Source organism: Schistocerca serialis, chromosome 6, assembly GCF_023864345.2.
Source record: "Schistocerca serialis cubense isolate TAMUIC-IGC-003099 chromosome 6, iqSchSeri2.2, whole genome shotgun sequence".
NCBI classification, from domain to species: Eukaryota; Metazoa; Arthropoda; class Insecta; order Orthoptera; family Acrididae; genus Schistocerca; species Schistocerca serialis.
Window position 1 is genome coordinate 530856083 of NC_064643.1, and position 72089 is coordinate 530928171.

General features: G+C 43.5%; 1 protein-coding gene across 1 annotated transcript; it reads right to left on the bottom strand.

The window, feature by feature from the left end:
• Positions 1-50809: 50809 nt before the first annotated feature.
• LOC126484966 (uncharacterized) lies at positions 50810-58065 on the bottom strand. Its single transcript, XM_050108568.1, has 2 exons — positions 57454-58065; positions 50810-51127 (listed from the first exon to the last, which is right to left on the bottom strand). The coding sequence occupies exons 1-2, from the start codon at positions 58063-58065 to the stop codon at positions 50810-50812; spliced, it is 930 nt and encodes a 309-aa protein (XP_049964525.1).
• Between the last annotated feature and the right edge of the window lie 14024 nt (positions 58066-72089).

Sequence of the window (72089 nt, forward strand, 5' to 3'; positions counted from 1 at the left end):
GTACATATTCAATTCCATTACAAGTATTTGTTTGAGCCTGTGGTCTGTGCCAAACGTGTGTAATTGAGCTTAGCAGATTTTTTTAACTGTTCTGATTTGTTCTAAGAAAATACGCTCTCGTTTCCTGATAATGTTTAACTTTTTGATATCGGTGTACACAAGTAAGAATATATGAGAAATGGTTTATTTCACATTAATCAGGGACAGAACGACGTGAACAAAACAAGACAGCTCAGTCTTCGAGCCTCGTCACTCCTTGTCACAAACAATGTCGTGAACCTCAGAGGGCTCAGCCTCGGGCCAGAAGAGCCGTGCGACGAGGTCGGCAGCGAGGAAGGGCAGCTGTATGGCTGAGAGGATGGTGTGCTCCGCCGAGTGGTAAGTGGTGACCGCCAGCATGCAGCCAGGCCTGATCAGGAGCAGAGCCGCACTCAGCAGCTGCTCCAGCACGATGGCCACCAGCGCCGTGGCCACCAGCAATGCCACCACCGCCACCAGCGCGAACAGCTCCACGATGCGCACAGCCACCGCCATCACCACCTGCACAATACAGGGTGTCCCAAAGAGAATGACCCGATTGTAAATAGAATTATTTATTAGGAAGAAGGGCTCAACACCAACAAATTGCATACTAAATTACTCAGAAAAGAGAGAAGTTTATAAAAATCCATCATAAATGTTCTATTGTCCTCCATTAGCAGCACGGATGACATCTACCCCATAGCTAAATTCATCCCAAATTGAGCATAAGTTATCTTCTGTCACTGAAGCTACAGCAACTGATATTCTGGTTTTTAGTTCATCAATGTGATGAGATAAGGGAGGAATGTAAACACATTGTTTAACATATCCACACAGGAGGAAGGGGGACCTAGGAGGCCAAGTGTGTAAAGCCTGGTCTCATGGTCCTATATGCCCTATCCAACATTGATGCATGTTGACATTGCGGAAACTGCGCACGTTGTTGTGCCAGTGCGGTGGTGCTCCATCTTGCTGATAGATGAAATTATCAGAGTAAGTTGTGGGAATAACCAGTTCTTTAGCATTGCAAGATATGATTGTTCTGTTACGGTTTCTTCCTCAAAAAAGTAGGGTCCATAAACCTAACTTTGCGAAACAGCACAAAAACATTCACTTTTGGTGAATAACGTTCGTGTTCAATTGTTTCATGAGGATTTTCGAGCCACCATATATGCATATTATGACGGTGAACCTTACCGCTAATATGGAAAGTTGCCTCATCGCTGAATATCAACCATGACATAAAAGTCATCTTCCATGTCCTCTAGAGTAGCATTGCTAATGTTCACTCGCTTCACTTTGTCAGTATCTGGAAGAGCTTGTACCAGTTTGTGTGTGTGTGTGTGAAACCTTATGGGACTTAACTGCTAAGGTCATCAGTCCCTAAGGTTACACACTACTTAACCTAAATTATCCTAAGGACAAACACACACACCCATCCCTGAGGTAGGACTCGAACCTCCACTGGGACCAATCGCACAGTCCATGACTGTAGCGCCTTAAACCGCTCGGTGTACCAGTTGTAATCAGTACAGTTTGAGGGCTAAACGACGCCGTAACACACGCCACACTGTAATGCGCGGTAACGCAAGTTCTAGGCTAGCACGACGCGTAGACTTGCAGGGGCTCCATTCAAATGCTTGTTGGATTTGTTCCACTGTTTGATCGGGAACGCGTTGCCGGCCAGGACTTTTGCCTTTACGGAGGCACCCAGTTTCTTAAAACTGTTTATACCACCGTCGAATGTTCATTGGTGATGAATATTAAACGCCCGCTGAACTGCGATCACTGATTGATTACGACTAAATACAATAACACAATACGCCTTCTGTTGCGCGGACGCCATATTGCGGGAATCTGGCTGCACGCTCCAGGTCAGCGATCGTAGCGACATCTAGCGGATTTTTTCTGAAATTCTAGACCATGCCGATTGCATCTAGCAATGCCTCAGTTACCTAGTGACTTTTGTCTAAGTATTATTACAAGTTGAAATCGAGTCATTCTTTTTGGGACGCCCTGTAATGTCAGCACACAGCTAGGCTGGAACAGCAGCAATGCCATGTTCAGTAGGTGCTCGATCTCAGTGGCTACCAGCGCCATGGCAATCAGCTGCACCACCACCACCACCACCAAAGGCGCCACTGGCTCCACAATATGCCCTGCCACCACCATCAGTACCTGCTCATCAATTCAGTGTGGAGCAAACAGAAGGGCCATGTTCAACAGACATTCCAGGAAGTTGGCCACTGGCACCATGGCCACAAGATGTTCCAACACTGACAGCAGCTTAAACAATGCACATTGCCACCACCATCACTACTTGCGTAGAAGCGCAGCTCGTATTTCTCAAGTCTGATTTTTTGTTTGTTAGTGCAATCATCTGGTTGGTTACATTTCACAAAAGTTACTTCTTTGTAATTTGAGCTCAATAGAAAAAAGGAAAGGAGTGTTTCTTGGCCCTGTAATATCTCTATTCCTTTCCGCCTTCCAGCATTCATATCATAAGTTTTTAATATGAGTACAATATTAAATACATAAAATCCTGTAGGAGGAACATCCGCAACTGAGCATTATACTAGAGGTTGAAAATACCGCTACAGTTGTGAGGTTCTTTTTATTCAGAACACGACTGGTTTTAGACTGTTATACACCCATCTCCAGGTGACATAGTGAAAAAAGCAAGAGGCAGGAGACAATTTTTACACGCAGCAATACACATGAAAAACAAAATATAAAATTCCATAAAAAAATATTTAAGAAACCACCAGTCAGGCTAGGTGCCGTAAGACCTAAGTCAATGCCAAAGTGACACCAGACAGTACTACAGACAACTGCCTTGGTAAGGAAATAAGCTAAGAATACCAGGACACTTACACTTGGTGCTGTGACTCCGAGCGCCGTGGTGGACGAGTACAAGACACAGTGTGCTACCAGCGAGTGCAGAGCATGGAGTAGCCGTATGCAAAGGAGGAAGCAAATTGGTAAACCAAAGTGACAAACGTACTGCCATCCGTTGATGGGAAGAAGAATGTGGGCTCACTAGCCCGGCTGTTCACAATTTGAATTAGTGATTTACATTTAAAATGAAAAATGCAAAAAAAGGAAACATTATATAGAAAGTTACATGAAAGACGATAAAAGTGCATTATGTATGGAAAAGGAAGGTGTTGAACAGGGCAGTACAGAACTGCAATAAGACTGAGTGGAAGCTGACGACATAAAATTTATGTATAAACCGTAAAACGCAATGAAACTTTTCCCTTTACACGAGTGGCATGCTAGTTTTTAATTTAGTGGGGACATATACCTCGCGACGTGGAACAACATCCCACAGTCATCAGTTAAAAGAACATACACATGTGCCACTCCTATTTACAAGCATCTCGTTACTGACCAAAAGGGAAAGTAGCGAAACCTTACAGTCCACTCTGTCAGAAACTACTATGCCAATTAATAGCTAGCAGCAATAGCACTAAACGGACACATTAAAAATTGGGTCAATTCAAAACCTAACTAAATGTCGACATCTAATCGAGGCTTACATAAGATAAGACCTGAGACGAATTTTACATTATGAAACACAGGTAAATTTTAAATTAATGAAGACACGTAATGATGCAGCACAGTAATGCACCATAGGCATAGGATAAAAAATTAAAAACATGCAAACTTCTATTAAAAGAGGACATGTTACAGGTATGAAATGGGTGCACCTTGCAGACCTTGCTGTACGAAACAGGCATATGCCGTACACCGAAACAAAACTAACAGCGTCAGTTGGATACCATTAAATTCATAGCACCTGCTAAGAATTACCAGCCAAATGTTGTTGATGTTCTTCACCAGCAAATGCAATCTACAGCCGTTTTCAGCAATCGGTACCGGACTACCCTGTCATCTACTAGTAATGATAACTCTAATTTTTTTTTGCAGGAGCTCATACATAGTGGGTAAATGTAAATGAATATATGAGTCACTGTAAAATGTGAATGTCGTGTGACTAGTGCTTCCCATGGGGTAAACCATTTGCTGGGTGCAAGTCTTTCGATTTGACGCCATTTCGGCGACTTGCATGTATACACAAAACCAATAATCTTTCTGGGTTTATCCGAGAACGCATGTTGATAATCACATAATGACTGAAATAACTCACTCCTGTTTTCATTCATCAGTCATGTAGTAACTGAAATAACTCGCCCCTCTTTTGATTCGTCAATCCCTTGGTTCCATTTACCCTAGTCTTATTACTGCCAGTAACAACTACACCCCCCCTAATAATTATATCTATGAAGAAATTAGCCACCTTCTTTCACAGCAAAGCACACTTTGAATTTAACATGCTTATGGTTTGCACAAGCATTCAGCTGAACGTACTTGTGCTGGTAGCTGGTGTCAGCTGATTGTTTGGCTAGAAGATCCTAATAACAAATTCGTACAGACGTTCAGCACTACAAAATGTCCATGCATGTAGATGACCCCATCAACACTCGCTCATTTTACTCTTAATGCTACACTACAATATCCTTATCGCTAACACGGTTGAAGAAATATTCAGAGATACAAAACGTGTCATTCCCTGTGTTGATCAGGCACTCAATAGACACACCTCCCTCTACTGACTCCTTCTTAGCTCTGTTTCTGTTAGTATATAGTTTTCTGTTTCCTTAAAGTTATCAGTATACAATGTTTTCACATACACGTCACTTGGAGGCTCAATCTCACACTCATCACTAAATATATTGTCGAAAGCAGCATGAAACTCAGATTAGTTTTTACTCATGCTGCATAACTTCCTGGCTAGCTTAAATTTCTCAGTGCCCACCTTTCTGGTAATAACAATCTTTCTCATTTCGCCTGCGAAATGTAATCGTTTGGTCGGAAACAGCACCTGTCTTTACTGAACCACATAGTTTGCCGATCATCAACAACAAATTGTTCTTCATCATTACAATGATGCACTTTTTAATTCCATCCCGGCTGTCAGCGATGTTTGAACTATTACTGTAGATCAGACCTCACTGTGCCAATCACTGTGTTTGTAACAGTATTCACTGCAAGTACCTGCTTTTCAGTGAATACTTCTTTTGAACACAAAAGCCAGTTTACGTGTCTAAATTCCATTTCCGCTCCTAAAGTCTCTACTTCTTGTTCACTTGCAGTAATACCTAGCAACACCGTTCGGACTGCACAAAATTGCCTTTCCTGTCGGTTACAGAAACTGATACACCCCCTGATTGTTCAGTTCTAGTATCACCAGTCAGAATAGATTACTGTCATCATGAGCTTCTAAATAAAACAAGTTACCTAAATCTGGCGGTTTTTGCTTCTTTTTCTTGCTAACATTATTCTCGTGCTGGCTCCAGCTTTTCTACAGCTCTTCATTGCCCAGCACTGCCTCCATATTAAAAATTCTAGCTTCCTTGACATTTTGTTTCGTCTACGTCTACGTGATTACTCTGCTATTCACGATGAAGTGCCTGGCAGAAGGTTCAATGAACCACCTTCAAGCTGTTTCTCTACCGTCCCACTCTCGAACGGCGCACGGGAAAAAGGAGCACTTATCTGTGCGAGCCCTGATTTCTCTTGTTTTGTCGCGATGATCATTTCTCCCTATGTAGGTGGGTGCTAACAGATTGAGAAATCTGGTGATTGAAATTTCATGAGAAGATCCCGTCGCAACGAAAAACAGCACAATTGCTACAATGTCTTGGTCCATTCAGTAACGCATTCTGCAACTGCTTCTGCTTCCCTACCTCCAATATTTATTTTTTAAAAATGCCTCAAATGCATCGTAATCACAGAACACTGGCTCGTTTTGTTTCGCCCACATCTGTGCAACTCCATCGAGCTGCTGCCTAACAAACTTAACTTTCGCACGCTCTGACATACCCTCATTGAAACAGTCTTTGCCTGACAAGTCCACAGCATGGTACTTATTTCGGCACTGAAATGTCTTAACAAAACTGAATGTTTTCGAAAGAAAAGTAATGAGAAAAATCTGGGGACCTGTGTTGGAGAATGGCGTGTGGAGAATTCGAAAGAACAATAAAATTTATCAGCTAATGAAGCAACCCACTATCATCCAGAAATTAAAAATTAGGGGACTGCAATGGGCAGGACATGTGGCTAGAATGGAAAACAACAGAATCACCGAAAAAGCGTTTGAAGGAACTCTCCGGGCAACAAGACCATTGCGCCGATCTCGTACAAGGTGGAAAGATGACATAGGGAAGGACATCGCAGCATTAGGAATTTCCGCAGGGTGGAGAGAGACTGCTAGATATAGAAGGCGGTGGAAGCAGATAGTTGATGCAGCGCGTGGTCTACAGGGTCTGTGATCCCTGAGAAGAAGAAGAAGAAATATCTTAACTTTGGGCTTGTGTTAACATGTGTAGCCACTGCTCCCCTTGATTCATTACAGTATCTGATGTGACTTTCCTCTGGCACCGTTCTACTAACCTATTTTGGCAGACATCGATTTTAGTGCAGACTCCATATCATTGGTTTTGGCTTTGCTCTCACACTTCGTCTCCACAGCGTTCATTTTCTCCCCCCAATCCTTCTTCACTGCGGTAATCCAGTCTACCAGCCTCTTCTATACGTGGCTATCTAGCGACATAATTCCCTATAAAATTGTCTGGGTTCCTTATTTCACCTAAGGCTCCCAGTTTCTTTGTAACAAACAGCATGTGCTCCCAGATATCCATTTACTCCTCACCCCATACTACTTCCTATTTGTTCAAATGTATGTGAAATCTTATGAGACTTAACTGCTAAGGTCATCAGTTCCTAAGCTTACACACTACTTAACCTAAATTATTCTAAGAACAAACACACACACACCCATGCCCGAGGGAGGACTCGAACCTCCGCCGGGACCAGCCGCACAGTCCGTGCCTGCAGCGCCTTAGACTGCTCGGCTAATCCCACGCGGATACTACTTCCTATTTGATTGACCCACTGGGCGATTGCTTCATCCCCTCCGCCATGGCTGACAAGCTGTAACGACAAACCTAGAACAATGGTTCAAAATGGTTCAAATGGCTCTGAGCGCTATGGGACTTAACTTCTGAGGTCATCAGTCCCCTACAACTTAGAACTGCTTAAACCTAACTAACCTAAGGACATCATACACATCCATGCCCGAAGTAGGATTCGAACCTGCGACCGTAGCGGTCGTGCGGTTCCAGACTGTAGAGCCTAGAACAATGGCAAATGCTGCTCACACAGATAACTTTTGTCTGCGAGCGTCATAAGCTACTGGTGTAGCGGTGATGGCTGTGCGCGTGGCGTAGCTGGTGTGGTGACTCTGAAATTCCAGACCCTCAAAGTGTGGATTGCTGCTGTGCCAGCATTGTTACGACGACCACATGGCCGCTGCTGTGGCGGTAACCGTGTAGCGTTACGTGCTATACTGGAGCCTTGTGTGCGTGCGTGGACTACGCTGTTCTGCTAGCGTGGTGGCAATGACTGTATGATAGCTGCTGCGGCCGGCTGGAGACCACGGGCCGTGCTGCCGCTATGTCGGCAATGTACACTCGCACGTGGGGAAAAAGAAGGAACTTGTGGCCCAAACTGTTCATTTACAATTAGCACATGCATAGAAACGTAAGTTATTAATTATTTACTAAACTTCTGCTAAAAGAACCTTCTCAGAGCTTTAACTTCTTTCACACTCTGAGACAAGAAAAAAAAGACGCACTATGAAGGAACTATGCAAATTGATCACAAATTGACATCCATACATATATCGACGGAAAATGAAACACTGTTAACTTCCGCAGCTGGTGGATGAGTACCTGACGCTGCAGCGCAATTTCACCGTGCAGCCAGCCAGGATAGTAAACTGGGGATACGTCAATACCAGGACATAAAGTCTTTGCGAATTTCTTCCCATGTACTCAGTTGGATGGTAATTACGCCTCGCAGACAGTCGCATGAACGACAAACGTAGATTTCAGCATTTGTGAGAGGACTTGAGGTTGACCTCAAACAAGCTCATTGGAGTAATCAGCGAATCACTCGACATTTGAAGAGAAACGACGCCACTGTTCGACGATGTCGGCTGGAAAGGGTGAACCATGGCCAAACACTGCATCAAGAAGGAAGCGATCGACCTAGAGCAGGGCTTAACAACTGGCCGGTTTTGAGCGCGAATACTCGCGTCTGCTCAGGCACGTGCACGCGAGCAGGTGCAAGGTCGCGGAGTAGGGAGGGAGGGGAGGGAGGGGAAATGCGCGCGCACGTTTGAATGTGATCTCGCGTTCTTAGCAGATTTAACTAGCCATCTGAATGCTTTGAACATTTTACTACAAGGTAAAGATCTGTTAATTTCTCATTTCATAGATCGAATATGAGCTTTTAAAATGAAATTGACACTTTGGGTGAGTCAGCTGGAAACAGGAAACCTAGCTCATTTTCCTAAATTATCATCCATGCAAGATGTTCACAAAGACTGTGAACGTTATTCACATAGTTTAGCTGATCAGCGCTTTCAAGAACTGACAGCACTAGACAGTGATTTTGATCTGTTTTTCTCTTCATATTCAGCGAATATTTAAGAGATTCGTTATAAGCTGCAGCAAGAAATTATTGACCTGCAGTGTGACAGAGAATACAGAGACAAATTTCAGAACAAGAAAAACATTTTGGAATTCTACAGACACTTCCCTCAGGATAGATTTCCTCGTTTGCACAAATTGGCGGCTACAATAATATCAATGTTCGGTTCCACGTATGTCTGCAATAAAATGTAACAAGACGCGCCTGAGAAACGCATTGTCTGATCGAAACTTAAACTGCACGCTGCGCCTAAAATGCACAAGAACAATTACTCCGAACAGAGACGCAATTGTAAAGGACAAAAAGTACAAGATAACCGAGAATCCCACACTTCAGTGACACCTTTTATTGTGTAACAGTTCACAAATTAATGCGAATGTAGAGGCATACACTAAGCTATTAAAATTATGTGGCATGTGTACATTCTCCTTTATTTGTTTCATTTGTCGCAGTAATAATTCGTGAGTGATATCCCTGCAGGTGGCCGCGGATTTACATTGACGGGCGGCAGCTGTTGTGTGCCCCACGTGACTTTCCCCACTCTCCGCTCTGGTCCGGTAGTGGGGGTAGCGTGCTCGTGCTCGCGCTGCTCCGTGCTCGCGCCTTGCTGCTCACAGCTTGCTCCGTGAGCACGTATGTTGTGAAGCCCTGACCTAGAGAGTAACGAAGGAATGAGAGACCGATCAGTCATCAGAGAGTCACTCACAGCACCGGATTATCATCGATCCAAAGTGCAACTATTAACCCTCCGACAGGCGCGCCTAGTGTTGTCACACGAGCAGGCGCTCGTTGTAAAATTTACAGCATGGTCATTTGTCAGTGAAAACAAACTTGTCTTATGCAAACTGTTATATTTATTGAAGAAAGCAGCTCATATTCACTGTCTACAACCGCTCAGCCACAGCGGCCGACCTACTGAAATCCAAACATTGCACTTCCAATTTCTTTTGTTTTGCTTGGCAGAAATTCTGGAAGAATTTCACGTTTGTTCTTCGTCATTGTACCAATGCAAGTGATATTCTTCTGCAGCAAATATTCAGAAAGGAGTTAGCTTGTGTACCAATTGTCAGTTCTATGGTTCCTGTTAGAATTTTCTATAGGCACCACATATCTTTTCACTATGTCCTCAGAAGCTTTAGATACCCGACATTGTCCTTTGGTTGCATGCCACAAGAAACCTCCAGATTACTGCAATAAAATGTTTTTGCATCACACAGAGCAAACATTTTTGTCCCATATTTAGCTAGTTTGCTCGGTATGTGCTGATTCCATCTACAACGGTTTCCGTAGGGGTGAAACATTTTATCAATCGTGGTGAATTCACCAGGCTGTAAGAACATTGACAGTTAGCAGCAAAAGGATCCAATACTGTACGAATTGCAACCAACTTATCAGATTTTCTCCTGTCATTCCTCGTTTCCATATTAACAAACCTCATACAGCTTAGAAAAAACAGAAACCTATCGTAAATCATTGCAGTCCTAAGCAGTAGCATTCCTGTTCCGTCTGCTGCCAGAGATCCAGTACACTAGCATGATGGCATTTTCTTCTTCATCTTCTTCCTAAAAAAAAAAAAAAAAAAAATCCTGAACACAGCCATTATTTCGTCTCGCTGTTTGTTTGTATAGGTATTTGCATAGTTTACGATTTCTTCAATGAAGTCAAGGTCAATTACTTTCAAAACAGCATTAACTTCATCAGTTACACCCATCACCTTTCTCTCCGGAACTGGTGGAATTTGCACAATGTTTTTTCTGTTTGTTTTTTATGTTTTAGCCCACTCGCATTTACACCAACGTGAGGCATTGTCTGTGCAGTAAATGACACTCGTACATCTGCTGTCTCTTCGGGATCATCACCATCGTCACCTTCAAGTTCAGATTCACTGCCATGGTCCCATTCAGTGTTTTTATCACTCAAATCTACTTTACTTTCCTCCAAGTCTTGAAATGTTTGAATAGGCTTGATCATCACCTTTCTCGAGCAGTTAGCGGATTTCTTCGTCTGGTACACCCTTTGAATTGGAACAAAACATCAAAGAAATGAAATGAATAAGTACATTCAGATGTCGGTGTAACCAAAGTAACCTTTAATGGGCATCTATAAAAACTAAAAAAAAAAAACAACGAGCAAGTTTAGTTAACTTTTTAGTAAACGTTCCTCTGGACATTGACAGCTCGAAGAAAGCTTGCAACTGTCACACAGCAGGTGCAAGTTGTACTTTTTACAACATTCTATACGTCGTTGCTTACAATTTTGAAAACAAACTTAGAAAGCTTACCAAATGAACTGAAGCCATTTTAACATTGTCGAGAAAACATCAACAATGGGATACATGGCAGCAATGGCGCAATAGCTCAAGGTTAAGGCGTCGATTAGGCATAAAAATAGCTGCTGTTGTACTTTTTACAACAGCGCGCCCGCTCGAGGATTAATAGTTGGCTCACAGGAAGAAGACCGAGCTCACAGCGCCCAGTTGACCTCCATACACCAACAAGCCTATTGTACAATACCATCCTGAAGGAAATTCAGCTGAATGGTGTTTTTGAGGACTATCTACATATACGAGGGTTGCTCAGAAACCAATACACCGCATTTTTTTCTTCAGCAATTCTTTACTGAACGTAATGAGAATTACACACTCGAAAGAATGGTGTTTTATTTACACACCCTATTTTTTTACTTAATCTCCACCCCGTTGTATGGCTTTCCTCCAGTGCGAAACAATGGCACGTATGCCCTGTCGGTACCAACCCTTGTCCTAGTGGCGGAGCCAGTGCTTCACTGTGCTTCCTCATCATCATCAAAACGTCTTCCACCAATGGCATCCTTTAACGGCGTCTGTCCTCGCGAATGACATCATCATCTCACTGCAACATGTTATGTGTGACAGCCATGGATGGTCTCCCCGACCGCTGCAAACCGTGGAGCTCCGCCGAACCGCCTTCTGATGTCCTCACCCTCCGTGCCTAGCGACTGACTGTACAGGGCTATTACAAATGATTGAAGCGATTTCATAAATTCACTGTAGCTCCATTCATTGACATATGGTCACGACACACTACAGATACGTAGAAAAATTCATAAAGTTTTGTTCGGCTGAAGCCGCACTTCAGGTTTCTGCCGCCCGAGCGCTCGAGAGCGCAGTGAGACAAAATAGCGACAGGAGCCGAGAAAGCGTATGTCGTGCTTGAAATGCGCTCACATCAGTCAGTCATAACAGTGCAACGACACTTCAGGACGAAGTTCAACAAAGATCCACCAACTGCTAACTCCATTCGGCGATGGTACGCGCAGTTTAAAGCTTCTGGATGCCTCTGTAAGGGGAAATCAACGGGTCGGCCTGCAGTGAGCGAAGAAACGGTTGAACGCGTGCGGGCAAGTTTCACGCGTAGCCCGCGGAAGTCGACGAATAAAGCAAGCAGGGAGCTAAACATACCACAGCCGATGGTTTGTAAAATCTTACGGAAAAGGCTAAAGCAGAAGCCTTACCGTTTACAATTGCTCCAAGCCCTGACACCCGATGACAAAGTCAAACGCTTTGAATTTTCGGCGCGGTTGCAACAGCTCATGGAAGAGGATGCGTTCAGTGCGAAACTTGTTTTCAGTGATGAAGCAACACTTTTTCTTAATGGTGAAGTGAACAGACACAATGTGTGAATCTGGGCGGTAGAGAATCCTCATGCATTCGTGCAGCAAATTCGCAATTCACCAAAAGTTAACGTGTTTTGTGCAATCTCACGGTTTAAAGTTTACGGCCCCTTTTTCTTCTGCGAAAAAAACGTTACAGGACACGTGTATCTGGACATGCTGGAAAATTGGCTCATGTCACAACTGGAGACCGACAGCGCCGACTTCATCTTTCTACAGGATGCTGCTCCACCGCACTTCCATCACGATGTTCGGCATTTCTTAAACAGGAGATTGGAAAACCGATGGATCGGTCGTGGTGGAGATCATGATCAGCAATTCATGTCATGGCCTCCACGCTCTCCCGACTTAACCCCATGCGATTTCTTTCTGTGGGGTTATGTGAAAGATTCAGTGTTTAAACCTCCTCTACCAAGAAACGTGCCAGAACTGCGAGCTCGCATCAACGATGCTTTCGAACTCATTGATGGGGACATGCTGCGCCGAGTGTGGGAGGAACTTGATTATCGGCTTGATGTCTGCCGAATCACTAAAGGGGCACATATTGAACATTTGTGAATGCCTAAAAAAACTTTTTGAGTTTTGTATGTGTGTGCAAAGCATTGTGAAAATATCTCAAATAATAAAGTTATTGTAGAGCTGTGAAATCGCTTCAATCATTTGTAATAACCCTGTACTTCAGTCGACAGCAGATGCTCCATAGACTTTGCACAAGCGTTTGTGAATGATCCCCACACAGTTCCTTTTCTGCAGTGAGGAATTGAATGACGGCACGTTGCTTGTAATGTACATCACGTACAGACGCCATTTTTCTGGGCAACCGTCGTATGTGCACATACATTTTGAAGTGACGGATTGATACTCAGTCCTGTCTTGGAATAAGCTTTTCGGAGTCTTACTCTCCAACCTCTTTCCTGAATTAGTTGTTATTGGTGACTGTTGATTCATCGCTTTGCAAGATGAGAGAGGAAAAAGTTGTAGGAGCAGTGCACGATGATGACGGTAACTGACTTCTTCCACTAAGTTGCCATCAACAAAATTAAAACTCTGCCTGTGATCGACACGAATTGTATGCATGAAACGTCTTCTGAAAATTATCAGTATTGTTTAAAGCTTATCTTCAAATAAATATACTGTCTGATACCACAGCAAAAAATCATTCTTCTCTACCAGTCAAAATATTCGACAGGCCGTCGTCTAGTTTATAAGCTAGCAAAAATAAGTGAGAAATCCAATGCAAATTATTTCAAGATATCCTTTTACTGCTCTGAAATGAGAACCGCTAACTTCCTATAAATATATACATTTATTGCCTTCGTCGTATTTCCGCTGACATTAACAAGATCATATTCAACCAAATAAACGTTTACATAACAGAAAAATCATAGAACACCAGTTTGCGACACTACAGCTTTCTGGAATCGTCACAACCAAAATACTAGAGTGTTTTAAACAGTGATCGTCACACCTTTTTGCTCAACAGCCAATACTGACATTGTGGTGCAACACATCTACCCCGTCTCATTATTAATTGATAAGACTACATAAACTGGAACTACATAAATTGGCACGTTATGGCCCCTAGTAGCCCAGGTTTAGCAAGGGTATGATAAGTTGGCCGCTGGCCCCCACTTACTTATCGTTATTAAGTCGGCACTATTCAGAACTCTTCATATGGACAGTTCTTTGTTTCAGATTGCTGTCACTCAAAGCGACCCCAAAGTTGTGACGCTGAAGTGTTGTTGTGTTATCTTTCTGAGCAGATGACTAATTGATTAATAACAGTAATTCTATTTAATGAATTAAGCAGTATGAAACATGATCACAAATATTTTAATCCTTTGATGGCAGTATGAAACATAATCACTGCTTCCACTCTTGAGCCTTAGGTGACGAGCCAACTTTTCATATGCTCGCTATATATCTTCCAGTATACATTTGGTCCAGGCCCCAGGCCCTTGGCACGAAACGGTATCGCTGTCGCCTGTATGTGTGTGTCAATGGAACACAGTGTGCAGGTCGTCAGGCAAGGAGGTCAGCCCAACGCAGTCGCCATGCCACTCTGAAATATGAGATTGCGCGCCTCGCAATCTTGTTAAATGTAGTTGCAACTGCACCCGATTTTTGACCTGGGTCGCTTATTGAGTGTTGCACAACGGAGCGGTAATCTGCTGTTGCAGTTGACAATGGCAATCATCTCCTCTTCTTCGGGCAGCAGTGCCTGTGGTTTAGAATGCTCCCCATGCATGTGAAGTAAGGCTTTGGGTAACACCTAAATCCTGGGCTACGCTCATAACACTTCATCATTTTTACATTTTCCCGATGATTCTTCCCCCTTAAAGTCATCCATATGTTGTCTTCAGATCATGTAATGAAGAACACCGCAACAGCGCATCATACCTACACAGTGATGGACACGAACTGTCTTTTCCTGTTCCTTCAACCATAGGCGAAATATCAGCTGTCATATTGAGGGGATCTGGCCAGGAACATAAGACAATTTGGCTCATAGCATACATGCTGTGTGGGATAGAGTCCCATCCATAAAGCTGCCAGCAATTTATTGCAACATAATTTTCAGGAATCTCGTTCACTGGAGTAGAATTGTTCTCAGTGATGAGTCCAGCTTCGAACTGAGCCCAATGACCACCAAAGATTTGCCTGGAGACGCCCCAGACAGTGGTGGGATGCCAACCTGACGACCACTTGCCATATGGCCCGACAACCGGGAGTGATGGTATGGAGTGGCGTTTCTTTTCTGAGCAGGACCCCTTTGGTTGTCATTCGATCCACGCTTACAGCACAGCGGTCATTCTACACTCCGTTTTGTTGCCTTTCATGCCAAGCCATTTCCGCAAGATAATGTCTGCTTGCACACACCACTCGTTCCTGCTGCTTGTCTTTGCGCTTGGCAAACCATACAATGGCCAACAAAGTTTCTGGATCTCTAATTTTGACGATCTAACGCACCAGTTGGACAGAATTTGGCATGATATCCATTAGGAAGATACCAAAAATTCTGTCAGTGCGAAACAGAATAACAGCTTGCATAAGAGTCAGGTGTGGACTAACATGTCACTGATTTGCTCAGTGAAGCTCTTTCCCTAGAATAAATCGTCTAATTTTTCTGAAACTGTAATCATTTGTTTGTCTGTACATGTACATCACATCTACCAATTTCCGTCCAATTCGGATAATTCCTTCATGGTGTGTCTTTTTGTCTTATGGTAAATATGCAAAGCAGCATGTATGTATGTACATATATCCAGGATCTCCTTCCAAACGCTTTGATTGATTGCAACCATATTTGTTACATAAATACCAAACTTTATGTGTATCAGCAATGTGTGGATTATAACCTCCTAGCTCCCATTGGCATGGCGCTACCAACAAAAATTTGTTTTTTCAGCCCCTGCCATGTAGGCTGCCCTGCACATCAGTGTGCAGTGCAGGAATAGTATCAGCCTGTTTGCAGAGGAACCTACACTTCAAGGGCAAGATACAGTTTCCCAGCCACAGAAGTGTAGGCTTTCCAGCACATAGAGGAGGGGATGGACAAAGAGAGGGGGAAAGGAGGGAAGGGACAGAGAGAGGTGGGTGAAGAGATGGCTAGGAGAAGTGGGGAGGAGGAGATGGATAGGGAGACTGGGGAGGAGACGATGGAAAGCGAGAGGTGGGCAGAAGGAGGTGGACAGAGAGAGAGGGAGGTGGAGTAAATAGATAAAGAGTGGATGGAGTGTTGGACAGAGAGAGATGGTGATGGAGGAAATTGACAGGGAGAGAAGGGGAGGAGGAGATGATTTCAGAGTAAGGGAGCGGATGAGATGGACAGAGAGGGAGGGAGGGGGAGTTTGTAGGATGGGAGGAGGAGATGAAGAGAGAGGGTGGGGAGGAGGAAATGGACAGATAGAGGTGGGAGGATGGGGTGGACAGAGAGTCAGGAGGAGGGAGAAGTGAACACAGGGAAGGGATCAGACGAGATGGATGGGAAGAATGGAGAGGAGGAGATGGATAGGGAGAAGAGGACAGGAGAGGAGGAAGAGTACATGCACAGAGAGGGGAAGAGGAGATATACAGAGAGGTGGGAGGACAATGAGATGATCAAGGAGGGGGAGGCAGAGATGGGCAGAAGGAGGGGGTAAGAGGGGATCAGTGCAATATATTTTACATATTGAGCGAGTACGTGGGCTAAGCTGTGGGGTACTGCCTATATACCCATAACTGTACCTGTGTCTTTTTACTGGGGCAACTATGTTTCTATTGCGGCTTGTTGCTGTAGGCATCATTCCTCTCAATTATATTTTTTCTCGGCGTTGATAATAATGCAAAATCCAGCAGAAACTCTGATTAGTTTTGCTTCTTAGTGTATAATGTGTGCTTGACTTCTTTTATGGAGACAGGTTTGTGCTTCCGGCGTTGCTTTTCTGCTAATTGCCCACGGTGACGTTGCTGAGAGCGAGAAGTGACTGTTTCATGAAGTTAATGAGTTGAAAGTTACCAGCGGAAAGGAGAAATATTTTGACGTCCTGAAAGGAAGAGTGGTTTAGGCCGCACCGCTGATTAGCCATCCCTTTTTCAATGATGGTGCGTTTACCATCCTGAGTGGGCAGGCGAAGCACGCAAATCTCTATGACAATCGATTGACTATATGAGCACCCTTACAACCAAACAGTGTAGTCGCGCTGAAATTGTGAGGCTCTTCGATTTTGACTCAGTAGTTGAGTCGTCGCAATACTCGAGTATATGCACCTGGCCTAAGACTGCTTGAATGTTTTATTGAGAAATCAGATGATTTACTGCAAGAATTCTGGGAAAGAATACTTTATTTGCAAAAACAAGAGCTTAAAAAGCTCTCAGGTAACCTCTGCAAATGAGTCCACAATTTTTTTGAAACTGGATTTACTGAAAACAGAGAAAACTTTAGAAGTAGATGTCAACTATCGTCGTGGCATGATATTTCAGCACAATAATGTTACTGGAAACATTAGTGTTAGACTTGACTCAGTCACCTGAAAGCTTAGTTTAAGCTCATACATTATAACACACACTTCAGACTCAGGTCACACAAATGGTGTCATTGCTGGTTTTGACTTATTAGTACGTCATCATCAGATGGTCTGTTTATAAAGAAGGAAAAAAGGGATAGTGAAATACATTGTGCGGCACAATTAAAGGATCTATGTTTCTAAACTATGTAACTGTTTTCCGTTGCGATGTAGAAGTTTGAAATGGTGTGCAAGAGTAGTGTCCTGTGACGTCATCCTCGGCCTCGACGACTCTTCACATAGCAATAATTTGACAGAATTTGAACATGTGTTTCTGCTTTTTCAGCACTTCTGTTTCGTGTCGTCCAGCGGCGTGATCGGGGGGGGGGGGGGGGAGGGGGGGGCGTGGCAGGGAGAGGGATGGGGTGACAATGACACATACGTGAATAAAATGGTGAAGTGCCCCTCTGAGACCCCCATTTCGGCAACACGTACGGAGCCAGAAGACCACTTTTGTTGAGCCCTTAAAAAATTGACCTCTACACAGACAATATGTGATGATGATGTTTGGTTAGTGGGGCGCTTAACTCCGCGGTCATCAGCGCCCAGACAAAGTCACAATTTTTACACAGTCCAATTTAGCTACGAATGATGATGATGATGATGATGAAACGATGAGGACAACGTAAACACCCAGTCCCCGGGCAGAGGAAACCTCAACCCGGTCGGCAATCGGAGCCGGGTCCCCGTGATCCAGAGACAACAACGCTAGCCACTAGACCACGAGCTCCAGACAGCGGATAACATGAGACGAAGTCATAAGCACCTGCAGGCAGGCAAGCAGGCAACCCCTTGAGATCCCTCCCATGCCATTACATCTGCTATCTGGGGATGGCCTGCCTACCTGCAGGTGCCTACGACTTCGTCATAGAGGGCTGGAAAAGCATATGCACCCTCTCCTGCTTCGGATGGCGTACAAATTTCTTCTAATGGTTTTGAACAGCTTCTAGTTGCCCTAACGTGTACACCACAGAGAAAATTGCGGTCACGTTACATTCCAAGTAAGTGCGATCACGTTCAGTGGATCTGCACGCCCTTGAAGTCCTTACAGGAAGGTTCAATCGTCCGGGGGATGTCAGCAGTGCCAAAGGTTGTCAAGAACCTCATCCTGTTGTTCATCGCACTGCGAACTGCCTTTTCGACCGCGAAACGTTTAGGAATCAACGCGCCAAGGAAAGGAATGGTTTCGCTAACGCGCTTTATCCCACCCCCTGAGCCCTTTTCGTATCGACTCTGAGCGGCGGTGTATCTGAAACGTTTTCCTCGACCATTCGTAAGAAAATCGCTTGATTTCAACGCTGGGCTTTGCGGTTCAGATCTCCATCGCAGAGGCATCAAGAGAAAGGATGAAATGTTGCTAAGAGGGGATGTGACGATCTTCCCATAATGTGAAGCTTCCACGTTGGCGTTACGCGCCATTGCGGTGAAATTTGATGTTAGTGTGACACCGTTAACCCAAGTTACAACTCACATGAACTTCTGAGTTCTGGCCTTTCTTTCGCAGGTGTCGACGCCTCGCTGTTTAAAGCGTTGACGAGCCCGCGGATGACCTCGCATGGTGCCACGCTTTTGCACCATTACAGAGGAAGATTACAGGCACCTCGACGTTGCAAGAGGAAACAATTGCGGTGTTTCGAAAAAGTGATCCCTTAATTGTGTTGCGCAGTGTAGTAGGAAACTAAGTAAATATCGTGGGACTAGGGTCTCCTGTCGGGTAGACCGTTCGCCTGGTGCAAGTCTTTCGATTTGACGCCACTTCGGCGAATTGCGTGTCGATGGGGATGAAATGATGATGATTAGGACAACACAACACCCAGTCCCTGAGCGGAGAAAATCTCCGACCCAGCCGGGAATCGAACCTGGGCCCTTAGGATTGACGTTCTGTCGCGCTGACCACTTTCTTTTTCTTTTTTTTTTCTCCCCTCTTCAATCGTTCGGTGCTGTTCGTTGCGTTTGGTCTGGGCGGACGTCACATGACACCCGTTCAAGTTGATCGTTGATTCCTTTGCTCAGTTTTTTTGTTACTGAGGGCCACCGCCTCTCAGACTGAACGCACTGAGCTGCCGTGCCGGCAGTAAAAATCCTGTAAATAACCGATTCCTTAAGGAAATCGAACTCCCATCTATAACAAAGCTTCAAACACTTGGTTATTTTTTAAATCAGTTAATGTCTTAAATATTTGCTTTTAAGCTTGTAAGCGGGAAAAAGTTTAGGTAAGGTTTGGAATTATGCTTAAGTTTGATGGTAGTTGCTAAGTGCTCTCATTATGAAACATTGGATGAAGTTAATCTAGGTAATTTGCGCTCCATTTTAAGCAAAAGCTAGTTTTTCACGCATCTCAATGTTTATGGCGTCATATCTTCTGAAGTATATTTCATACCATGGCATAATTTCTCAGGTACGTCTGCAAAGAATGTTCCGATCGAAGTTAGTAATACTGAAGCAATAAATTAAAAGTCATGTCTGATGTTGAAGTTTTACTGTACGCTATTTAAAGCAAAAGCAAGTTAGTTTTGCAAACATCTAATTGTTTCTGACGTCATATCTCCTGAGCTATCTGTTGTGCAATGATATAATTTTGCAGGTATATTCAACGATATATTTAGAAACTATCCAAAAAGAGCTTTGCGTATGGAGCCACTGGTAAAGGAATAATAAATTCAAACGTCACGTCTGACATCGAAGTCTGACTTCATGAACAGCGAGAATGTGGTAAGCGACAAATTTTTTTCTCTAATCATTTTGTGGTGTGTGTCAGTAAGAAAAAATTTCATAAAGGTTTGAAGTTATGTATAAAGTTTTTTGGAAGTCGCTAAGTGCTCTCAATCTCAAATACTGGATGAATGAAGTCACGGTATTTGCATTCCGCCAGTTACGCTGCCTTAAGATAAACGCACAGTTTGGAACTGTAATACCTGTTTTATTGTGTTAAACTTTTAACAAGGTTATACTTCGTAATGAGTAGATTACGACAGGTCAGAGCTTTACATTTTTAAATTCGGTCAACAAATAGGCGCAATTTTCAAAATGAAATTTTTGGAGTCCCTGGTAGTCGTTTTATAGGCAACCTGCAACTGCTATTTGGATATGGGTTCCGAAATAACTGTTTAGTAATGTAGATTTCTTAGCTAATGGTGTAGATGGGCTGCATAGATGACACCCGTCTGCTGACTCGTACCGCGAGTACCGAACTATTAGCTGGCCAGTGTACGCTAAGCAGCCAGTATGCAAAGACTGACGAATCAAGCTATTATTAGTCAAGTGCTATCCGGCACAGAAAGGAATTTCCATGAAAGTAAAAAAATAGGCAAGGGACTCTGAGAAGAGAAGTCACGACAACCTAGAAAATACTCCGAAAAGAGCTTTGTTACGGAAATCGCTTTATTAACTGTTGACAACTGGTTTTTTTTCTTTACAGTAGTAGTTTGTTGTTTTTCATCTTTTACGTCTCGTGTAACTATCACGGAATAAACAGTTTTAATAATCTGTGTTCCTGACCATATAGTATATGTCCATTTTATTAATTACTAAGTCAACATTATAATCTGTTAAAGGACTTAATGGAGTCAACTCCTAGTAGGTTGTGGGCCCAGGAAGAGATTAGTGAAGTTTACACACCCATAAAGTACTAACTTTTCGAAAACTGATAAACCAAGATCGCAAGTATCTACTTGGCATAAAATATTGTCAAAAAAAAAAGTTCAAATGTGTGTGAAATCTTATGGGACTTAACTGCTAAGGTGATTAGTCCCTAAGCTACACACTACTTAACCTAAATTATCCTAAGGACAAACACACACACCCATGCCCGAGGGAGGACTCGAACCTCCGCCGGGATCAGCCGCACAGTCCATGACTGCAGCGCCTCAGATAGCTCGGCTAATCCCGCGCGGCAAAATATCCTTTTACTCGCGACGCACGGTATTTCCCGTGTGTTCAATGTGCTGGCATTTTATTTTTGCCAAAAAAATTGAAGATTTGCTGAATTAATGAACTTGTCTAAAATTACTTTGAGCGGGCAAACAATGTTTAATATTGAAAATTTGACTGGTATGCCTAATAAGAACGACTGGAAATATACAATTGAAATGTACCTAAAACATGAGGGACTATGGGAAACAATTGCTTGCGCTAATGGAGGCCCTAAAGCATTAACCCAAAGTGTTTTTAACTGTAAATTCATTTGTATATCTAAAACTTCATAGATCAACGACTACTGAAGAAGCATGACAAAATTTGCAATCTACGTTCGAAGATAAGAGCTTATGTAATTATATTGGACTGCTACAATGCTTGATAAATGTAAGATTGGGTTCTGAGAGAAAAATGGGGTAACAAAACACACATACCCAGCAAGTCTCAGTACGGTGCTTGGGGGAAGGTACCATATACCACTACCACTTATTTCATTCTCATGTTCCACTTGAAAATAGAGCGAGGGAAAAACGGTTGTCCATATGCCTCCGTATGAGTGCTAACTTTTCTCACTTTACCTCCGTGGCCCTTACGCAAAATGTACGTTGGTGGCAGTAGAATCGTCTGCAGTCGGTCTCAATTGCTGGTCCTCTAAATTTCCTCAATAGCGTCTCACGAAAAGAACACCGTCTTCCCTTCAGGGATTCACATTTGGGTAATCTTCGAGAAGTGTTGCCTATCGCACGCGCGGGCTCCGAACGACCGAAAGATATATATCGACCGCGTGACTCTCTTGGCGGCAAATAAGGATACTGTGTATTGTGGTGAATAGAGCGACGACAAAAGACGCTCATAACATAACATAATTACAAAGGCTACTAGTACTTTCACTTACTTTACTCGTCAGTCACGTCTTTTTCGAGGACCGTTCTGCGAGTTGTACACGCCGCCGGAAGCAGTCTTTGTTTCCCATGACCTGCGTACACTCTAGATATGTCTCTGAGGAATATTAGGAGAGTCTCAGAAGGTTGAATGTTCCCACGCAACCACAGTTTGTGGAAATACAGGTACTGGAAGAGGATAAATTCTAGTGTCCTATTCCACTTGTCGGCTTTGAGCAATGACGCTAAGTATAGGCAATCTATGAAAGCAACGAATCATATTCGTAAACAGACGAACGTAGCATACGATAAAATTACACTCACATTCACGCAGTTATTTACTTAGTCATGAATTACATCGAAACGAACTGAAGATAACAAATTAACTAAGAACAAGAATTGAAAATAATTTTTCATGTCTGGTAAGAAGTATTTTCGTAATTTATGCTACTAGAAAAACACAGAAATACTTTAAATTGTTTTAGAGTAAAGCGCATGGTGAAGTCATACTGTCATAAAATAGCGCTAATTTCATTTTAAGTGCTGAATGTAACGGGATTAGCACTGGAAAGTGGGAGTTTTTAGAGGGGAAAAAACTAAAGTGTATCAGAAAAACGGGAAGATTAAATGAATGACAACAAATACGAAACAGTAGCATAAAATGTGGGGAAACCGACACACTAAACTCTATAAGAAAAGCCAGGACGTGATAAACGAATATCTACAAAAAATAAAATATAGGTATCCATAAATAGATTTAACATATACAGGGCGAGTCACCTAACATTACCGCTCGATATATTTCGTAAACCACATCAAATACTGACGAATCGATTCCACAGACCGAACGTGAGGAGAGGGGCTAGTGTAATTGGTTAATACAAACCATAAAAAAATGCACGGAAGTATGTTTTTTAACACAAACCTACGTTTTTTTAAATGGAACCCCGTTGGTTTTGTTAGTACATCTGAACATATAAACAAATACATAATCAGTGCCGTTTGTTGCATTGTAAAATGTTAATTACATCCGGAGATGTTGTAACTTTAAGCTGACGCTTGAGTACCACTCCTCCGCTGTTCGATCGTGTGTATCGGAGAGCACCGAATTACGTAGGGATCCAAAGGGAACGGTGATGGACCTTAGGTACAGAAGAGACTGGAACAGCACATTACGTCCACATGCTAACACCTTTTTGTTGGTCTTTTTCACTGACGCACATGTACATTACCATGAGGGGTGAGGTACACGTACTCACGTGGTTTCCGTTTTCAATTACGGAGTGGAATAGAGTGTGTCCCTACATGTCAGGCCAATAGATATTCAATGCGGTGGCCATCATTTGCTACACACAATTGCAATCTCTGGCGTAATGAATGTCGTACACGCCGCAGTACATCTGGTGTAATGTCGCCGCAGGCTGCCACAATACGTTGTTTCATATCCTCTGGAGTTGTAGGCACATCACGGTACACATTCTCCTTTAACGTACCCCACAGAAAGAAGTCCAGAGGTGTAAGATCAGGAGAACGGGCTGGTCAATTTATGCGTCCTCCACGTCCTATGAAACGCCCGTCGAACATCCTGTCAAGGGTCAGCCTAGTGTTAATTGCGGAATGTGCAGGTGCACCATCATGCTGATACCACATACGTCGACGCGTTTCCAGTGGGACATTTTTGAACAACGTTGGCAGATCATTCTGCAGAAACGCGATGTATGTTGCAGCTGTTTGGGCCCCTGCAATGAAGTGAGGACCAATGAGGTGGTCGTCAATGATTCCGCACCATACATTTACAGTCCACGGTCGCTGTCGCTCTACCTGTCTGAGCCAGCGAGGATTGTCCACGGACCAGTAATGCATGTTCCGTAGATTCACTGCCCCGTGGTTTCTGAAACCCGCTTCATCGGTAAACAGGTAGAACTGCAACGCATTCTCTGTTAATGCCCATTGACAGAATTGCACTCGATGATTAAAGCCATCACCATGTAATTGCTGATGTAGCGACACATGAAACGGGTGAAGTGAAAGTGGTGACGATGCAGTATGCGCATGACACTACTTTGACTCAGTCCACCGGCTCTCGCAATGTCCCGTGTACTCATGTGTGGGTTCAAGGCAACAGCAGCTAACACACCAACTGCACCCGCTTCTCCTGTGACGGACCTGTTACGGACCCATTTGCGTGCTACGACCATACCTGTTGCATACAGTTGGCGGTAGATGTTTTGCAATGTGCGGCACGTTGGATGCTCTCTGTCCGGGTACCGTTCTGCATACACCCTGCAGGCTTCAGCTGCATTTCGTCGACACTCGCCGTAGATGAGTATCATCTCCGCCTTTTCAGAGTTCGAATACACCATGGTCACAGTTCCTACAACACTACACTATCACAGACGTCTGGTAACACGGTGTACTACAGTTGGTCTGCGTGCGGAGACGAATGCAGAATAACAATAGCAGCAAGCACTACATGCGGACACTGCGACAGCTAGACCAAACCACAACAGTGCACTACAGCCACACTCGTAAACACGGTCGTCATCGTAAACATGTCTCTGCAGATGCTGCTCGCCGACCGTGGCCCGTGTTTGTTACAACACGCAACTGAACGTGGGAGGTTTCAAGCGTCAACTTTAGGTTACAATATCTCCGGATGTAATTAACATTTTACAATGCAACAAACGACACTCATTACGTATTTGTTTATATGTTCAGATGTGATAACAAAACTAACGTGGTTCCATTTAAAAAACGTAGGTTTGTGTTAAAAAACATACTTCCGTGCATTTTTGTATGGTTTGTATTAAACAATTACACTAGTCCCTCTCCTCACGTTCGGTCTGTGGAATCGGTTCATCAGTATTTGATGTGGTTTACGAAATATATCCAGCGGTAACGTTAGGTGACTCACCCTGTATAGGTAAATTGCAGTTATAGATTCAAACCGCTCCATAATTCATATATAAATTACTTTTGCAGTTGTTTGCTCTGTAACGTAATACCATTTGTACATTTGTAATTGCTCTCTGAAACTTCTGTGGTGTATAGCAAAAATTGGAATCGATAACTAGAGCTGACCTATATAGGTCAATCTTAGTTACCGATTGCAATATTAGTAACTTCTTTGTAGTAGTTCAGAGAGCAATTACAAATGCAGAAATCGTGTTAGCCTACATTTTAGTGCACATACGCGGTGAAAAAACGATCTAATTAATGAAGCATCGAATGGCTGGAATCGGTAATTGGAATTGACCTGTTTAGGAGGTCAATTATAGTTACCGATTCCAACTTTTGGATGGTTCGTAATTTTGGACATTTTTGCAGTAAATCTGTGGCCTATGTTTTTGTAGAATTTCTAGATTTCTTATTGGTCTCAAAACCACTGCGAAAAACTAATAAATATTGTAGTTATAGCTTTCAAATATTTCTCTTTTCCTTAGTAATGAAGATAGTAGTGCCATTTGTAGAAATCCTATAACACCTTAGTGCATACACTTGTTGTTAGAACAATCTAAGTAACGAACCGCGGAATGGTTGGCCTCGGTAACTGGAATTAACCTATATAGGTCAGTTCCAGTTACCGATTCCAGTACTTGTCAGACCCTACTTTTTGTCAATTTTCGTTACTTGTGTTCTCGTCCCATTACATTTTACGATTAGTATTAAAAGTTAAGCTGATTCATAACATGACTTCAGCATGCGCTATACTGTACTGGATGGCCGGTCGGGGTGGCCGAGCGGTTCTGGGCGCTACAGTCTGGACCGCGCGACCGCTACGGTCGCAGGTTCGAATCCTGCCTCGGGCATGGGCGTGTGTGATGTCCTTAGGTTAGTTAGGTTTAAGTAGTTCTAAGTTCTAGGGGACTGATGACCTCAGAAGTTAAGCCCCATAGTGCTCAGAGCCATTTGAACCATTTTTTTGTACTGGATGTATAGGTCGCCCGTGCTTTTCTTACTCGCATAAATTACTATTTAATTTATTTCAGACACGTATACGTCTCTTTTTCCGTTCTTATTTCTTTTCGTTACCTTTAATTCTTGTCCTTATAATTTGTGGCCAAGTAATTAACCACGTGAACTGTGTTCGTAATTTTTTCGTACGCTACATGCATTTATTTACGAATATGATCAGTTGCTTTCAAAGATTTCTTCTATGTAGCGTCTCTGACGTCATTGATCAAAGCCGACGAGTGGAATCGGACACTAGAATTGACCCCTGTCTCCATGACAATACACACATTTCCTGAAATCGTCATTTGGCAGCAATTCATATCCCCAACAGAAATACAAACAAATTACACACTCCACAATCGAGGAATTAGGTTTAGGCAGGTAAGAGTATCGGGACTCGGGACTCCCGAAGATCGGCATACACCCCGTCGGCTTTGACCAATGACGTCAGAATTTGCCAGAGATGATTTATTACACAGATTTAACAGCAAAGATGAGTGTTCATAAACAAAGGAATGTAGGAGAGAAAACAGATGATGGACATGTATCACGTCCAGCAATATTTCGAGCATAATGTTAAGGATATCGCTGCTTTGAGTCTTAGTATTTCTGTAAAAAAAAAAAAAAAAAAAAAAAAAAAAAAAAAAAAAAAAAAAAAAAAAAGGGGGATGAAAATAACGGTAGCATGGAATACCTCAGTTTACACATATATGAGTTGTATATGAGAAAATAGTTAAAATGGTTCTGAGCATTATGGGACTTAACTTCTGAGGTCATCAGTCCCCTAAAACTTAGAACTGGTTCAACTGGCTCTGAGCACTATGGGACGTAACATCTGCGGTCATCAGTCCCCTAGAACTTAGAACTACTTAAACCTAACTAACCTAAGGACATCACACGCATCCATGCCCGAGGCAGGATTCGAACCTGCGACCGTAGCGGTCACGCGGTTCTAGACTGAAGCGCCTAGAACCGCACGGCCACACCGGCCGGCCACTTAGAACTACTTAAACCTAACTAACCTAAGGACATCACACACATCAATACCCGAGGCAGGGTTCGAACCGGCGACTGTAGCGGTCGCGCGGTCCCAGTTGTATCTCTAACTTCAGGCTATTTGGATGGCTTAACTGCAGTACGGGAAACAAATTTAACGTACGTCGACTTCTTCGTTTTCGTTAGCGTTAGTATCCTATTCTTCAGCTGACCTATTTAGGTCAACTGAAGTACGAGATACAAATTTTACAGGTGTTGTTTCTTTCGACTCCGCTACTAAGATACTAGCATTCTGTTATTACGTAGATAGTATTACAAGCAAAGGCGAAAAGATCTACATACAAAATATTTGTATCCCATACTTCAGTTGACTTATATAGATCAGCTGAAGAATAGGAGACTATGGCTAACGAAAACCAAGACTTAGACGTACGTAACATTGGCATCCTGTACCTCATTTCAACTACGTGAAGGCGGAAAAAAAACGACACACATAAAATTTGTACCTCATACTTCAATTAACCTATATAGGTCAACTGAAGTATGGGACACAATATTTTTTTGTTTCCGATACTATTAGTATCGACTGAAAATTATCATAGTCTTGCTAGTGACGACAAAAAACCGATAACAGTAAAATTTGTATCCCATTCTACAATTGTGCTATATAGGTCAATTGCAGATTAGGATACTAGTATACTACTAGGGAATGGGAAATAACGACATCTATAACATGTTGACCTATATACGGCAACTGAAGAGTAGGATACTAGTGGCAGCGAAGGCGAAAAATAGCGACATACATAACATTTGTATCCTGATCTTCAGTTTACCTATATAGGTAAATGACATCAATGTTACAAATCTCGTTTTTTTCTTCAAGCTTGCACCTGTTTCTCGTACTTCAGTTGACCGTTGATCTGTATACGTCAGTTGACCTGTATACGTAAGTTGAAGTATGGGATACAAATTTTACGTATGTCGATCTTTTCGCCTTCAGCAGTGCTAGTATAGACCCAAAAAATCGTAGTGGTACTAGTTCTACGTAAGAGAAAAAGAGCAGCAACTGCAAAATTTGTATTCTGTACTGCAGCTGCGAACCCGTACTTAACGCAGAACAATGTAATACGACAAAGAAATACACAAAATAGACAGATTCAGTACAACATGAAAATAAAAAACTAAAGTTACAATACGCAAACTCCGATATATTTTCAATGGCTCGAAAGTAAAGACGTTAATATGTATGAGTAACCTATGACGTTATTAGTCAAAGCCGATGGGTTGTATCCCGTTCCTCAGTCGACCCCACTTTCCATATCTCTCGTCACGGCAGTCGTGCGTTTGATGTATTTCTTCGTTCGATATATGTCGTTCGAAGACAGCGCGATCCATAAGTGATGCTTCTTCGAAATTAACCCCATTTGAGTTCACAATGCATTTCCGTAATACTTGCGTGTTGATCTAATCTACCGGTAACAAATGTAGCAGCATGCCTCTGAATTGGTTCGATATCTTCCTCCAATCAGACCTGGTGGGGATCCCAGACACTCGAGCAGTATTCAAGATTTGACGCACTAGTGTTCAAGACACCGCTCTCTTACTGTTATTTTATGAACTACACTTTCCCAAAATTCTCCCAATAAAACGAAATGACCATTCGCCTTATCTGCTATCGACCTGACGTGCTCGTTTCACTTCATGTCCCTAGATATTTAAGCGACGTGACTGTATCAAGCAGCACATTACTAATGCTGTATTCGAAAGTTACAGGATTACTTTTCCTACTTATCCGCATCAACTCACATTTTCCTACGTTTAGAGCAAGTTGCCAGTCATTAGAAATTCTGTCTGTCTTACTAAGTCAGCTTCAGAATTTCAAAGGACTGACTGATGTCGGTGTACCATGTTAACAGTTGTTAAATGAACAAAGCAATTTCGGTATAATTGTAGCTTTAAAGCGGTCTTCACCAGTTCTGCGTGGATTACACTATCTGAATCTACACAATACAGGTAAAAACTAGGCTTTCTAAGCTGTCAGCCAATCAGGAACAATGTCATCATTGGCCGGGCTGTCTATATAGGAATTCTAACTAGTTCGAATCTACAGCGTCATCGCACGTCTGATGATCTCTCTGAGATCTTTACCATCTACAGACCTTTGACAACCATGACCAATGTGGTCTGGTTTCTTTGCAGCAAAACATTTGCAACAAGGAGTGTTATAGATAACAACAGATGACAGAAACTGTAACACTATCAAACTGAATGTACCGAGGAGAAATGTGATGCAGCAGAATATTGGCAGCCTCGTAGGCGGCGGGGCACTAAGTCTTCATTTACCTTCTGTCACGTTACTGCTTACATACAAAATAAACATGCCACCACACGTCGATAGTAAATTGTTATATGTCTCACTACGAAAAGTAAACACAAACGACCAAATAGGGGCTATGAAAAATTACCTGTCTCAAGTAGCAACGCTTTCATGTAACTAGGGCGAGTTTCTCCACACACATATTTCTCCACACGTTTCCCACTTAGAGCGAGCAGCAGTTGTTCCCGTAGATGATTGGTTTGTCTAGAGGCTTCCTATGTTCACGAAAAGTTTCATGTCGTACATGTGTATGATGTGCCATACTGACATACTGAAAGGTTATCTTTGGATGTGCTCCTTTTGTCAGAGAACAAAATAAATATAATTTTCTCTTCCAAAGATTAACATACTATCAGAGACATAAATATAATGTAAGTTCATTTTATTTTCGAAATATTTTCACTTGGAGTAAGAAGCAAGCTGTATCATTTGTTACTGGTATAATCTTTAAGTGAAAAGTAAGCTCAGGATACTGAAATAACTTACACAAATATATTTATTTTAGACAAACCTCATATTTTACTCCAGCGTTGCGTTTACTTTATTGTATCTGTTATCAAAGTATTAAGTCTGATCAACGCAGTTTCACGGTTACTTAGACCACAGATTGTCTATTATGGGATACGAACAGTTATCTCTATAGTAGTACAGAGATCACTAGTTAGAAGCTCATTCTACATCTATATCTATATGGATACTCTGCAAATCACTTTTAAGTGCCTGGCAGAGGGTTCATCGAACCACCTTCACAATTCTCTATTATTCCAATCTCGTATAGCGCGCGGAAAGAATGAACACACATCTTTCCGTAAGAGCTCTGATTTCCCTTATTTTATCGTGGTGATCGTTCCTCTCTACGTAGGTTGGTGTCAACAAAATATTTTCGCATTCGGAGGAGAAAGTTGGTGATTGGAATTTCGAAAGAAGATTCCGTCGCAACGAAAAACGCCTTTCTTTTAATGATGCCCATCCCAAATCCTGTATCATTTTTGTGACACTCTCTCCCATATTTCGCGATAATACAGAACGTGCTGCCTTTCTTTGAACTTTTTTGATGTACTCCGTCAGTCCTATCTGGTAAGGATCCCACATCGCGGAACAGGATTCTAAAAGAGGACGGACAAGCGTAGTGTAGGCAGTCTCCTTTGTAGGTCTGTTACATTTTCGAAATGTCCTGCCAATAAAACGCAGTCTTTGGTTAGCCTTCCCCACAACATTTTGTATGTGTTCCTTCCAATTTAAGTTGTTCGTAACTGTAATACCTAGATATTTAGTTGAATTTACGGCTTTTAGATTAGACTAATTTATAGTGTAACCGAAGTTTAACGAGTTCATTTTAGCACTTATGTGGATAACGTCACACTTTTCGTTATTTAGGTTCAACTGCCGCTTTTCGCACCACTCAGATATTTCTTCTAAATCGTTTTGCAGTTTGTTTTGATCTTCTGATGACTTTATTAGTCGATAAACGACAGCGTCATCTGCAAACTACCGAAGACGGCTGCTCAGATTGTCTCCCAAATCGTTAATATAGATAACGAACAGCAAAGGGCCTATAACACTACCTTGGGGAACGCCAGAAATCACTTCTGTTTTACTCGATGACTTTCCGTCAGTTACTACGAACTGAGACCTCTCTGACAGGAAATCACAAATCCAGCCACATAACTGAGACGACATTCCGTAAGCACTCAATTTCACTACGAGCTGCTTGTGTGGTACAGTGTCAAAAGCCTTCCGGAAGTCCAGAAATACGGAATCGATCTGAAATCCCTTGTCAATAGTACTCAACACTTCATGTGTATAAAGAGCTAGATGTGTTTCACAGGAACGATGTTTCCTAAACCCATGTTGACTGTGTGTCAATAGACCGTTTTCTTCGAGGTAATTCATAATGTTCGAATACAATATACACTACTGGCCATTAAAATTGCTACACCAACAAGAAATGCAGATGATAAACGGGTATTCATTGGACAAATATATTATACTAGAATGACATGTGATTACATTTGCACGCAATTTGGGTGCATAGATCCTGAGAAATCAGTACCCAGAACAACAACCTCTGGCCGTAATAACGGCCTTGATACACCTGGGCATTGAGTCAAACAGAGCTTGGATGGCGTGTACAGGTACAGCTGCCCATGCAACTTCAACACGATACCACAGTTCATCAATAGTAGTGACTGGCGTATTGTGGCGAGCCAGTTGCTCGGCCACCATTGACCAGACGTTTTCAATTGGTGAGAGATCTGGAGAACGTGCTGGCCAGGGCAGCAGTCGAACATTTTCTGTATCCAGAAAGGCCCGTACAGGACCTGCAACATGCGGTCGTGCATTATTCTGCTGAAATGTAGGGTTCGCAGGAATCGAACGAAGGGTAGAGCCACGGGTCGTAACACATCTGAAATGTAACGTTCACTATTCAAAGTGCCGTCAATGCGAACAAGAGGTGGCCGAGACGTGTAACCAATGGCACCCCATACCATCACGCCGGGTGATACGCCAGTATGGCGATGACGAATACACTCTTCCAATGTGCGTTCAACGCGATGTCGCCAAACACGGATGCGACAATCTTGATGATGTAAATAGAACCTGGATTCATCCGAAAAAATGACGTTTTGCCATTCGTGCACACAGGTTCGTCGTTGAGTACACCATCGCAGGTGCTCCTGTCTGTGATGCAGCGTCAAGGGTAACCGCAGCCACGGTCTCCGAGCTGATAGTCCATGCTGCTGCAAACGTCGTCGAACTCTTCGTGCACATGGTTGATATCGCGCAAACGTCCCCATCTGTTTACTCAGGGATCGAGACGTGGCTTCACGATCCGTTACAGTCATGCGGATAAGATGCCTGTCATCTCGACTGCTAGTGATACGAGGCCGTTGGGATCCAGCACGGCGTTCCGTATTGCCCTCCTGAACCCACTGATTACATATGCTGCTAACAGTCACTGGATGTCAACCAACGCGAGCAGCAATGTCGCGATACGATAAACCGCAATCGTGATAGGCTACAATGCGACCTTTATCAAAGTCGGAAACGTGATGGTACGCATTTCTCCTCCTTGCACGAGGCATCACAACAACGTTTCACCAGGCAACGCCGGTCAACTGCTGTTTGTGTATGAGAAATCGGTTGGAAACTTTTCCTCATGTCAGCACGTTGTAGGTGTCGCCACCGGCTCCAACCTTGTGTGAATGCTCTGCAAAACTAATCATTTGCATAGCGCAGCATCTTCTTTCTGTCGGTTAAATTTCGCGTTTGTAGCACGTCATCTTAGTGGTGTAGCAATTTTAATGGCCAGTAGTGTATGTTCTAAAATTCTGCTGCAAAATGGTTCAAATGTCTCTGAGCACTATGGGACTTAACATCTATGGTCATCAGTCCCCTAGAACTTCTTAAACCTAACTAACCTAAGGACAGCACACAACACCCAGCCATCACGAGGCAGAGAAAATCCCTGACCCCGCCGGGAATCGAACCCGGGAACCCGGGCGTGGGAAGCGAGAACGCTACCGCACGACCACGAAATGCGGGCAATCCTGCTGCATATCGACGTTAACGATATGGGCCTGTAATTTAGTGGATTACTCCTACTACCTTTCTTGGATATTGGTGGGACCTGTGCAACTGTCCAGTCTTTGGGTACGGATCTTACGTCGAGCGAACGGTTGTATGTGATTGTTAAGTATTACACCTCCATGGATACGAACTATTCCATTTTTATTTCCTTGCTTGGGTGACGCTCATGTCGCGAGACTTCGTGCAAACTTGATGTCACTTTGACAACAAACGCTGCATCCGAGGCCTGCGACAAACACAGGCGTTCACGACACAGCGCGGGTTACTGCAGGTCTTACGAGTGCCAGCAACCGCCTCCGGCGGGGAACGAGAAGCTATTTCAGACGAGTTTAATAATTGCTGATTGAGCGCTTAAATGCATGCAAGCCCTCGATAGCACACAACAAGTTACGACCTTTAGTGGGTTCCTTTTCAGTTACATATTGATTTCCCGTGCGCCCTGCACGGAATCGAGCGTTCGCGAAGAGTGGCAAACAAGCCGACTAGTGTGACGGCCCAAGTTTGTTGCAGGGTCCGTTTTTCTCGTGGGACCCGCTGTATCGAAGTCAGAAAGAGCTATCTGTTGGCTTTTGTGATCGCACAGGTCAGAACACATGGTGGGAACATGGCATTCAAAGGAATAACATTCGGGTCAGTTAGAGAGAACCGGATGTTACGCTTTTTCTTTACTGCTAGGAGTGCTAACCTTGCAGTTAGGTTGTTTATATATGTGTAAAGTTCAGCAGTTAAATGTACTGCGCTTTGGATAAGGGGCAGATTAAAGCGTTTGCACGAATTGATTCCGAAAAAGTTGTACAAACTCTTTTTCCTAATAGTCTTCTTCAAGCCTGAATGTGAGACGACTTGCGGATTTACGAAAAAAAGAAGAAAAAAAAGTTGACCATTCTGTTGGGCGAATGACAGCGGAAGCTCATTTAATCTATGTTTTGTGAATAAATTCTGTTCCAAAAGACCAACACATTGAAGATCTCTCGAAAATGTGTCCGTATTGGTACAATTTGTTGTAATACAATGACGAAAAACTTCATATTGGTGGTTAAAGACGTACTGTAGGTGAAGACATTCTTGTTTGGCGAAGAAGTATCCTAAAAGAAGTAGCACGTAATTTTTTTGTTTTGTTTTGTTTTGTACTTTGGTTCAAATGGCTCTGAGCACTATGGGACTCAACTTCTGAGGTCATTAGTCCCCTAGAACTTAGAACTACTTAAACCTAACTAACCTAAGGACATCACACACATCCATGCCCGAGGCAGGATTCGAACCTGCGACCGTAGCGGTCTCGCGGTTCCAAACTGCAGCGCCCAGAACCGCGCGGCCACTTCGGGCGGCCTTTTGTACTTTATAGATGGCTGAGACTAAGTCAGCTTCTAATTCTTTTGCAAATGTGTCTATTTTTTATGCTTTTTATTGTGAGTGGTTGTTTGTTTTACCGGATGATTAACGTGTTTTGAATATTTACGCCCATTTGTGTGTTTGATGTATGGAAGTAGTGAAAGAGGGGAAGTGGCATTACGTCACAAACTTGAAGTCGATGTCCGCCAGCTTAAGTAGCCCAAAACATTAGGTTCACCGCATTCATACCCCCATAGTTCACCGCAGTGACACTTCCCCGTGACGTCACTATGACTGAGTCGTATTACTAGAGCATATACGCATTCAAAAACAGGAAAACGTTCGAAATTGCCTTCCTGACACTATGTTATTCATGTAAGCCCTATAATTTTTAGTATTTAAAGCAGTTATGGCGCGCACACAACAGAAAAGATGAAGAAGAAGCACTGTAGTCTGCTAACGTTTTGGGCTACTTAAAGTGGCGCCCACACTGGCTTAAAAACAACGGGTACAGCGTAAGTCTGTAGTGCCCTTCTTTTTTCACCTCCATGATTTCATGCGGGTAATACTCATTTCACAACACGTCATGCACGCTAGGTCATTTTGACGTCACGCGAGTATCGAAGACAGCAGAAAGTGCTGTCGTCTTCCATTAGCGTTCGATGTGGGATGCTTGGGATTTTCCATACAAAATGTTGTCGCTGAAAACTTCCGTATCGTAACTTACGAAAGGCAACGGCATACAGCAGATTTATAAAACGCGTCATTTTTGGCACTACATTTGTACGAAAGCGTCACATAATTACATGTACGTAGTTAAATCTTTCGAGAAAGTTACAGCATGAAGCCTTAGATTACATCGGGTCATCGTATTGTAGTGGTCGTGACTGTAGAGTTGTGATGTGTAAAGTGGCGAATTTGCGTCCAGATGTTTCCTAATTTCTTTTTTCGCCTTCCCAGTTTTGAAGGATTCTGAGACCTCCTTGTTAATTTAGTACAAATATGTTCTTTAATGTTTGACAAGTTTGTTGTGGTGGCCATTTCCGCAGCAGTGGTATATAAATTGCAGTAGTTAAAAACAAAAAGGCCTTTTGCGTGCTACACAGTAAGTTTTTTTTTTCATTTAACTTATGTATCCAGACACGTTTCGCCTTAGTTACAATGCATCTTCAGTGAGTGTCAGATCACTGTCTAATTCATCATTTTTAAGCCAAACAGCTTTCTCTCATGTGGCAAACTGGTTGAAAGTTTGCAGCTTTCATTCTGCCACTGTTTTCGAAATACAGCACTGTAACTTTCTTTTTAGACACAGAAAATGGCAGTTACTTTCAGCCGGCGGTTCTAGGCGCTTCAGTTCGGAACCGCGCTGTTGCTACGGTCTTAGGTTCGAATCCAGCCTCGGACGTGGATGTGTGTGATGTCCTTAGGTTAGTTAGGTTTAAGTAGTTCTAAGTCTAGGGGACTGATGACCTCAGATGTTAAGTGCTATAGTGCGTAGAGCCATTTGAACCATTTGAAACACGACATGTTGATGTGTCCCTACACTTAGGTGACCTCGTTTTACTTTGTCCAGCGTAGCGCAGCAACTCGACGTGGCGTGGGTGCAACAAGTCGTTGAAAGTCTTCTGCAGAAATATTGAACCATGTTGTCTCTACAGCCGTCCATAATTGCGAAAGTCTTGGCGGTGCAGGATTTTTTTGCACGAACTGACCTCTCAATTTTGTCCCATGAATGTTTGAGGTGATTCATGTCGAGCTATTGGGTGGACAAGTCATTCTCTCGACCTGTTCAGAATGATATTCAAAGTAATTGCGAACAGTTATGGTCTGCTGACACGGCGTATTGTCATCCATAAAAATTCTATCGTTGTTTGGGAACAAGTTGCCGCATGATCGTTTCAGTTGGACCAGAGAAACCAACCCATTCCATGTAAACACAGCCCACACCGTTATGGAGCCACCATCAGCTTGCACGGGGACTTGTTGACAACCTGGGACTTCGTGAGGTCTGCACCACACTCGAACCCTACCATCAGCTCTTACCAAGTAAAATCGGGACTCATTTAACCAAGCCAAGATTTTCCAGTCATCTAAGGTCCAACCTATATAGTCACGAGCCCAGGAGAGGGGCTGCAGGCGATGTCTTGCTGTCAGCAAAGGCTCTGGAGTCGGTCGACTTCTGCCATAGACCATTAGGTCCAAATTTCGCCGCACTCTCCTAAAGGACACGTTCGTCGTACTCTCACGTTGATTTCTACGGTTATTTCACGCAGCGTTGGGTGTCTGTTATCACTGAAAACTCTGCGCAGACGCTGCTGCTCTAGGTCGTTAAATGAAGGCCGTCGGCCACTGCGTTGTCCGTATGAAACGTCCCCTTTTGAACAATTATACAAGACTGTGCTTAAACTGACACACAATATTTTTAGCGCAACGCAATCTGACTTTCAGAAATCCCTACAAAAGAATGGCCCTGACTAACATTAACCTATGCATTTCGCAAGTCGCTTACCTCACAAATATCTTGGTTACTCGAACTACTGCAATACAGCGAGCGCCACTACTGCCAGCTAAATAAAAGATTCAAACTACGGAAGGCACTAACTACTGATAGGCATAGTTAGCAAATGAAAGATTTTAATAGAGAACAAACAATGTATTTACCTTAATAGTCATAATATATATAGCAGTTCATAACAAATTACAAAACTCCGCCATCTCTCTCCCCACATCCACCACTGATGGCGGCTCACCTCCAACAGCGCAACGCTACGCGCTGTTCACAGCCAGCTGCCTAACACTACAATGGCGAGTATTACAACAATGCAAAGCAGTCACAGACTGCACACAGCACAGCCAGTGATTTTCATACAGAGGTGGCGTTACCAATAAGAAAACCTAAACAGCCTACTTACATAGCCCCCATGCTCCCCACAAAAAATTTTACAAATTGTTTTGGGCAGTGGCCAATAATGATTTGAATAAATTTTTCATAATTACAATAACAAAGAAATCAAATGCACACATTTATTGATACAATGTTGGTCAAAAGCTAAAATTTTCTCACAGTCCATAAAGACAGTCCTAATCATACATAACAGTAGAATAGCAGTGTTTTTCTCAAAGTCTGAGCAGTAAAACAAAATGCACACAGAAGTAGTGGATTTACATGCAGTCTTGAAGAAGTAGCGTTGTCCTTCCAACGGAAAGACAGTGCTGACTCTTGATATGCTGACAGATAATGGGCCACAACAGAGCAAACCCACAGCAGAGTCATTCGACGTTTTGAAGAATATTGGTAGGTAGGTCATCACAGACTAGACCCACTGTAGTCCTGGTAGAGAGTATGGTATTGGTGGGCCACCAGAGGTGCAGACCCACTGTAGTCCTTGTAGAAATAATGGTATTGGTGGGCCATCAAAGATGCAGACCCACTGTAGTCCTTGTAGAGATGGCTAGCAGCCATCCGTTGCGACTGTGCAGGTGCACAATCACCATCGAAGATTCTTGCGGAGAATATAGCAAGTCCATAAACCACCACTTGTGCACGTGCAGAAAATTTTTTTTGAAATGTCCTTAGAACCAGCAATGCTGTTATCCAGTCCCTTGCTGAATTATTAACACACGTGCAAATGCTATCAGTCCCTACTTCTCACATATTGTCCATATACTATGACCAACAGAAATGTGTGCAGTGAAATGTAACTTACAAGTTAATAATATGATGAATGGTGACAATTACAATTTTATAACACAAGAATACAATTACAAAGATATAGAAAACATCATGAAAACATAATAATACAGATAACATTTGTAGTAATACAGGCTTTACAAAGGAATAGAAATAAACATATACATCAATGTTACAGGAATTATGAGATAAGTAGATACATAAAAGATCAGAATAAATTTTGAAACATCAACTTCACACATGAGCATTAAAACAAAACAGAACCAATAATGTCTAAGCATATTTACAAGGTAAATAACATATTATTAATGCCAATTATATTTGAGGATAACAGTATTCCTCATCATAGTGAATGTAGCTTAGTACTAGAACAGAAAAAAATTTCTATGAAACAGTACACAGAGACAGGAAGAAAAGAAATACACAAGGGTACACAAACATATAGAGGGATGACACAAAAGGAAAGGACAGGGTTTGTTTTACTGCAGTATTTTGCATGGAGATCTCCCTTTGTTCGTCATTATTCCCTAAAGTACTATCTAAGCCTGCTGTCTGTATTCTGTTCACATCCTCTTTCAAAATAGTTTTTCTCCACTGTACAATACTCATTTTGGCCCAAATATTTTTCATATAACTTCTCAATGCATTTTTTTTCTATTGTCCATAGTCAGTTTCTTATATAGTCTACCCCATCTTAAGCTAATTTAAATCTACTGAGCTCAGATGCTAAACTAAGGGACAAGGCAATGCAGCAGCATAAAACAATTAATACAAACAGCAATAAAAAACGGAAATCTGCAAAGCAAGCTACAGTAAATCTAAATTACCAAACAATTCAACATTACAACTAATATGAGGCAATGCGCAGCAAACAAGAAAAATAAATCTGGCTTAGCAGAGTAACACAAATTAAAATTCAGTGGCACGAAAATGAAATAACTTATATCTAAACATGACATAGCTCAAGCAGAAAAATATTACACTAAAAATGGCCATGTCTAATACCTATGTCACATCTTAACACTAGAGTGATGCATCACAAAAACTTACTCTGCAAGAAAGTTACCAAGTCAATAAAAAAATTATTTATGCAATTCCTGTGAAAGGAAATGTCTATTTGTGCTCTCTTTTCTAAGAAAGTATATCATAAACGTATTCTTTACTGGGTCTGTAGACAGAAAATAGTGATATTAGTACATATATTAAATTTTATAATAACCAATGCTGCAGTGCAGCTAGGAACTAAATATTAAACAAAATAGGCAAAGCAAGGCGTCAAACGTCATTCACTAGCCATATGGCATTTCATAATACGGTAAACAATCTTTCAACTAGCAAGACAATAGACATAAAATGTTTCTCATCATTTCATGTCAGTAAATGTCATAAATTAAGAACTCTACAGTGTAATCATGTTTTCAAGTTTGAGGGTGCCGTATTTACGATGCTTTCTACAAAGGAACGTCGATAGCGAGGATAATGGCCTCCCTTTTTTTTCCACCTGTGCCTCTGGAAGGCACACGCTAATGGCTTTTTTTCAAGGCGACTGTCGCCCAGCTGGGTGCCCACGACGCATTAGGTGCAGGTGGTCACTTAACTTTCTTACCGAAATATTTACGACGCCAGTTTCCGCTACAGTGACAGTCTGATATGAAAATTTCACAGGTCGAAAATTTACGTTACAAATGTGTAGAAACAAAATTCTGTAAATATAACAGTATCCAAACAATTTTCGTCGGCATTGTGGTACATTCAAGCATTTACACACATTTCATAACTCTTAAAGTACGATTCTTGGTTTCCAACATCCTGTTCCACAAATCAGAGTCCCTAACCACTACTCATTATTCCTTACCTCATTATACATATACATATTCATCGACACTTCTTCAATATTTCATCATGAGAAATACGTAGCATAATAAACATTCCTCAACAACATAATACACATCGTCGTCATAATAATAACATGATAACACCTCAGTCAAATCTCAAAAACGTCGTAGCTTTCTGCAATAACGTCAAAACCTAAAAAAAAAATTCTCTGCTCATTTCAATAGTGTCATCTACCTCAAACGTACTTTAAAATCATGCTCCCTTACCAAATACATCATTCAAAGCTCTTATAGTATCACAATGGTTCCAAAAAAATATGAACAGTTTACAAAGTACAGACAAATACAGTTTCATAAGTGTGAAGTTATCCAACTGTGTAATTGCGTAAACATCTGTCACTGACGTAGTAAGAAAAATGTTTATCTCTCAGTTAAATGATCAGATAGCTGTGTAATTCTGTGTTAGAGAAATATGGTACTGATGTGTAAAGTTGTATAAGCAAATACCATATTAGCTAGGGCTCCTTGTGCTTGCCAAACACATGATACACAAAGTAAGCGTGTACCCCCCTGAGGATTAATGTAATTATACCCTCAGGTGTTACAGATTACAGCAATGAAATGAAATGTATCACTGAAAACCTTCGTATCATTGTACTTCAAATATCTTTAAAAATAAATGATTTAAGTGCGAAATTAATCACTCAAATACGTGTACTGTAGCGCTAAACTGTGCGTCATGTTGTAAGATAATCTCTGTGGAAGTCTCGTAGTTATCGTCCTCCGAAAGCTAAGTTCTGCAGAAGTCAATGTACTTACCTCATCATAAACGAAAGTGAAAATCTTTGCGTATAGATATCGTAGTTATTATGTACCTGACCGTAATCAAGAAAGTACTATAATGTAACATATTGTTGTGCTACGGAAAAGGCTGTCTCATTGTAGCTATACCACAAAAGTTACTACTAAAACATGTTTTACTTTCCAGAATAATACATAAAACTGTGCAGATATAAAACAGATACACCGCAAAAGCAACATTGTAAATTGTCACTCATTAGTAGAGTCGTGATGAAATCGTGTAGCTGTCACATAAACTAACCACTGTCTCATCTGGTATCTCACAGAAAGTACTTTAAATCCAGAATGTATTTTCAAGTAAACCAAAATGTTGCATTAGAATCTCATTAGCAGTACCAGTATATGTTCTAAGTATGTGAGCCTTATAGTCGTTACGTAATCGTGCAACTAACAAGCAAGAATGTACAAATACAACACTGTGTCGTCTGTTCACAATAACAATGCATTCGTAATTTCTGTTTAAAAATGTTCCCTAGGTTCTAGACTGGATATTTAACTTCAAACATTGTTGTATGTTAACAGATTCTAAGTCTGACAAAGCATACTAGCAATATAAAGTGAAAAGTTATATGGCAAAGACAAAGTTAAAAAGCAGATTATCTTTCAATAAACGGTTTTACATGTGAAATGTCGTGTAACCCTTTGCTCTTCCTAGTACACAGAGTTTCAACTTTAACGCAATTATCATGTGGTATACGTCGGTAAAGCAAACTGGAATTTTTCTCAAGGTTAGCGTCTATGTTATTTTTCCCTGAGCCAGCGGCCGCACGTGGTTGCCTGCGGTGCGAGTCATTGTCTGTTTCTTTGTTGGCGCGCGTCGTTACTGGGATTAGGAGACCTAACTTCTACAAATTCGCCTTGCTGAGAGGGCCCAGCCCTGTTAGAATCCCGCCAGTTCTGATGCAATTCAGCTCTGTCGTTACGATCATATCGTCTGTCGTCATGTCGGTAGATTCCATAGTTTCTTTTTTGTCGGTCACGTGGTGGAGAATTTCTCCCTGAATCGTAACTGCGCGCTGGACCGTTGCGTCTAAAGTTATTCTGTCTCTCTTGATAACAATTATTTTGGTTCCCATATTGTCTGTTTCTCTGATTGTCTCTGTGATAGTCATTACCGCGGAGAGGTGATCTTTTTTCCCTGTAATTATTACTACTCTGCCAACGGTTGTCATACAGGTGGTGTCTGTTTTGGTCACGATTTACGTTGTAAGAATAGGCTTGTCGTGTCCAGTTATTGCTTCTGTCGTCACGGAATTGTGACGGATGTGACCTGTAGTGATTGTTTTCCTGTTTTCGCATCCCGCGACTGTCTGTGTCAATTTCTAATTCTTGTAAGAGTCTTTGAAAAGCTTCAATGTCGTCTTTGCAACGCCCTGCCAAAATAATATTTCTTAAATGTTCAGGCAATTTCATTAAGCAAATGCAGATGAGTTCTGAGGGGCTGTATGGGTTTGAAAGATACTGATTCTTATGCAACATGTCTTCAAAATATTTCATAAGACTGGAAAATTCAGATTGTTCGAAACGTTTCATCATTATGATGCTATGTTTTACTCTGTCTTGTGTAGCTTGAGACCAATACGCTGAGAGGAAGGCATGATAAAAATCTCCTTCACTGTGACAATCGTGAATGACCGATCGCATTCTTACAGCTGGTTCATTCTCCAAGTAGCCACACGTAAATTCTAACCTGTGCTCCAATGACCAGTTGGGAGGAAAACAATGAGAAAATTGATGAAGCCATGCTTGTGGATGAATGTCGTTGTCAGAATTCTTAAACGTTTTGAATTTATGTGTAGTAATGAACAGCTTATAGTCAAAATCATCGTGTCGGCGAGTAGCATATCGGTCACTGTTACGTCGTTTCGGCGGTTCCATCTCAAAATTCGGTGTACCTTGCCAATTTCTTTCATAATTTCCGAAGTGCCCTGTGTTATTATTTTGTGGCTGTTCCGTATTTCTATGTCCCTCTTCCCGTATTGGGGCGCGAGCATCCTCTGAAATACGTAATTCTTATACTACCTGTGTCAGCTGATCTTGTACTTCGCGGATTTCTCTTTGGTGTTGCGTATTAATTTGATTCTGATTTTGTTTGAATTTCCTAATTTGTTCGCACTCTTCTGTGTCATTAAAGACTACCGGTTTTGTGTCATTCAGATTATCATCTACCTTCGTAGATAAATTATTTAGCTGATCCGAAAGTTCAACTACTTTCTCTGATAAAGTACTAATTTCCTCCATGTGTCTTTCTACTGTGTCCTTAAAGTTTTCCTGAGTTTTTGCAAGTTGCGTAACCGAATCGGTAGACGCAACTGAGTCAATTTTAGCTTGCAAGGTCTCATGATTTTCATGAACAATAATTTGCAGTTCTTTTATGGCTGCTTCGTGATTCTGTAATGCATTTTCATGCCGCGAAAAAATAGGTTGAAAATGCTCACAAATTTGTGTTTTTACGTCATTACAGACGTTTTGACATTTCGATTCGATGTTATGTAACTCAGTAGTTAAATCTTCACGTGTTTGTTCAAGAGTTTGTTCCAATGAGTCTAACTTTTGAAGCTGTTGCTGTGTTTGTCTCTGATTTTGTTCCATCGTGTCTAACTTTTGAAGATTTTGTTCCATTATGTCCAACTTTTGAAGATTTTGTTCCATTATGTCTAACTTTTGAAGCTTTTGTCCCATTTGTTGCATTAATTGTAATAACAATGCACTGGTGTCTGAAACATGTTCCTCAGTGCTTTTCGGCAGTGAATTTGCACCGCCAACATTCACATTTTGACAAGCGGAAAATGTGTCTTGACTCATTTGAGAAAACGGTGAGAACCCAAAACCTGAGTCTGCAGTATTTGCAATATTGTGTTCTGTCATTCCCGATTCCTGAGACGAGCTGTTGCCGACCGATCGATCGATAATGCTTCCCTGTTCACTAATTGTTTCACTGCCTACGCCATTGTTTGCCGCCCGCTCCATTTCCCTATGCACAATTACCAAGTTACTATGTTGAACATTAGTTAATTCATTACACAGTGGCGCTAACACACTGCTTTCGTCTTCGCTGTCATTTCTCAGTTTACTTTGGAGCCTAGTGTTACGTTTTTCACACGCCATTATTGTTACAATATTTCACACGATAACACAGAAAAGCACAATTTGAAGAGCAACGTAAGATAACACATTGACTTAGAAATGGAAATAATGTCTACTTAAATACTTGGTGCAAATCTACATGCATGTCACAACTGTTTTACTGTACAACAATGAAAGACTGCAACTACAAAGGAGATTCTCTCTACAATTACGCGCTAGCAATAAACAATAGCTACACTAACTACACTAATTACACAAACTACAAGAAAAAGATCAGAAGATTCCAGTGAGGTATCCTCGGCTAAGGGTCGACATATGAAACGTCCCCTTAGAACAATTATACAAGACTGTGCTTAAACTGACACACAATATTTTTAGTGCAACGCAATCTGACTTTCAGAAATCCCTACAAAAGAATGGCCCTGACTAACATTAACCTATGCATTTCACAAATCGCTTACCTCACAAAAATCTTGGTTACTCGATCTACTGCAATACAGCGAGCGCCACTACTGCCAGCTAAATAAAAGATTCAAACTACGGAAGGCACTAACTACTGATAGGCATAGTTAGCAAATGAAAGATTTTAATAGAGAACAAACGACGTATTTACCTTAATAGTCATAATATATATAGCAGTTCATGACAAATTACAAAACTCCGCCATCTCTCTCCCCACATCCACCACTGATGGCGGCTCACCTCCAACAGCGCAACGCTACGCGCTGTTCACAGCCAGCTGCCCAACACTACAATGGCGAATATTACAACAATGCAAAGCAGCCACAGACTGCACACAGCACAGCCAGTGATTTTCATACAGAGGTGGCGTTACCAATAAGAAAACCTAAACAGCCTACTTACACGTAGTTAGAGGTAATGCCTGAAATTTGGTATTCTCGGCACACTCTCAACACTGTGGTTCCCGAAACATTGAATTCCCTAACGATTTCCGAAATGGAAGTCTCAAGCGTCTAGATCTGACAACTACTCCGCGTTCAAAGTCTGTTAATTCCCGTCGTGTGGCCATAACCACGTCGGGAACCTTTTCACATGAATCACCCGAGTACAAATGATAGCACCGCCAATACACTGCCCGCCATCTCTATATACGCATACCACTAACCTATTACTTTTGTCGCCTCACCGTATTCCTCTGCAGTTTGTGGTAGCTGTTACCCCTCTCCCTATTCCGTATATGTAGGTGGGATAAGAACTGTGACCAGAGTTGGTTGGGTCATTCAGGCCTGTTTGCAGACTGTCTTTAACACTTCGTAAAAAAATGTACTCACGCCTACCGGTGGTCCTTTCATTCCAGTCGCACTGCCGTTCATCTGTTCTCCAGGCCCAGAGTTGCATTTTGGTTACTGATATTTTCCCCTGTAATCGGATCTACTTGGTCAAGTCTGTTTCCGTCTAACCACGAGGGAAAAGTACACCCAATACCTCGTGAGAGGATGCTCCGTCAAGCATTGGCCACTTGAATGTTGCCTGCAGGTGAGTGTGACACGCAACGTCCAGGTCTGCCTAGGCATCAACGGTTGGCTGCAACTGCACCCAGCACGGGTGCGGCTGCTGGCTGCCTCTGTAGGTTCCCCAAACGGCTCCAATGAAGCGCCGGCCGCGGTGGCCGAGCGGCTCTAGGCACTTCAGTCCGGATCCGCGCGACTGCTACGGTCGCAGGTTCGAATTCTGCCTCGGGCATGGATGTGTGTGATGTCATTAGGTTAGTGAGGTTTAAGTAGTTCTAGGGGACTGATGACCTCAGATGTTAAGTCCCATAGTACTCAGAGCCATTTTTTTTTGCAAAGAAGCCTTGACAGCATGAAAAAGAGAACAGCCTGGTAGTTGTGCCTATATGTGCATAAGCGTGAAATTTCTTCAACGCTGCTTTTGTCTACTGAACCAGTACCTAACAACACAGAGTTAAGCGGGAGAACATCAACGACCTATCGAGGTAGATGGACTGATGACAGACGGATGAGAAACAAACGCACCTCAGAGCAAGATACTGAGTCATCGTCATCGTCATCGAGGCGTTTTCGGAATTTTAATTTGTGATCCATACGTTATCAATAATTTCTATGAAAACAATACAGGGTTTGTCTAGGATTTTCTCCACTAAAAGATTGCCGAAAGCAATTGCCACAGACAATGGCTCTCAGTGTTCATCTCAAGAGTTCAAATTTTTTGGTGAAAAAAATGGTAATTCACACTTCAAAACAACACCATTTCATCCTGAAGCCAACGGACTTGCAGATAGATTTGTACGAACCTTATAATCACACGTGACGAAGGTCGTTCAGCAGTATAATAATGACAACGCTTTATTAACTTTTCTCTCTCAGTGTAGAACCACTCTACATGGTGGAAAATCTCCAGCTCTAAAACTACATGGAAGACCACATTATACATTAATGACACGTTTAAAGTCACTTGTGTATCCTCAGCTCGAGCATCGTCAACATTCGAGACAATGATGTCACAAGTTTGATACAGGCAACAAGCGCTTATATCTTGACGTAGTAACTCGCAAACAGTTATTGGTCAGTGACTGAGTAGAATGTAAAAATTATTCGGGTATGGCTTGTATATTTCTGGCTTCTCAAATGTGAAAACTCGTAGTAAAATTAGTGGATAGCCATTTACCTCTTGTTATGGAGGCAATAAAATTGAACGTTAAACCTTGTCATGCAAGTTGCTTTGAATCCTGAACGCCCAATATTTTTACGAACTTACGGATGTTTCCTCCAAACCTGAGGTACGCGGTGTAAGAGATCTTTGCTCTGTAAGTTGCAGTGCACGACCTATCCTCTCTCAGCTTGTCGTCGATGGGAGCACTAAAAAGTTGACACGCAAATAAATTAGTTGCTACATCCAAAAGTCGCAGTTGATATAAGTACTCACTTTAAAGTGCGGTTGGTTTCAAAATGTTATGTTCAAGATGCAGGAACTAATTATGAAGATACATTTAGTCGTGTTGAACGTTATGATACCTGCTGTGTACACAGTCATAAGGTACACAGGGACACGCAACAGAAGGTGCCACCATCCAAGCACTTTCCACGCAAGGTGCTACTAAATTCCGTTCTGTCGCCACCTAGGTGACCCTCATAAACTAGGAACTATCTATGCTTCCGCGACGAAACCTCCGAAGAGTCCGATCCATCCGCCTCTAGTGACATCAGCTGCCACAGAGAGTGCTTATACTTGAAACTAAAATCCTCTTCCGTAAATAAGAGGCCAGCTGCAGTTGTGGTTCTTGAGTTCACACTATTGCAGCAAAACAATCACTCTACAATTGTCGTCAGTCTACGCAGATCACCAGTTGCTGCCATTACAGCTGGCTGTAATATCTGAGTGAGTGTTGAACAGTACAAGCCGGAGGGGACTGCATACAAAGACGACGTATGTACTATGTATAAAAGCTCTATAGTAAAGCCGGACAAACATATTTTTTTCTGTGATTCATCAGTTTCTCCCGGCGTATTTCTTGCTCGAACACTTCACAGGTGTACTGCTGGTCCATAGTGTCCAATGGGCGCAGTATTTCGGCGATCAGACATGTCGCCATCGTCAGGTGGGCTGACGAACTGAGCTCCTGAGGGCGGGCAGCAGTCTTAAATCCCCTCCCCTCTCCGTGGTCCGCGCCCGCGCGTCAGCCGTTGGTGGGACGCTGGCGTCGGCGTCTGTGGTGGCGTCGGTGTAATTGCCTCGTCCGCCCTAGTCGCCCATTAGTTTCCTTTGCTGAGCGTCTTTTTAATTAGACTCAATGCTGGTTCCCATTCCCTGCTGCGGCTGTAGCCGCAATCTCTGTTGATGAGTCCGTCCCTGGTACGAATTTCGATAGCCTCTCTAACGACGCTGTCCCAGTATTTAGATGTCTGTGCCAGGACCCTGGTATGTTGGTAGTCCATTTCGTGATTTTCGGACAAACAGTCCTCTGCGACCGCCGACTTGTTGGCGTACCCAAGTCAAGTGTTCCTCTGATGTTCTCGGCAACGATCTTCGATGGTGCGCACTGTCTGTCCAATACGTCTTCGCACATTGACACGGAATCTGGTACATGCCGGCCTTCCGCAAACCGAGATCGTCTTTGACACTTCACAATAATGCTCGCGTTTTATTTGGTGGGCAAAAGACAGTTCCTACTCGGTGTTTCCTCAGTATTCGTCCTATTTTCCCCGATATTGCGCCAGTACATAGGCAGTGGCTATCTCTTTCTCCGTGACTTCTTCCGTCTCCACACGCTGTGCTGTAGAGGTGGGGCGGACAGCGCGTCTGATCTGCCATTCAGAGTACCTGTTTTTCCGGAATACAGTTTTGAGGTGCTCCAGCCTTTGGGGCAGACTCTATGCGTCAGAGATGGTGCGCGCCCTGTGCACCAGTGTTTTTAGCACCCCATTCCTCTGCGCAGGGTGGTGGCAGCAATCCGCTTGCAAATACAGGTCGGTGTGCGGTTTCTTCCTGTACACCCCGTTGCCCAGGAATGGTAATATTCCTTCTGCTTCAGTCTCCATAGCGAATTTGATGTTGGGATGTATGGAGTTCAGGTGTGTAAGGAAGTCTAGGAGCTTGTCCCTCCCATGGGGCCAGATCACGAACGTGTCATCCACATAACGTAGAAAACAAATAGGTTTCCATATGGATGACGCCAAAGCTTCCTACTCGAAGTACTCCATATAGAAATTCGTGACCACAGGCAAGAGTGAGCTCCCCATTGCGACTCCTTCTGTTTGTTCATAGTTTTCTCCATTAAAGAGAAATTACGTGGAGGTAAGAACGTGCTTGAAAAGGTCGGTCGTCTTCTCGTCAATTTTCTGTGCAATAAGCTCAACTGACTCTCGAAGGGGCACCCTTGTCAATAATGAAACAAAGTCAAAACTCACCAGGATAACTGAGTCTTTCAGCTTGAAGTTGTCAAGACGTTTATTGTGGAATGGCAGCTCATTCTTCACAGAGTGCTGCACTGAGGAGAGGTATCGATGTCGGTCGGTGAGGCCTGGCACGAAGTCGGCGTTCCAAAACATCCCGAAGGTGTTCTACAGGATTCAGGTCAGGACTCTGTGCAGGCTAGTCCATTACGTGGATGTTATTGTCGTATAGCCACTCCGCTACAGGCTGTGCATTATGAACAGGTTCTCGATCGTGTTTAAAGATGCAATCGCCATCCCCGAATCGCTTTTCAACAGTGGGAAGCAGGAAGGTGCTTAAAACATCAATGTAGACCTGTGCTGCGATAGTGCCACGCAAAACAACAAGGGGTGCAAGTCCCTTCCATATAAAAACACGACCACACCGTAACACCACCGCCTCCGAATTTTACTGTTGGCACAACACACGCTGGCAGATGACCGGGTATTCGCCATACCCACACCCTGCCATCGGATGCCACTTCGTGTACAGTGATTCGCCACTCCACGCAACGTTTTTCCACTGTTCAATCGTCCAATGTTTACGCTCCTTACACCAAGCGAGGCGTCGTTTGGCATTTACCAGCGTGATGTGTGGCTTACGAGCAGCCGCTCGACCATGAAATCCAAGTTTTCTCACCTCTCTGCTAACTGTCATAGTACTTGCAGTGAATCTGATGCAGTTTGGAATTCCTGTGTGATGCTCTGGACGGATGTCTGCCTGTTACACATTCAGCTGTCGGCGGTCTCTGTTAGTCAACAGACGAGTCCGGCCTGTACGCTTCTGTGCTGTACGTGTCTCTTCACGTTTCCACTTCACTATCATATCGGAAACAGTGGACGTAGGGATGTTTAGGAGTGTGGAAATCTCGCATACAGACGTATGACACAAGTGACATCCAATCACCTGACCACGTTCGAAGTCCGTGAGTTCCGCAGAGCGCCTCATTCTGCTCTCTCACGATGTCTAATGACTACTGAGGTCGCTGATATGGAGTAGCTGGTAGTAGGTGGTAGCACAATGCACCTAATATAAAAAACGTATGTTTTTGGGGGCGTCCGGATACTTTTGATCACATAGTGTACATTTTACATTAGCTTTCACTTTTTGTTTTCCCAAATGATGAAATTAGCTTGGGGTGGTGGCGTCGTTGAAAAAACCGCGCTATTACGTTGCAGTGCTGACTGCTTGGGATCATGCAGTAGCGAAGACTGTATGACGCACTTGTTTTTGAATATATGTATAGACATAATCTGAAGCACCACTCGCACAAGAAGAAGTTTCACTATATGGAAGTATGTTAACAAAGATGGTCAATGTGGTCACCTTTGTGTGCATATAATTTTGGAAAACAAAACCTGAAAGCTAATGCAAAATGAATCTCAACGTGAACTAGCCGACTAATGTACCTTTCGGTTCGAAACCGGTAACAGCGCTGTTTAAATAAACAAATAGCATTGTAGAAAGTGGCTGATTGCTGTTGTCTTTTCTGTAAGAGTCAACCTATATCTACTACACTTACTTTCTGAAATGCCTCGTAGTTTATTCCATTGTTTATTGGAGGCAAACAGCTCTGTTTGGCGGTTTTATCAGTAGTAGCGACGTCTAAAGGTGAAGCACGGTGTCTCTGGTTACATTACCAGTGTCAGTAATGTAATGCGAGGTTGACACTAAACGCGAAAATTTTCAGTAATGGACAGTGAATAGCCCCTTCGCTGAGACATACGTAATAGGCGTGCTTCGAAGGACTCAGTCGAGATAATGAGGTTCCGCCGTGTTTGTAGCAAGTAATCAGTGCCATTGCTAGTAATTCCGTATGATTTTCTTGTAGCTCAATTTTCTTGTCAGAATCGCACTCGAGCATGTGTGCGAATGGATGGCAAGTTACGTCTCAGACGAGGACGTCCCCTCAAGTGAGACAGACGTGCACGGCAATGGAGTACGACGGAGGGCAGACCCCGCGTGTGTCGGGGGGCGGCGCGTGGCTCTGGGGGCGGCTGCGGCCGCTCCTGGCGGCGTCTGCGCTGCTGGGGGCGGCGCCGGACACCCTCCACCCCCGCGCCTGCTGGCGGCTGCACAGCCTCGCCGTGCTAGCACTACTGCTGCTCCTCATCTGCTGGGCGGTTCTGGTGAGCGTCCGGGACATGGCCGCCAGCGGCCGGTACAGCATTCACGTGCCAGACGTGCTCACCCACGCAGTGATGGCTGTCACCACGTGCTCCTCCGTGCTGGCCGTAAGAGCTATCTCTAGCGAGAGATATGCCGATACCGTCACGGAGATGGAAGGCGTCGACGTAGTCGCTACAGAAAGACGCAAGGTCACGTTTGTCCTCATCTTTGCCCCAGCGGCTGTGCTGTTTTACACTACAGTTCTTCTCATTTACTTTCTTAATACCCAAGCGCACAACTCGGCACTACTCGTAAGCATAGATTTACTAACAAGTTTAATCGTGCTCCAATTTTTTTCGCTCGCATTCGTCCTCAAATACCAATTTGCGACACTCAACAATGCTATTGTAAACAGATTTTACACAGACGGGCACTCTATATATGGATGGAAAGAAATACCAAATCAGCTGTGGTGCTCATACAATACGAAGTCGAATTTTGCTGGACAACTTCACTCGAAGTTACTTTCCAGTGAGCTGCTGTTGTTCAGAAACAGTCACATGAGACTGACAAAGTTGGCTGCCACACTGAATGACATGTACCACGTCCCAGTTACAGCAGCAGTATTTCAGATTTCGGCCTTAACGGCTATCGTTATATTTAACTCTCTTCTGCGAGTACTGGATGTCGCAAGCATTTCTACGCTAAACACTGTAGTTCGTGTGTGCCATGTTCTTCTATCGCTATTGAAGATTGTGTGCATGGTTACTGCTTGCCACTCTACTTGCAGCGAAGCACAACGAACTGCAGAAATTGTGGAAGACCTGCTACTCGACCACGGGCCTCGTGAGAAGGCGTTTCTTCTTCCGAGGACTTGTAAGTATGACCAAGTAGTTTTTCGAGACAACATTCTTGAATAAATGCTTTACGAAGTTCTTGCCGCCTCGGATTTGTCAGTCTAGAGGTCTTGACGACTTCCTTAATCGTCCGGAGATTAGAAAATTTCCGAAATTTTTTGTAATCTCATATGGGACCAAACTGCTGAGGTCATCGGTCCCTAAGCTTACACACTACTTAATCTAACTTAAACTAACTTACGCTAAGGACAACACACACACACACCCATGCCCGAGGGAGGACTCGAACCTCCAACGGCGGGAGCCGCGCATACTGTAATAAGGCGCCTGAGAACGCGCGCCTAACCTTGCGGCCCGGAGATTAGATTTCTGTAGGCTGTTGGATACTTCACTTGGACGAGGAGTGACATTCATTTCACAACACTTCCTGCAAAAATGACGTCATGCACAATATCGACGACCGCACGATCGCCTATCAACTTTGTTAGAACGAAGGATATGAATATTGTTACTCCTCGTTTCACTCGCAGCAGTTTAAGCCGTCCTCTTAGGTTCCACACACACGGAAATTATTGTGGTGGCAGAAGAGCCAACACCGTGTTACGAGAGGAGGCCGAAATGCACGCGTTTTAGCTCACGCAGGCTGGCGTGAGGAGGGAAGAACTATACTGACGTGAGGTCTGGAACATGACAAGGAATGAGAATTCAGAAAGCAGACGTAATTAGTTTGATACTTAACTTTAATCCATTAATGATGAACGTCACTCTTGACGGTGCATGATTCACAATATTATCTGTTCAGATTATAGTAACTGAATATGGCGCCTTGCTGGGTCGTAGCAAATGACGTAGCTGAAGGCTATGCTAAACTGTCGTCTCTGCAAATGAGAGCGTGTGCAGTCAGTGAACCATCGCTAGCAAAGTCGGCTGTACAACTGGGGCGAGTGCTAGGGAGTCTCTCTAGACTACACCTGCCGTGTGGCGGCGCTCGGTCTGCAATCACTGATAGTAGCGACACGGGGGTCCAACGTATACTAACGGACCGCGGCCGATTTAAAGGCTACCACCTAGCAAGTGTGGTGTCTGCCGGTGACACCACAGAAATCGCCACATATTCGGAAACAAAAGGCCAAATAGTTGTGAGAAGAAAGAAAACGAATTTTATTGCACCTCGTTTTGTTCACAGCATTTAAAATTCTACTCTTAGGTTCCCGCCTAAACACATGTTCGGGAATCGTCACATACGCGTACTAGTAAATAAACAGCGAAATATTTGTGATAGGAAGGAACATGAATGTTAATGCTCCTCGTTTCACTAGCAGTAATTTAAACTGTCCTCTTAGGTTCCTGCCAACCACACATTCGGAAATCGCCACACATTCGGAAGCATAGAGCCAAATATTTGTGAAAAGGCAGAATATGAATTCTATAGGTGTTATTTCAGTCGCCCCAATTAAAACTGTCCTCTTATGCTCCTGCCTAACGACACACTTGAAAACTGCTATGTATTTATTTCATTCTTTGTTCTCAGATCAGACAGAATGCAAATGATATCGAATATTGCAGAACATACATGTATTACTTTCATAAGACAGCCCCAGAATGTGTTAACAACGCTAATTTTCACCTTCAGAAGCCACGGCGTTGTCCTTTACACATTTGTTACTCAGATGATATTTGTTTCCTTTCTCCGTTATTATAGTCTCTCTTGAAACCTTATATCGTTAATGAATTATTAGGTGACACTTTGATAATGGTGACATGTTTGTGATTAATTTTCAGTGCTCCGTTACCTTAAATGCTGCAAGTTATAAAACAAACTTGTTTCATGCTTAATTTTTAAATTATTGACGCTAATAACTTACTAGAGCACTCTTTATCAAGGCATTAACCGGTGATAACCCATTATGTGACATCTTATTATAGCAATGATTATGTCGGGTTCAGCTAAACTGGTGGCTGTCCGACCTTTGCTTAACGTGATTCAGAAGAATGAAGACCTTCAGTTGAGCAACAATAACTTTATTGCGAGCGCGTATCTGACGACGCCCGGCATGCATGGACAGATCGGAGCTATAAAATTTGCTTCCGGCCTATACAGAGGATCCTTAATCCTCAGAAACTTCCGTAGTTAGGAGAGGAAACAGTACTCGTCCACACAAGTCAGGAGGCACGGAACTACTCACTAAATCAAAAAACAAGGAATAATAATAATAAACAGAACGTATATAAAAGCTAGAAAACACAGCGCCTCTAGAGGCTGAGCGCGGAACTACACTGACGTCGTGTACAGTAATTACGACCGCACAGCACTGCACTGACACACGCGCACACACCACACACACACACACACACACACCGGCGAGCTTGAACTAGCGCGCGGCAGCGTCACTACATCAGCCCCCCGGGCGGAAGCGGAGCGTCGGCGTCGAGATACCGCGCCGGAAAGTGCACCCGACGTCCAGAACGGGTCATCCTCGTCTGAGTAGGAGGATCAACGTCAGGAGGCGGATGTCGTGCTGCGTTGGGCGGCGGATGTTGAAGAGCCGGCGCCGGAGATGTGGCGTCAGTGACTGGAACAGCGGTAGATGGATGCCTACGACGAGGTGCCGCTAGTGGGGTGTCAGGAAAAACATACGCAGGTTTAACCCGATTCAACGCAACAGTCGTGGTTTTGCCGTGCACTAGGATACCCATGGTGTGGGCACTGCGCCGTAGCACTTCATATGGACCAGAATAAGGAGCTTGTAGAGGCGGTTTAACGCCCTCAGTGCGGAGCATGACGTGACGACATTGTTCCAGGTCCTGGTGCACGAAAGTGGGCGGCTTGCCATGACGTGTGGCTTTCGGAGGGCGAATCTTTGATACATGGTCCCTCAATCGTCGCAAGAAATGCGGCTGGCCAGTAGTAACTGTCTCTGTGGCATCAGCGTCTACAAAGTCACCATGAAGGCGCAGTGTTTCTCCATAAACCAGTTCTGCCGCTGACGACCCCAGGTCTGGTTTGAAAGTCGTCCGTAAGCCTAACAAGACCACTGGTAGTGCGGTTGTCCAGGTTTCTTCGTGGCACATCAGAGCGGCCTTCAAACAACGGTGCCAGCGTTCGATCATTCCGTTGCTTGCTGGGTGATAACTTGTGGTCTTATGGTGGGTGTAACCACAGAACTTGGCCAGCTGTGAGAACAGGTCTGATTCAAATTGCCGTCCGCGGTCAGTGGTAATATGTAGCGGGCATCCAAATCTTGCCAACCAAGTCATTACAAAAGCGGAAGCTAATGTGTCTGCTGTGATATTATCCACCGGCACTGCCTCCGCCCAACGTGTAAAACGGTCGATCATTGTAAACAGATATCTTTGCCCGTTCGAAGGTGGAAGTGGTCCGACTACATCTAAATGAACGTGGGCAAAGCGGGCGGTGGTATCCGGAAAATCGCCGATCGGTGCGTGTACATGGCGGTTAATCTTGCAGCGTTGGCACTGAAGACAAGATTGGACCCACTCGCGGCAGTCTTTTTGCATGCCTGGCCACACGAAACGTTGCGATACTAGGCGGAATGTCGGGCGTACCCCGGGATGGCACAATCCATGTACTATATCAAAGGCTTGTCTTCTAAAAGCCGGCGTCAGAAAGGGACGAGGTCGGCCGCGAGAAACGTCGCAGTATAGCTGTGTATCTTCCCCCGGAACATCAACGAGTTTCAGTTGCAATGCGGAAGCCGTGTCTTTAACATAGGCAAGGAGTTCTTCGTCGTCTCTCTGTGCCTGTGCCAGTGCAGGAAAGTCTATGGTACTGGAAACACTGCTGATCCGTGAAAGGCAATCCGCAACAATGTTGTCGATCCCAGAAATATGTCTAATGTCGGTAGTAAACTGGGCCACGAGCTCAAGGTGATGAAATTGACGGGGAGAGCAGTTGACACTATTCCGACGGAAGGCGAACGTGAGTGGCTTGTGGTCTGTATATATCGTGAAAGTTCGCGCTTCCACTTGGGGGCGAAAATATTTCACTGCCCGGTATACTGCCAGGAGCTCACGGTCATATGTGCTCCATTTCCTCTGTGCAGGCGAAAGCTTGTGGGAATAATACGCCAGTGGCTGCCATGCGTTGTCGGACCATTGTTGTAACGCGGCTCCGATCGCCGTCTGGCTCGCATCTATGACAATTGCTAATGGCGCGTCGAGCAGTGGGTGTGCGAGAAGCGCCGCGTCGGCCATGCTCCTCTTTGTTGCCTCGAACGCAGAACACATGTCCTCTGTCCACTGTATCAGAGACTTGCTATTTACTTTAGGGCCTGATAATGCCGCCGTCAAAGATTCCTGCAGCTCCGCAGCGTGAGGAAGGTGTCGTCGATAAAAATTGAGCATCCCCAAAAAACGACGTAATTCTTTGATCGTAGTTGGTCGGGGTAGCTGCAAGATAGCGTCCACCTTCTCGGACAGAGGAAGAGAGCCTTCAGCAGAAATCTTATGGCCAAGGAATGTCACCTCTGACTGCCCAAAAACACACTTGTCCACGTTCAAAACGACACCGTAACGCTCCAATCGCTCGAAAATCTCTCGCAGATGTTGTCGGTGTTGATCGCGGTCAGCAGAGAACACTAACACATCGTCCAGGTAGGCGAAACAGAACGGCAGCCCCTGGAGAACCGAGTCTATAAACCTTTGCCAGGTCTGAGCGGCATTGCGTAAACCGAAAGTCATAAATTTGCTTTCAAATAAACCGAAAGGCGTTATTATTGCAGTCTTTGGAATGTCGACATTGGCCACCGGAATCTGTGTATACGCTTTAGCGCAGTCCAGAACTGTGAACACCGTGGCACCATGTAAAGCGTGATTATAATCCCTCAGTAACGGAACGGGATATCTGTCCGGCACTGTTCGCGCGTTAAGCGCACGGTAGTCACCGCATGGGCGCCAAAGTCCATCCTTCTTCGGAATAAGATGTAATGCGGAGGACCACGGGCTCTTAGATGGCCGCATTATGCCCTCGCGAATCATGGCGTCAAATTCTGCCTTCGCTATCTTCAATCGGTCCGGAGCGAGACGCCTAGGTCGGCATGCTACTGGGGGACCATCAGTCGTTTGAATGTGATGCACCGTGTCATGTGGTATGAACCTGGGAGCGCCGGGCGGCCTGGTCAAGTTCGGATAGTTAAGCAGTAATTCAGTGTACTCACCCTCCGTAGCATGGACCAACTTGGCACTGTGCGTTGCGGTGTTGCGACGGAAACCCGTGACTGCTAAGCCAGTGACGTTCGCGACGTCCGGCAGCAGGTGGCAGTGCGCCAGGAGGTCAGCCCCGACGATCGCCTCCGTGACGTCAGCCACTGTAAAATTCCACTCGTACGCGCGACGTAGGCCGAGATTAAGCTCCATCCTCTGTGTGCCATATGTTGCGATGGAAGAATTGTTGGCAGCTGTCAGACGGAAGGCAGTTGGCGGCCGGCAACGATGTATGGCTGTTCGTGGTATGATACTCAGGTCCGACCCAGTGTCTATTAAAAACTTAACGCCGGAACTCCTACCGGTAACGAACAGGCGCTTGGAGGATAACTGGCAGTCGGTTGCGCCTATTGTCGACCGCCGGTGGCGTTTGGGTGCGAGCATGGCGATGCGCACTTCCTTGCCTGGTAGCCGAATCGTCGGTGGTACCAGCACAATGGTACCTCGCCTTGCGGAGTGGTAGTACCGCCGGAAGATCTGCTTCTCGAACGCCGCCGTCTGTATCGGCTTCTTCTGTTATTGTCGTCGTCACGTGCCAGCAGCGCACTGACCTGGGCGCACAAAAGCTCAACCTTGGCAGCGAGAGAATCATGGTCGGCTCGTGCTACAGACGCGGTACTGTTTGCACTGTTGTCCAACGCCGCGACTGCGCTGACCGGAGCCGGTGCGATCGCGTCCAGAATCCGGTCTGCTAGCTGCGCCACGTCATCCAGCGGCATGTCCGTTTGTGAGGCGATTATGGCTTTTATTTGCGGCGGCAACCTACTGCTCCACAGCGTTCTGAGCAGACTGTCTGGCACAGTAACGGTGTCAACTTTGCTGCGTAGATGTCGCAGGTATTGAGAAAGCTTCCTGTCGCCAATTTCTTCCTGTGTCAGAACCCGACGCATCCGGTCCTCTTGCGACGCGGCCACCCGTCGAATCAACTCTGATTTTAGCCTGGCATAAGCTCCAGCCTCGGGCGGTGCTGTGATTATGTCCTGCACCTCCGCTGCATAACGTTGGTCGAGTTGGCTCACAATCAGCGCAAATTTAGTTGCTTCGACCGTTATTCCAGCGCAGCTAAAACTTGCCTCTGCCTGCGCGAACCAGAGTACCGGGTTGTCGGGCCAGAACGGCGGTAAACGGACTGCAATCCTGGAGACGGCCTGCTGTTCGGTCATTATGTGCTCGTTACTTACGTAGCTCACGGCTGCTTCTTCTTAATCACGTCGGTCTCTGCTTGAATCACGTCGGCCTCTGCTTGAATCACGTCGGGCTCTGCTTGAATCACGTCGGGGTCACCACTTGTCGGGTTCAGCTAAACTGGTGGCTGTCCGACCTTTGCTTAACGTGAATCAGAAGAATGAAGACCTTCAGTTGAGCAACAATAATTTTATTGCGAGCGCGTATCTGACGACGCCCGGCATGCATGGACAGATCGGAGCTATAAAATTTGCTTCCGGCCTATACAGAGGATCCTTAATCCTCGGAAACTTCCGTAGTTAGGAGAGGAAACAGTACTCGTCCACACAAGTCAGGAGGCACGGAACTACTCACTAACTCAAAAAACAAGGAATAATAACAATAAACAGAACGTATATAAAAGCTAGAAAACACAGCGCCTCTAGAGGCTGAGCGCGGAACTACACTGACGTCGTGTACAGTAATTACGACCGCACAGCACTGCACTGGACACACGCGCACAGCACACAAACACACACACACCGGCGAGCTTGAATTAGCGCGCGGCAGCGTCGCTACAATTATAATAAATCATTCCAAGGATGATGTGTTTTTGTAAATCTCCGGTACGTGCACAAAGTCTTGTGAGAGGCCCGTATCGAACGCTAACGAAAGTCGATAGCCGATCATGCCTCGTAGATATTGCGTGTGATGTGAAAATGACTTCAAGTTTGCAGGAAGTGTTGTGGAGACGTCACGAAGTCACGGAACTTCCATATACCGGCAAAGAAGCCGTTGAGATCATAGTGTGTAATAACTTTAACCGAGACAGTGGCTGCACCGTTAGTTGTGCGTGTAAACGTGCTCTCGATGCTGAAAGACAACAGAGAAATCAAATTAGTGATCGACCATCTAACGAAAGGAACATAGCCACCAATGTTCTTCTTCAGTCATAGACATCGACACACTCTCTGGTAGCATATGGAAGTTCCGCGACTTCGTGACGTGTACATGACATAACTCTGCCAAGTAAAGCACGGACTGAACTCATACAGGAGCTTCCAGTAACTCGATTTTGCTTCGTTGCCAGGCCACTTACAGGTCTGCAAGTTTATCAACCATTCATCATCTTGTTTTATTATTGGTTGATTTAAAGTCTTCCATGTTTGTTTTTTCTTCGCCGTGAACAGAAGCTGGTTTCATCGCATTGTATGTATTGCAGTCTGAATTGAATTGTAAATATATTGCTAGTATTCTGGTTGATTTCTGTTTGCATCAGTAATATTAGGCGGAGCAAATGATTCTAAATTTGTTTCTGTGTCATATAAAACAGAAGCTGATTTTCATGTGTTGTTCTATGGAATTACGTATATTTGTTACTGGTTACTAATCCGTGTGTCAACTGCTTATTTTAAGTACATTGCTTTTATTCTAATTTTTTGTATCAAATTTTTGTACATTTTTGCATTTAATGGAGATCTTCACGTTTGCAGGTTTTTGATAGAACTGATACTTCAACGTTATTACATCTTGTCAGGGACTAAATCCGTAATTCTGCTTTGAATGGCGTTGCTCCTTGTCACTGACAAGGAACTCTTGAGTGCGAGGTCTACCATGTAATCACAATATTGGCTGCTAATGGCAACAAGGGTCGGGACTGGAGGTACCCAATGATGAGCACAACATGAGATTACGGAGCGTAGTTGAACTGCTTAGTCGACGAGTAACTCACAACAGTGCTACAATGCTAGTGGTGTTGATAAAAAGCTGAGCAATAACAACGGCCAACAAAGCAAACGTTGCATTTTTACTACAGCAACAGTTGCAGAGATTGAAACTTCGTTCGAAAGAAACTCAAAGAATGTTGCAGAACCGGGAACAAAGTGTCAGATGATATATTAGCATCTCTGCAAGATGAGTCAGTGAAATGTGTGCTGTCATATTTTCTTGACTGTACGGACAATGTAAGTGAGAAATACAATGATGACGTTACGTGTTAAACAAGTGAAAGTGGCACTGAAACTGTTGGTTGGTTGGTTTGGGGAAGGAGACCAGACAGCGTGGTCATCGGTCTCATCAGATTAGGGAAGGATGGGGAAGGAAGTCGGCCGTGCCCTTTCAGAGGAACCATCCCGGCATTTGCCTGGAGTGATTTAGGGAAATCACGGAAAACCTAAATCAGGATGGCCGGACGCGGGATTGAACCGTCGTCCTCCCGAATGCGGGTCCAGTGTCTAACCACTGCGCCACCCCGCTCGGTCACTGAAACTGTTGTCGAGCCACGTAGTTCAGTGTTCTTCTGAGACACGGACCCACAAATCCCGCCTCCAGCGGTATACGTAGAAAAGGACTATCGTTGTCCAAGCACCAGGAACTAAACATAATTACGTAATTTGAAGATCATCAGCAGCATAGTAAAAAAACAATTATGAACAAATTTCGAATAAGATGGCTAAGAAAAACTACCGATATTCAAGGGAGAATAAGACGCACTTGTTAAAAAACTGGAGTTTGCGTGTTTCGAGGATGCTCGATACAATTTACATAATGTGTATGATAATAACTTACCATATTACGCACAACAAATTGCGCGCGACATAGATTACAGTGATTTCAAGGTAAGCAGTGGATGGTCGCACAACTTCAACCGTTCCTACAGATTTGGAAAAAATAAAGAAATTTCAAAGGAAGGGTGAACTGGACGATGCACGGTAAACTGCTGAACCGGCCCAAAAATTTGTGGATGAGATCGTTCAATAAGGAATTTGCTTGCGGCTGCGACCAATTAGTTTTTGAAGAGAAAATGCAAATGAAAAGAACCCTGAAAATCGGAGGTACCAAGCGAGCTTTATGAAAATCAACTAACATCAATTCTTAACGGACTCGTATACAATTATGCCGACTGTTATTCTGTATGGTAAATTGGTTGGAAAGTTATTGTGCTGCGAGAAGTTGGAGGTACTCTGCCCCCCTACGATCCTCTCTCGTGTGCATGATCTTGCAAGGGCAATAGGGAATATATGCGTCGCAGCAAGCAAGAGTGAGAAAGTGAGCGTACAGCTACCGTATGAACACTGCTTTTGGCCAAAGCTGGTCAAAATAACTTGCTTTTGCTTGATTTCTGGTTTGCGTATAACAATCATGCTTCTTTACAGCAAACTACCCCTCTTGAAAAGTGTGTGACATTATATATCATACCACGTGGAACCACTGGACAAATTCAGCTTCTAAATGTCTGTCTTTTCCGTGCCTATAAAACACATTATAGCACTATGAGCAGCAACGCCGTAAAGAATACCCAGTTTCACGATAAGCTCCAGAACAGACTGTTTCGCCGGCCGGTATGGCCAAACGGTTTTAGGCGCTTCAGTCTGGAACCGCGCGACCGCTACGGTCGCAGGTTCGAATCCTGCCTCGGGCATCGATGTATGTGATGTCCTTAGGTTAGTTAGGTTTAAGTAGTTATAAGTTCTAGGCAACTCATGACCTCAGATGTTAAGTCACGTAGTGCTCAGAGCCAGACTGTTTCGCAATCGGTTGCATACAATGACATTCCATAAGTTCTCATCACCCCTTTACACTAATGTGACTCTATTTGCATTCTTTAAGAGTGTGATATCTGGTTTCGCAGGACAGAGTGGATGAGGTTGTGGAAAGGGGCCAAGGTCAATTACTGTTAGTTATACAGGTACACACACAACTTTAGTACTTAAACCAATGCACAGTTCATCTTTAAAACAACAAAGATCAATTCACGGCCGAGGTCCCAAGTAATTTCTCTAGAATAAGTTTAAATGATTGTTTTTTTTTTTTAAAAAAAAAAAACAGAATTTAGAGTAACGGCTGAAGGCCTTACTTAAGTAAATTTACAATATCTTCAGGCTAAAGGCCATATTAAGGAAAATTTAAGTTAATTCTTCGACTGAAAGCCCAATTAAAAAAATTCTTTACATAAATAAAGAGAAACTTTAAAGATAAGCCTCTACACAGTACAACAGAAAAACATCTTAAGAAAACTTGAAGTATCTTGTCGCGCTAGAGGCCCAAGCAATTAGTCAAGAATAGTTAAAGACAACCTTGTGATAAACATTTACAGAACACGTCTGAAGGCCATTTCAAGAATTCAAAATAATTAAAGAGAAACCTTATAGACGAGGATTTGCATATTAAAGCCACAGATTCTGAAACAAACGCCGCTGAAGGCCTAATTTTAAGTTGTTACGAAGTTCGGCTGAAGGCCATATACTAAACATAAAACAGACGATATTAATACACGGCAGAAGGCCTGGCACAGTACCTGCGACCATAAAAATGATAATCACAAACAACAAACAGTGGTGCTCAGAAGTGTTGCAATGGTCGGCCTGGGGAGGAAACTGTAGCCACAGTTTAGGTGAGACAGGCAGCCAAGCGTAACACTAAACAGTCGGGCTGCAGCACGACCTACGGACGGCTGACGAATCAACCAACCGCCTAATCAATTCTGTTCCACCTGACCAACAGCAAGACAACCAAAGTACAATCGAAGACGAATATCACAGCAGTATTATGTCTTAATAATTGGCATATAAAACACAGTCAAGGCACAAGGAGCACTCAAAGAGAAAAGGAGAACAACACCAAGCTGTCAAACTTCCCGCTGTGCCGGACAGCATCAACACGGCTAGGAAAACACACAGCCACCAAACTATCCTGACATCCAGGGCAGATAACCGGAATTTCAACGGCCACAAGGCGAAAGATACTGCTGGTGCACTTCACTAATAAATTATAATCATTTTGGAGTTTAAACACCATACAGGGGGCCGCGCGGGATTACCCGAGCGGTCAAAGGCGCTGCAGTCATGGACTGTGCGGCTGGTCCCGGCGGAGGTTCGAGTCCTCCCTCGGGCATGGGTGTGTGTGTTTGTCCATAGGTTAATTTAGGTTAAGTAGTGTGTAAGCTTAGGGACTGGTGACCTTAGCAGTTAAGTCCCATAAGATTTCACACACATTTGAACATTTTGAACCATACAGGGAGATGGCTGCAAAATTTTGCCGATTCCAACACACCATCATGTTGCTGCTTGTGGGGACAGCCCAGGATGCAACAACCAGCAATGAACAAAGAGATGTCACAACGGTCGAGCTTTGATGACACGTTCACTGATTACTCAACTCCAGTATGCAGGTGCAGTGGGCGACGAACTTAGCAGTTGTCGCAGTTAGTGGTGCACAACTCCGACCACGCGTGCACACCGCCAGCGGCCCCGGCCTGATCACAGAGACTTCCTAGCTGCACCGCCGCAACCGACCAACCGCCACACTCACCATGACACGGAAATACAGCTGCCACACCAAAGAAGTTACAGCAGTACCAGATCGATAAACGCTGCTGCTGCTATTGACGGAGGCAAGTGAGCAACTCGTTCAGATAGTAACTGAGGGAGGAATAAGACATCACTCGATGGTGACAAAATGCCCAAAAGGAAAAACGGCATTAACGTGAGCCTACCACGGCTTAGGGTGGATGCCTGTCTGAACGTCCTGCACGGTTTTTAACTCCCAAGGAGTCCGCCTTCTGTCTTGATGGTGCAAACTTTTGTGATGACTGTGGCGCCCCAGTTTTCGTTCAGTGTTTATGGTGCAAGGTAATGTTTTCTTTTGAACATTTATTGAATATAGACGATGTTACTTTACAATTTGTGAAGTGTAATACATACATCTCACAGAAGATTGATTTCTGCACCTCCCTGACCTCATTTTCTGTCGCCCTCCTGATGCGCATTAACAGCTAATATTTTGCTGTGTTAATTGTTAACACAACACTTAAAATGTGTCTTCCTAAAGACTGAACTTGCGACCTCGGACTCTCGGGGTTATTTGTGAGTTGCATGCATTTCACAGTGATTTGCAGAGTATGGATGTAAATGTAGATGGTTCAAATGGCTCTGAGCACTATGGGACTCAACTGCTGTGGTTATCAGTCCCATAGAACTTAGAACTACTTAAACCAAACTAACCTAAGGACATCACACACATCCATGCCCGAGGCAGGATTCGAACCTGCGACCGTAGCAGTCGCACGGTTCCAGACTGCGCGCCTAGAACCGCGAGACCGCCGCGGCCGGCTGTAAATGTAGATGAGCATTCTTTGTGATCTTAGCGACTCGAGCATTCTTCCATGCAAATGGTAAAAATTCTACAGTAGTTACGCGTATGTGTTCACGTACGTTGTTAACAGGTGCTACAAACAACACATTTTTGCGGAAATAATTGTACTGGAATCATCCTACGTCTCCAATGAAAATTTCGGAGGCCGCCATTAAATATCAGAAAGTACGAAAAACGTACACGAACAGAAATAACGTGTTCGCTGAATACGGGCAACATATTTAAAATGCATTTAAATCGAGCAGTTATCGCACAAATTCGTAAGGAATAACAAATAGACATTCCACAGAAGACCATGCAGCGATGCCAGCTTCTGATTTATCGGAAACAAAAACAAATATGGAATTGAGCGTCATTTCAAAAGTCCTGCACACGGCGCATGTGCGACCGTTACAGATGCGTGATCAAGTTGAAATTCACGTCAGTTGTCAAGGAGACTTTAGGGGAGACAGTAGCATAATTTGTGTTTGCTGGTTCGCGTGGCAGTGTCGTAATTCAGTTTCAAAGTGGAAGCTGAAACCGAGTTAAGTCGGATTACACGAAGTGATTAGCGTTCCTACGTCAGAGGTGCGTGGGAATAGTGTTGTGGATCTTAGCACAGTACCACAGTGGACTTAGCGTGTGGCTATGATACTGTGTTTGGGTGCAACCAAGAATGAAGCAAAATACGAGCAACATATTTAATGCAAGTCAAACAGACCAATACACACAAGAAGATCGTAATCAGGAAGAGAATGCGATGAAACCAGCTTCTGTGTCACGTCATGTCAGATGATTTTTAGGTTTTGGCAAGAGCTAAAGCGCAATTATTTCCACTCGATAGTGGTTACCCGGTCGAAATTGTTATATTGGATTTGACAAATAAATAATACTCCAGTCAAAATAAGACCACGACATCATTTACAGAATTTTTGACAGCAAACCCTAGCTGCGACAAGGGACTCTTAGTTTCTAACTGAGAGTTCTCGAATATATTATTTTGTAAGGTCGCAAAAACCAGCAGACTGCGAGACAAAGTGTAAATGCAAAATATTATCATCTAATACCCGTATTTCTCAAAGCAAGAATACAAATTTTCGCGTCGTATGTTCCCGTATTCGAGGATCAATGCCAGGCCATTATGAGCGCTACTCTGTTTCCGTACCGTAAGAAGGGCTTACACTTCTTATAGTTTGGTGTTCGGTGAACTAAAGTACTTAATAACCTACTGAAATCATCTTCTGACGATGATGTTGGAGGAAATCGTCGAAAGCTCGAGACTGAGAAATCTGATGCGACGGATCTCCATCTCCATCTACATGGATACCAAGGATAATCTGCAAATCACATTTAAGTGCCTGACAGAGGGTTCATCGAACCATCTTCACAATAATTCTGTTATTCCAGTCTCGTGCGAGCTCTGATTTCCCTTATTTTATCATGGTGATCGTTTCTCCCTATGTAGGTCGGCGTCAACAAAATATTTCCGCGTTCGGAGGAGAAAGTTAGAGATTGAAATTTAGTGAGAATATTCCGTCGCCACGAAAAACGCCTTTGTTTTAATGATGTCCATTCCAAAGCCTGTATCGTTTCAGTGATACTCTCTCCCCTGTTTCACGATAATACAGAACGTGCTGCTCTTCTTTGAACTTTCTCAATGTAACCCCGTCAGTCCTATCTGGTGAGGATCTCACACCGCGCAGCAGTATTCTAAAAGAGGACGGACAAGTGTAGTGTAGGCAGTCTCCTTAGTAGGTCTGTTACATTTTCTAAGTGTCCTGTCAATAAACCGGAGTCTTTGGTTAGCTTTGATGATTGTTCCTTCCAATTTCAGTTGTTCGTAATTGTAATTCCTAGGTATTTGGTTGAATTTACGGCTTTTATATTTGGCTGGATTGTCGTGTAATCGAAGTTAAACGGATTACTTTTAGCATTCATGTGGATGACCACACACTTTTCGTTATTTAGGGTCAATTGCCAACTTGTGCACTACATATATATCTTTTGCAATTTTTGTTTTTCTGATGACTTTACTTGCCGATAAACGACAACATCATCTGGAAACAACGTAAGTCGGCTGCTCAGATTGTCTCCTAAATCGTTTATATAGATAACGAACAGCAAAGGGCCTATAACAATTCCTTGGGGAATGCTAGAAATCACTTCTGTTTTACTCGATTACTTTCCTTCAGTTACTGCAAACTGTGACCTCTCTGACAGAATATCACGAATGCAATCACAAACTGAGACGATATTCCATAAGCTTGCAGGTTCACTACAAGCCGCTTGTGTGGTACGGTGTCAAAAGCCATCTGGAAATCTAGAAATACGGAATCAATTTGAAAACCCGTTGTCAATAGCACTCAACACTTCGCGTAAGTAAAGAGCTAGTTGCATTTCACAAGAACGACGCTTTTTAAATGTGTGTCAGTAGACCGTCCTCTTCGAGGTAATGCATAATGTATGTTCCACAATCCTTCTGCTTATCGACTACAATGATGTGGGCCAGTAATTTAGTGGATTACTCCTACTACCTTTCTTGATACGAATTCCGCGAAGCAAATACGAAGTTTATTTCCTAAGTTCTGCATACTATAATATTAAATTGCAGGAAATGATTTATTTTACAAAATACCTTTACACGCCTTCAACATAATCTCCGTTGTTGCTTATGACAGTTTCCCAAAGTGTTAGGAACTTCGCTATTCCGGACAGCGCACCTTCATTGTTGAGATGTCTGATTGCTTAGGTCACCTCTCTGTAAGCTTCATTAGATGTATCAAAGAGTTTTCCACGGAGTTGTTCCTTCAATTTGGGACACAAGTCAAAGTCTGATGGGCTCCTGTTAGGGCGACGTGGTGGGTGGCGAGTATTTCTCATCCGTATGCGTCTAGCTTTCTTTCACTGGTAGTGCAATATGTGGTCTTGCGTTACAGCGTAAAACGAGGACACCAGCTGCAAGCATGTCATGTCTTCTTTGACGAATTTTCCGGCGCAAAACGTTTTACAGAAACAACTTGTAGTTCTCACCTGTTACAGACTTCCCCTGCGGCACTCTGTAGCTATGACTCCATCCACGCCATACGCGAAGAACGTCATCAGTTTCACCTTTGATTGTTAGCAGCGGCATTTTTTGGGGCGTGGAGAATCGGAACTTTTCCATTATGAGGACTGAGACTTCAGTTCTGGCTCAGCATCTCTTATTCAGGATTCATCAAGTGCAGTAACCCTTTTCAGAAACTGTTCTACTTCTGTTCGATAATGTTGAAGCAATTCCGCGATTCTTTTGCGACCTGCTTTCTGCTCTTCACTCAGATCATGCGGAATCCATCTGGCAGCAACGTTCCACATGTTTAACTTTTGAGTCATTAATCTGTAAACTGAAGTGACATATATTCTGGCCTCATATGTAGCTTCCTGAGATGTTTTTCGTCGATTCTCTCTCAACAGTAACCTGAGAGGTGTACTCTTTTGCAGTCGATGGCCTTTCACTTCTGGGTTGTCCTAAGTGCTTACCCGACCTTCATGGAAAAGAGCAGACCACCGTGATACTGCGCTACTATCCACTACAATATTCCCACACACATCTCTCAACCCGTTTTAAATTTCCATTGGGTTCTTTGTACGTGTTGTAGTTGTGGTCTTCAGTCCTGAGACTGGTTTGATGGAGCTCTCCATGCTACTCTATCCTGTGCAAGCTTCTTCATTTCCCAGTACCTACTGCAGCCTACTTCCTTCTGAATCTGCTTAGTGTATTCATCTCTTGGTCTCCCTCTACGATATTTACCCTCCACGCTGCCCTCCAGTACTAAATTGGTGATCCCTTGATGCCTCAGAACATGTCCTATCAACCGATCCCTTCTTCTAGTCATGTTGTGCCACAAACTCCTCTTCTCCCCAATTCTATTCAATACCTCCTCATTAGTTATGCGATCTACCCATCCAATCTTCAGCATTCTTCTGTAGCACCACATTTCGAAAGCTTCTATTCTCTTCTTGTCTGAACTATTTATCGTCCATGTTTCACTTACATAGATGGCTACACTCCATACATATACTTTCAGAAACGACTTCCTGACACTTAATACTCGATGTTAACAAATTTCTCTTCTTCAGAAACGCTTTCCTTGCCATTGCCAGTCTACATTTCATATCCTCTCTATTTCGACCATCATCAATTGTTTTGTTCCCCAAATAGCAAAACTCCTTTACTAATTTAAGTGTCTCATTTCCTAATCTAATTCCCTCAGCATCACCCGACTTAATTCGACTACATTCCATTATCCTCGTTTTGCTTTTGTTGATGTTCATCTTATACCCCCCTTTCAAGACACTGTCCATTCCATTCAACTGCTCTTCCAAGTCCTTTGCTGTTTCTGACAGAATTACATTGTCATTGGCGAACCTCAAAGTTTTTATTTCTTCTCCATGGATTTTAATACATACTCCGAACTTTTCGTTTGTTTCCTTTATTGCTTGCTCAATATACAGATTGAATAGCATCGGGGAGAGGCTACAACCCTGTCTCACTCCCTTCCCAACCACTGCTTCCCTTTCATGTCCCTTGACTCTTATAACTGCCATCTGCTTTCTATACAAATTGTAAATAGTCTTTCGCTCCCTGTATTTTACCCCTGCCACCATCAGAATTTGAAAGAGAGTATTCCAGTCAACATTGTCAAAAGCTTTCTCTAAGTCTACAAATGCTTGAAACGTAGGTTGCCTTTCCTCAATCTTTCTTCTAAGATAAGTCGTAGGGTCGGTATTGCCTCACGTGTTCCAACATTTCTACGGAATCCAAACTGATCTTCCCCAAGGTCGGCTTCTATCAGTTTTTCCATTCGTCTGTAAAGAATTCGCGTTAGTATTTTGCAGCTGTGACTTATTAAACTGATAGTTCGGTAATCTTCACATCTGTCAACACCTACGTTCTTTGGGATTGGAATTATTATATTCTTCTTGAAGTCTGAGGGAATTTCGCCTGTCTCATATATCTTGCTCACCAGATGGTAGAGTTTTGTCAGGACTGGCTCTCCCAAGGCCGTCAGTAGTTCTAATGGAATGTTGTCTACTCCGGGGCCTTGTTTTGACTTAGGTCTATCACTGCTCTGTCATACAGTTCACGCATCATCATCTCTCCCATTTCATCTTCTTCTCTTCCATTTCGATAATATTGCCCTCAAGTACATTGCCCTTGTATAGACTATATACTCCTTCCACCTTTCTGCTTTCCCTTCTTTGCTTAGAACTGGGTTTCCATCTGAGCTTTTGATATTCATGCAAGTGGTTCTCTTTTCTCCAAAGGTCTCTTTAATTTTCCTGTAGGCGGTATCTATCGTACCCCTCGTGAGATAAGCCTCTAAATCCTTACATTTGTCCTCTAGCCATCCCTGCTTAGCCATTTTGCACTTCCTGTCGATCTCATTTCTGAGACGTTTGTATTCCTTCTTGCCTACTTCACTTACTGCATTTTTGCATTTTCTCGTTTCATCAATTAAATTCAGTATCTCTTGTGTTACCCAAGGATTTCTACTAGCTCTCGTCTTTTTACCTACTTGATCCTCTGCTGCCTTCACTATTTCATCCCTCAAAGCTACCGATTCTTCTTCTACTGTATTTCTTTCCCCCATTCCTGTCAATTGTTCCCTTATGCTCTCCCTGAAATGCTGTACAGCGTCTGGTTCTTTCACTTTATCCAGGTCCCATCTCCTTAAATTCCCACATTTTTGCAGTTTCTTCAGTTTTAATCTACAGGTCATAACCAATAGATTGTGGTCAGTCCACATCTGCCCCTGGAAATGTCTTACAATTTAAAATCTGGTTCCTAAATCTCTGTCTTACCATTATACAGGGTGTTACAAAAAGGTACGGCCAAACTTTCAGGAAACATTTCTCACACACAAATAAAGAAAAGATATTATGTGGACATGTGTCCGGAAACGCTTAATTTCCATGTTAGAGCTCATTTTAGTTTCGTCAGTATGTACTGTACTTTCTCAATTCACCGCCAGTGGGCCCAGTTGAAGGAAGGTAATGGTGACTTCGGTGCTTGTGTTGACATGCGACTCATTGCTCTACAGTACTAGCATCAAGCACATCAGTACGTAGCATCAACAGGTTAGTGTTCATCACGAACGTGGTTTTGCAGTCAGTGCAATGTTTACAAATGCAGAGTTGGCAGATGCCCATTTGATGTATGGATTAGCACGGGGCAATAGCCGTGGCGCGGTACGTTTGTATCGAGACAGATTTCCAGAACGAAAGTGTCCCGACAGGAAGACGTTCGAAGCAATTGATCGGCGTCTTAGGGAGCACGGAACATTCCAGCCTATGACTCGCGACTGGGGAAGACCTAGAACGACGAGGACACCTGCAACGGACGAGGCAATCCCTCGTGCAGTTGACGATAACCCTAATGTCAGCGTCAGAGAAGTTGCTGCTGTACAAGGTAACGTTGACCACGTCATTGTATGGAGAGTGCTACGGGAGAACCAGTTGTTTCCGTACCATGTACAGCGTGTGCAGGCACTATCAGCAGCTGATTGGCCTCCACGGGTACACTTCTGCGAATGGTTCATCCAACAATGTGTAAATCCTCAATTCAGTGCAAATGTTCTCTTTACGGATGAGACTTCATTCCAACGTGATCAAATTGTAAATTTTCACAATCAGCATGTGTGGGCTGACGAGAATCCGCACGCAATTGTGCAATCACGTCATCAACACAGATTTTCTGTGAACGTTTGGGCAGTCATTGTTGGTGATGTCTTGATTGGGCCCCATGTTCTTCCCCCTACGCTCAATGGAGCACGTTATCATGATTTAATACGGGATACTCTACCTGTGCTTCTAGAACATGTGCCTTTACAAGTATGACACAACATGTGGTTCATGCACGATGGAGCTCCTGCACATTTCAGTCGAAGTGTTCGTACGCTTCTGAACAATAGATTCGGTGACCGATGGATAGGTAGAGGCGGACCAATTCCAAGGCCTCCACGCTCTTCTGACCTCAACCCTCTTGACTTTCATTTATGAGGGCATTTGAAAGCTCTTGTCTACGCAACCCCGGTACCAAATGTAGAGACTCTTCGTGCTCGTATTGTGGACGGCTGTGACACAATACGCCATTCTCCAGGGCTGCATCAGCGCATCAGGGATTCCATGCGACGGAGGGTGGATGCATGTATCCTCGCTAACGGAGGACATTTTGAACATTTCCTGTGACAAAGTGTTTGAAGTCATGCTGGTACGTTCTGTTGCTGTGTGTTTCCATTTCATGATTAATGTGGTTTGAAGAGAAGTAATAAAATGAGCTCTAACATGGAAAGTAAGCGTTTCCGGACACATGTCCACATAACATATTTCCTTTATTTGTGTGTGAGGAATGTTTCCTGAAAGTTTGGCCGTACCTTTTTGTAACACCCTGTATAATCTATCTGAAACCTGTCAGTATCTCCAGGCTTCTTCCATGTATACAACCTTCTTTCATGAATCTTGAACCAAGTGTTAGCTATGATTAAGTTATGCTCTGTGCAAAATTCTACCAGGCGGCTTCCTCTTTCATTTCTTAGCCCCAACCCATATTCACCTACTACGTTTCCTTCTCTTCCTTTTCCTACTGTCGAATTCCAGTCACCCATGACTATTAAATTGTCGTCTCCCTTCACTACCTGAATAATTTCTTTTATCACATCATACATTTCATCAATTTCCTCGTCATCTGCAGAGCTAGTTGGCATATAAACTTGTACTACTGTAGTAGGCGTGGGCTTCTTGTCTATCTTGGCCACAATAATGCGTTCACTATGCTGTTTGTAGTAGCTTACCCGTACTCCTATTTTCATTCATTATTAAACCTACTTCTGCATTACCGCTATTTGATTTTGTA

What these genes read in the sequence shown, in the direction of transcription:
- LOC126484966 (XM_050108568.1), bottom strand. Translation starts at nt 58,065, where the DNA reads ATGACCGAACAGCAGGCCGTCTCCAGGATTGCAGTCCGTTTACCGCCG. An exon ending in TTGAGCTTTTGTGCGCCCAG is followed by an intron (nt 51,128 to 57,453) that starts GTCAGTGCGCTG and finishes GCTTACGAGTAG; the next exon opens with TGCCGAGTTGTGCGCTTGGG.